Here is a 72,089-nt window from a genome sequence, read left to right on the forward strand (position 1 = left end):
CCCAAATGTGCATTTAAATCCAAGATCACATAATTGAGCCACGGATAGCAAATTGAAGTTCAAACTCTCTACTAGCAACACATTAGATATGCTTATATCATTGGATATTATAATCTTACCAAGCCCTTTGACCTTGCCTTTGCCATTATCACCAAATGTGATACTATCATAACCATCATTGCTATTGGTGTTGATTAAGTTGAACATTCTTGCATCACCGGTTATGTGTTGAGTGCACCCACTATCAAGAATCCAATGCCTTCCTCCGGCTTTGTAATTGACCTATAAAAGAAGATCAATTCTTTTTAGGTATCCAAACTTGTTTAGGATCCTTGAAGGTTAGTTACTAAGCTCTTTAGTACCCAAATGGCTTTCTTCTTTGAGCCCATCCATGGTTTACTAATGAACTTAGCCTTTACACCATTTGCACCCTTGGTAAGCATATAGAAAGAATCAAGCTTAATGAAGGATACATTAGCATTTTTGCTCTTTTTTGTATTCATGCTCCTTATGACCCACTTGCTTACAACTAGTACAAAATCGACCATTGTTTTTCATAAAACTAGTCTTGTGAGGAGCAAAGGTCGCCTTGTCTTTCTTGGGGGTATAGCACAATCCCTCTTTGTAGAGAGAAGCTCTTTGGCTACCCAAGCACATAAGCAAGCGGTCCTCACCACCATAGGCCTTAGTTAAGGTGTGAGTGAGCTTATTGACCTCCTTCTTGAGGTTCTTATTCTCAACCATTAGTGAGGCATCGCAAGTGAAACCATCACTACTAGATGAGGTGGAAGTAGAAGTACTACAAGAAGGATTAGTAGGAGCAACAATGATAGGCATAGATAATGATTCATTAATTATATCACAAGTTAAGTCTATATTGTAAGTTTCAACATGCTTCTTTTTATTTTGCTCATCAAGCAAAGAGGAATGAACCTTTTCAAGCTTTTTGTGAGCCTTGCCAAGCTTCTCATTGGCTTCCTCTAGCCTCTCATGAGATGCATTGAGCTCATCAAAGGCTTGCTCAAGGGCTTTTAGTTCCTTACGCAAGCTTTTGCATTCCCTTCTCTTGATGTCAAAGTAGTTCTTTAGCATCTTCTAGCATGTCAAATAGTTCATCCTGAGTAGGTTTATCATCATCACTATCACTTTCATTTTTGTTTTCATTATCATGTTCCTCATCACTTTCATCATCACAAATTTGTACCTTAGTGGCCTTAGCCATGAAGCATGATGGAGTGTCGAAAGAGAGAAGGCTTCTCATTGATTGCAATGCTAGCAAGTGCCTTTTTCTTGGTGGTCTTGTCATCATCACTATCATCATCATCACTTGAGGAAGCATCACTATTCCAAGTGACCACATATGAACCACCCTTATTCTTCTTGAAGGTCATCTTGTCCTTCTCTTTCTTTTCTTTCTTTTCCTTCTTCTTGTTCTTCTTGTTGTCATCGTCATTGTCGCTATTGTATGGATATTGAGCAACAATATGGTCTTTGCTTCCACATTTAAAGCACCTTCTTGACTCTTCCTTGTTCTTGGATGAATATTTCTTTCTTCTAGCATGGTACCCTTTCTTCATCATAAACTTGCCTAATTTTTTTTACAAAGAGAGCCATGTTCTCATCATCATCATCATCCCATGAACCATCATCTTCACTTGATGTATCTTGCTTTGCCTTGCCCTTGGATGATGTGGCCTTGAATGCCACGTTCTTCTTTTTCTCATCCTTCTTCTACATCTTTCTTCTCCTTCTTTTCTTCCTTCTCATCGTCATCTCTATATGTATCATCGGTCATTATATCTCCCAACACTTGGTTTGGTGGCATGGTGTCCAAACCACTCCTCACTAGAATAGTGATCAATGTGCCAAATCTTGAAGGTAAGCATCTCAAGAACTTGTGGGAGAAGTTCTTATCCTTCACCTCTTCTCCAAGTGCTTTGAGATCATTGACAAGCACCTAAAGCCCATGGAACATCTCTGGCATACTATCATCCTCCTTCATCTTGAAGCTTGCAAACTTCTCTTTGAGAATGTATGCCATTGCACCCTTCACGGCTTGAGTGCCCTCAAATGATTCCTCCAAATTCTTCCATGCCTCATGAGCTCTCTCAATGTTCTTGATTTGCTCAAAAGTTCTCTCATCCAAAGCATCATGGATGGCACTAAGAGCAATATCATTATTTTGAAGTAGCATTTCTTTCGGCGACGGTGGGAGCCTCTTCATCTTCAATCTCAATCTTTGTCTCTATCACCTTCCAAACCTTCCTATTGATTGACTTGATATAGGTTGTCATCTTAGCTTTCCAATAGGGATAATTTGAGCCATCAAATTGGGAGTAGCTTCTTGGTGTTGTTGATTAGAGCCATTTTTACACCAAAGGTTGTTAAGCCTCAAATCATGGTAACCTGGCTCTGATACTGCTTGAAAGGATCATAATGGTAGAGGGGGGGGGGTGAATAGCCTATTAAAAATTTCTACAATAACACTTAGCAAACCGGTTAGACAATTATGAGGCAAAGCAAGTGTTGCGCTAGCCTACTAAAAATGCAAGCCACCTACCACAATTCTAGTTTATATAGTATCTATCCACACAATAGCTATGTCACTACACTAAGTTAGTGCACTCTCAAAAGCTAACTAAAGAGCCACACTAACCAAACTTACAAGCTCTCATAACTAGCTACACTAAAGAGCTTGACAACCAGTTTGCGGTAATGTAAAGAGAGTGAGCATGATGGTTATACCACCATGTCTGAGGAGTGAACCAATCAATCATAAGAATGAATGCCAATGAAGACCAATCACCTCGAATCAAATAATGAACACAATGATTTTTTTATCGAGGTTCACTTGCTTGCCGGCAAGCTAGTCCTCGTTGTGGCGATTCTCTCACTTGGAGGTTCACGCGCTAATTGGCATCACTACGCCAAACCCTCAATAGGGTGCCGCACAACCAACACAAGATGAGGATCACATAATGCCACTGAGCAATTCACTAGAGTACATTTTGGCTCTCCACCAGGGGAAAGGTCAAGAACCCATCACAATCACCGCTGATCGGAGCTTAGAGACAATCACCAACCTCCGCTCGATGATCCTCGCTGCTCTAAGCCGTCTAGGTGGTGGCAACCACCAAGAGTAACAAGCGAATCCTAGCAGTGAAACACGAACACCAAGTGCCTCTAGATGCAAACACTCAAGCGATACACTTGGATTCACTCTGAATCTCACAAAGACGATGAATCAATGATGGAGATGAGTGGGAGGGCTTTGGCTAAGCTTATAAGGTTGCTATGTCAATGCAAATGGCTAAGAGAGTGAGCTTGAGCTGGCCATGGGGCTTAAATAGAAGCCCCCACGAAATAGAGCCATTGTACCCCTTCACTGGGCACAACACAGGTGACCGAACGCTCCGGTCATATTGACCGAACACTGGAACCCAGCGTCCAGTCGTGTGATGCATGCCACGTGTCCCTTCTCTTCAAATACTGAGCGCTCGATCTCAACGGTCAAGTGATGACTGGACGCAGCAGCTCAAAGTGATCGGACGCTGAACCCCAGCGTTCGGTTGTTTCCAGTAAGCATCCAGAGACGACTTTTCACGACCGGACGCGTCTGGTCATGCTCGACCGGACTCACCCAGCGTCCAATCACACGATGACTCTTCTGTGTGATGCCACATCAGCCGGACCAAACGCACCCTGTCAGTGTCCGGTCACCAAGTGACCCAGCGTCCGATCGAAGACCGACGCCAGCGTCTTTGCTGTATCATTTACCGGACGCACCGGTCCTACTGAGACCAGCGTCCGGTCACTGCGTGACCAACATGACTAACTCCTTTTCAGCTCTATCTTCTTCACCCTTGCACAAATATGCCAACCACCAAGTGTATCACCTTGTGCACATGTGTTAGCATATTTTCGTAAATATTTTAAGGGTGTTAGCACTCCACTAGATCCTAAATGCATATACAATGAGTTAGAGCATCTAGTGGCACTTTGACAACCGCATTTCGATACGAGTTTCACCCCTCTTAATAGTACGACTATCGATCCTAAATGTGATTACACTCACTAAGTGTCTCGATCACCAAAACAAAATAGCTCATATCATTTATACCTTTGCCTTGAGCCTTTTGTTTTTCTCTTTCTTCTTTTTAATTCCAAGCACTTGATCATCACCATAGCATCGCCATCTTCATGTCATGATCTTCATTTGCTTCACCACTTGAAATGTGCTACCTATCGGTACAGAAAGTGACCAACTAGTAAATATTTATAGTTTTAGTGTACGTTGTGATCGGAGGTGGCCTAGCACTCAATGACACATGATTTATACTGGTTCAGGCAACATGCCCTACGTCCAGTTTGGGTCGGTCGGTGACTTTATTCCCGAGTCTAGGTGCTCGAAGTCTGTAGTGGGGTTACACACGAGAAGGAGAAAGGAGGGCTGCTCAAGAGGCCCGGTCAGGTCTGACCGGAAGGGCCGAGGGCGACCGGAACTCCGCTATGAGCTAGAAGTCCAAGTGTGTGCTTGAGGGATTGTGAGCTATCGATCTAGTGAGTCTGAACTTGAAGAAGTCGACCTCCTTTGTTGGAGGGAGCGCATCTCCTTTTATAGATAAAGGGGATGGCTTTACAAGTGAGAGGGAGAGAGTAGGGATGTTTTTAAGCCTTGTTGCCCATGCCGACGAGGGTAGCAATGATGGTAGGCGCCTACAATACTGTTGATGTTGCTGTAGAATGTCAGATGCACATGGGAGGTTGCGTTGGCTTCTTCAGGAAGGGTGGATGTTGGTACCTACAAAAATACTATTGTTATGTGAGGAGCCCTACCCTGTGTACCAGGTATGGTGAGTCCTGGTGCCCACTATCGATGCCTAGAGGCATGTGGGGGCCTTTTTGCCGTATGGGAGCCAACGGCGCCTACAATACTGTAGACAAATGTTGGCGCCTACAATACTGTTTGTGTTAGGACGGTTGTGGAGCACTGTTCCCGTAGGCGTACAAGGTATGGTCCCGGTATGGTGTTTTGACTTTATGCACTGCCTTCTTCGTTCGCCCCTGGTCCCTTCCGAGCGGACGTCTCCGGTCGGATGGCCCCAGTCGGCCCTGGCCGCGCCTGTCGAAGAAGAGTGGTAAGCAAGCTTCCTACAGGGCCCGGTCGGAGTCGCGGGGTCAGAGTAGGAGGCAGTGTTTGGGGCCAGGCCTTCCGATCGGAGAGACCGCCCGGAGGCGGCTGGTGCCTGAAGCGAGTGCTCCGGTCGAAGAGATGGGCTGAAGAAGTTTGACGAGCGGGCGCTTTTTCTTTCGGGCAGACCTTCTAGGTCGACGACCGGACTGTCCTTCCGGCCCGTTGTGTTTTAGACTCTTGGGCCGGCCCATGAACTAGAAAAGACAGAACTGACTTAAAATTTAGAATGGAGGGGATACAAAACAAATGGCGAAACCAAGCACCACCTTATAAAATTCAGATAGTATACTGTAATTAATATAGACAACCAACTATCCAAGAAAGGGGATAGGTAACTATTAATTTAATCTACTATTAGTACTCCCTCTGTCCCACAAAAAAAATATCAGTCTCATTTCCCGAGACTGTCTGGCTTATCAGCTATGAAACAGTGTTTTTCTCTTACAACAAATCAGCTTCAGTCAGCTTATCAGCCGCAAAAACCATCAGCCGGAACAACACTTATTAATTTAATATACTATTAGGAGCAGTACTCCCTCTATCCCACAAAAAGTATCATTCTCATTTCCCGAGAAGTCAAACTTTTTTTAACATTGACCAAATATATATAAAAAAGTAATATTTGTAGTGCATAATTAGTACCATTAGATGAATCGCTGAATATAATTTCATAATAAACTAATTTGGAGATACAAATGTTGCTAATACTTTCTCCAAACTAGTCAAACTCAGCATGAACCTCATAGCGAGATTCTTTTTGGATGGAGGGACTATATAGGATCAGACAGCAGTACTGGAACACCATTTCACTGACAATCAAGGTCAGGCAATAATATCCTCACGAGGAGCTTCAGTTGCCTCTTCAGCTTTCTTTTCTTCTCTCGAACGAGCCCTTGACAAAGCCTCAGTCGTATCAGAGTTCATTGGCACCGCAACTTTCAGCAGATCAATGAAAGCTTCGACATCCTTGACCTCCCCTTCATCTCCAAGATACTTAAGTATCATCTCAATCATCGAAGGACTCAGGATCCAGCCAGAATTAGGGACGCACATAGAGAGGGCATTTTTGGTCAGCTCATAAGCTCTCGCGACATCACCTTTCTCCGTATATCCACTTGCCACAATTGCACAGCTGGTTGAAGAAGGCATCTTACCCTTTGTCAAGAAGCCGTTGAGCAGCGCCTCAGTCTTGTCCAGAAAGCCCTTTTGGCAGTATCCTTTGAGCAGCACATTTGGAACTTTGAAGTCCAATGCATTGTTGCTGGACTCCCACTCTTTCAGCAAGTCTTCAGCTTCCGCGATCTCATCAAGCTTCACAAGCACTGCAAGCATGTTGGTGTATTCCTTGTTGATATGCCTCTTACAATTCAACATTTGCAGTGCCCATAGCCTCTTGACCTCTGATTTGTCCCCAAGGTGGCCATATAGGGAAATCAAGTGGCTATAGGCACCCGAATCCTTTTTATCCATTTTTGCCTCTGCTTTCTGTAAGGCAGAGTATGCCTTCTCCCTTAGGTCACCCTTAATGTAGTGGCTTGCAACAACAGCGTAGATATTCCAGCCAACAACAACTTGAGGCGCACATTCCATCTCTTCCAGGGTGTTCTCCAACCCAAAAAAGACAGCTCTTGTGCCATAAGAATTTATGCATATGTTGTAGCTGAAATTATCGGGAACAATCCCACTGCTCTTCACTTCTGCCATCACTGAAGGGACCCTCTCATGCTGCCCTATGTTGGTATAGAGGCATGATGTTGTTGTAGGGGAGGGCGCAGAATGCGAAACCCAGCTCTTTCATCTTTTGAAAATGGGCCAACGCTTTGTCGACCAAGGGTTCTCATGTGTAGCAGTTGAGAAGTGCAGCATAGGGCTTCTCTGTCTTATCTTTGTCAGATAATTTATTGAAGTAGGTCTCTGCTGCTCCAACTCCATGAATATGACCGATTAAATCCAGGTGAATAGCATGATCCTTTGGCACAAATTTGACGTGACCCTTGAGATTCATCCACTCAGATACCTGTGCAAAGTGAAAAGATCATGGTCAATGAGGGATGCCAAGAATTCGTGCAAAACTGTGCATACAACAAGCCTGCAACGCTCATGTATGCTTCTTGAGGACATGTATTCATTAATCATGTGCTATGAGCCTCTGAAGCAATGATGGCCAAGCTTGTACTAAATCTTATATGTTGACCAGCATTGTGGATACAGATAGGGGTCAGCACATAAGTAGTACCTATGACCGAAAAGCAGGCCAAAATATCTTGAATTCCTAGCAATAATTCAAGTTGCCCTCTTTCTACGTTGCTTCACAGAAGGAAAAAGTCTTCACAAAAATATTTCACAGGATTAGCATGGTACCAATGAGTTGCTTATCACATTTTAGAAATTTTAGCATTACATCCGAGAGGAATCTATCCACTTTCTGTAGCAGCATCAGACAAGAAAAACACCACCATCCCCCCATATCATTTCATCGAACACCTTTTCCATGCGCCAGTGACAACAAGCAACCTAGACAACACCATCCCCCCATATCATTCCATCGAACACCTTCCAAGCGCCAGTGACAACAAGCAACCTAGAACGCAAGGGGGAGGGCATGGAGTAGAGCCGTATATACCTCGAGGGCCTGGCAGTGGCGGTGTCGCGTGCGCAGCTCCTTGACGATGTGTCGGAGATCAACGGCTCGGGGTAGGTTTCCGGGCTGCACCGCCCACAGTTCAATCTCCGGCACAAGGAGTGTGCCCGGTTTGCCCAGCGGCCACAGCGTGTACCGCAGGCTCGGCGGCCGCGCCGGCGGCTTTCCCTCCTCCGCGCCTGTTGCTGCAATACGAGGAGGCTACGACGCGAGAGGGCAGGACGGGGAGGAGCCCTCCGCGGCGGCCAAGGCTGAGCAGGCGGCGCGCCGCGGCGAAGAGAGAGGACGAGGCCATGGCGAATGCGCGTGGCGGGTGGCGGTGTGGCGGGCACTGACTTGCCGTAGGTAGCCCGTGGCCCGTGGGGAGTTTGGGTCTCTCTTCTGGGATTTGGGCTTTAGCCATTTTGGTTTTTGGCCCAAGTATCACCGGTCCCTTTCCCTGAAACCCTTGCAGAAAGGGGAAAAAATTATTCTCTCCTGAGTTTTCGTTGTAGTCTGACTTTTCTCTTCTGAAACTCTAAAACCAAATATCTTACCTCCGTGAACACTTAAAACATTCGAATTACCTCCGTGTTCTGGTTTCGCGGGGTTTGAAGATGGTTTTGTCCTATTTTTAGTTTAAAAAAAAGTTAAGGTTTTTAAACAACACAAAATGTCTCTAAGCTTTTAAAAAATTCTGAAAACAATTCTAGAATAGCTTGAGATATGACAAATCAAAATAAAATATTCAGAGCTCATGAAAACATCTTTAGAAACTTAAAAAAATATATAGGTTTAGCTCTAGAAAAATAAGGAAAATATCTAGAAAAATGTAGAAATTTTCTAAAACATTCTAGCTAATTGGTATGTAAAAATGTTTTGAAAACATTTCACGACAAAAAAAATATAGTACACAACAAGCATGAATGAAGTGGCATACGCGCCACATCTCGCAATGTTGTGAGCCTACGGCGGCTGTTGTGAGAGCCTAGGATGAGCTGCAAGGAAATTGGGAGAGCGAGTCGAGGACAAGGAGCCATCGAAGAGAACCACCTTGCAATGTTGTAGTAAAGTTTATAGTCTTTCATAGATAAAGTATATGCATGTAACTGTCTAATAAATTTAAATACGTATACTCCCTTACATTCTAGTATACTCCCTTACATTCTAAATTATAGGTCGTTGTACCTTTTTAGTGCATTACTTTTGTTATGCACAATATTAAAAACTATGTATCTAAAAAAAGGCAAAATAGTTTATAATTTGGAATGACGGTAGTATATGCATCGTACATATGCACTACACTAGTACAGAGAAGCAAATTAGTGATGGCTCGCGGTGTCACTTAGTGCCGGTGAAACCAAATGTCTGTAAATTTACGTCTGTAATGTCAACACAACTAGTGACGGGTGCACAGCCGTCCCAAATAAGTACATAAAAGAGACAGTTGATAACCAGAAACCGTCTCTGATATGTAACAAATAGCGACATCTATCTACACAAGTTACTCATTAAGTCATTAGGAATCCGAGAAGAAACAAAATGTACTAGTACGTAGCGATAATAAGATAATATAGCAGCAAGTACGACTTGTGCTGCATTACTCTGCATGCGTGCATGAAGTCAGTGATAAAGCCTGAAAAAAATTTAGAAGAGACTGAACAAAAGAGTAGAAGCTTTTTTATTTTTTTTTAACATTAGTTTCTCCTGCCTAATATATATATATGTATAAAATTTCAAAAGACGACTTAAAAGAGGCTCCACGTACTTAAATCGGTAAGGGGTCTAGAGCCCCTAGCCCCACCACTGGCTTCGTCTATGCATGCAGCATTTGCACGTGCAGCAGTTTGTGGCCACAGGCATGCAAGCAGCTCTCTACGTATAGACAGCGTCGCCAGATCTCGGCAGGCCGGGCGGGCGGGCGATGGATTTGCATTGTTTACGCGCCACTGCATGTGGCTCCGATCCGTCGTGCAGCATTAGTCAGACGATGCATGCAATGTGCCATGCATCTCCAGCTAGCAAGCTAAGTACAATGACATACGCTACTCTAGATCTGAATATCACTGTCGATTCAAAAATCCCCTTCACTATCGAATTTTAAACCGACAGTGGCATATCGACAGTGATAAGGGTTGATATCACTGTCGGTTCTTAAAAACCGACACTGATCTATAGGAAACAGTGTCGGTTCCTGGCTCCACTCGATAGTGTCTAGTTGAACAACATTGTCGGTTTGTAGTCCTAACCGACAGTGATGGTTGCTTTAAGAGTGTCGATTCTTGGCTCAAGCCAACAGTGTTGAGCAAGCCTACATTGTCGGTTCATGACTCAAACCGGCAGTATTGAGCAAGACAACACTGTCGGTTCATGGCTCAAGCCGACAGTGTTTTGCAAGACAACGCTGTCGGTTTGTTGATAATCGACAGTGTTTTGCAAGACAACACTGTCGTTCGTTGCTAACCGGCAGTGATGGCCCATTCGCATTTTATTGTTTTATAATTGATTTTAATTTATATTTTTTTGTGGAATCAGGTTTCACTTTATATACGCTACGTAGACGATAGATCCATCAATATTAAACATTACAAATGTTACGGTTACAGTTCAAATGTTCTTATCCAGATCAAGATTCCTCAAAATAAAAAAAGAAATGTTCTCGGACTTCTTACAATAATCTGGCGAGCCGCTCTAGGCCATACTAGTCCTTGTACCTCACGGATTGTGCAATGGAAAATACTCCATCTTTTTTCAATACCTCGGCTAAGATGAATTTTGCGAGCTCCAATTGCAGTGCGACGATCTCTATGTCTAACAGCCTTTGGTGGTTATATTTCTTGCACTGTCGTTCAAAAAAGATGATATCCAAAGAGAAACAGTAAATCATTTTGTTGAATTATTAACAGACATAAATGAAATGGGGATTATACACACCAACTTATCGGTTTCTTCCGATTTCCCGCCGATGTAGCGAAGCATTGCCCATATTACATAAAACCCGCATTCATTGTTTCCCGTCGGCTGTGACAGGTACTTCTCCTCCATTTCGACAACCTTGAATGGGACTGGCGTCCCACCGATATGTTTTCTTCGAACACTGAGCAATATTAAAGGGAGAAACATTAGAAAGCGATATGTGTGATTAGAAAATAATATGTTATTAGGATCGCTTACTAATTCAGCACTACCACCGGTGCATCTAGATGATGAAATAGTTTTTTCTTTGAGTCCCACACCTCGATCAAATTTTTGACAAGATTGACACAAATGTAGACGAAATGGTTGCTACAATCATAAAATCCTAATTATCGAATAATCTTAACGAAAAAAGAAGCATAAAATTAAAAGTCGAGAACACATACTCGCAGTTGTAGGCTAGAAGTATGTGAGTTTTCTTCTTCATCGTGAATTCGTCGAAAACCACAATCAATCTATATTTTCGGTCTTCCACGTCACATCCATAGAGGCCTAGACATGTCCTCTCATTGACTCACAAAGGGTCCAAGAAGCCTATGTAATCCCATTTGCTTTTTAGAATATAAAATTTTGCTATACACCTACATAAAATTATGGGAAGTGCTCAAAAGTTAACAATTTGTCTCGAGAGAGTAGTTAATTATAATATTATGCGTGTAGGGTACTTACATAGTCCACAGCGTCAACATTTGAACATCGAGAGAGCATTTCTGGTATAGCTGGAACAAGCACTCCCACTCGACATCGAACTTCTCTTCTTCAGGATAATGGAAAACATGTGGCGAATGGGTAATAACCTCAAAACCAAAGTCATCCGTCTCTGTTGCTTGAGCCATGTAATATTCATACAACTGGCGCATATATGTTGTCCAATTTTTATACTCATCATCGGGAACCAAAAGATTGCCCCTTTCATACTTCATTGTTGGTGTTCCCGTCCCTTGTACATCATAATAGATGTTCGCGGCCTCTTCCATGGTTAATCCTGGGTTGTCTTCGACGTACTTCTATATGTTTCTTAAATCTTTATTGTGTATTTCTTCGTCTCTTGTTGTAGCATATTTATTCTATGTTTGCCTTTCGAATTCGAACTTCAACAAATACGAAGGCAGTGAGGCACAAAGATTAAAGAAACTAACACAATCTTTCTTCGAGATGTGTGCTGTAAATTTTTCTTTCATCAAGGTGGTAACGCTGCCACTGAACAGTCTTTTTCTTTTCTGTTGGTCCACTTTGAGAGCATTAGCGACCGAATCCAATGACCTTTTCTACGACTGCGAGGATGTCCTTGATCTTGTTTTGGGCTGAGGTGGAGGAGGAGGAGGACGACGAGAATTCTGTTTTCCCAGCGCTGATGAAGATGGAGGAGGAGGAGGAGTCTCTTTTCTCAGGGCTGATGAAGATGGAGTCGGACGAGGAGGAATAAAAGGAGACCTCTGTCTTCTCGGGGGTGATGGCTCTGGATGAGGAGGGGAGTGATCTCTGTTGAAAGATGGTGAGTGATCATTATGGGTGGGCGAAGACTCGTAGTCGTCCTCATCATCAAAGGACAATTGATGGTCAAGCTTAATAAAGCGCTTGTGCTAGGCCACTTGAGAGCCCTTGTTTTGACCAAGTTTCGATCTGTCTTTCGCTACGGGGTACTCAATGGGTATCTTGTTAAACTTCTTATCAAGTATTCTATCAATGGTGACGCGAGTGTACCCCTGTGAAATTGGGCGGCCATTAATTGTCCCATCTCCCATAGGCCAGGCCTGTCCAAGCGTCACCTTGTCCTTTGTCCATTCCTGACGGATGTACAACTTGACATTAATGGGTTCAGTGATGCCGTCCACAGGATGAGGCACATTCGCCTCTTCTTCGTCGAGCGGGGTCGATCCACAGCTGCTGCGACCCCTAAACTGTGGGCTAAAGGTAGTAGGAGTAGGGTTTTGTGATACTCCTAACCCCTTGGACAACAAAATTTGCTCGACTCGTGCTTCAACAGTCGCCTCAATCCGTGCTTCCATTCTGTCTTCCATCTCTTTTAGTCGCCTCAAATACTCTGCCTCCTGTTTCGCTCTACCCCTCGAGCGGCTTTGGTAAGTGTTAGATTCTTGGGGAAATGTTAGTTTCCAAGGAACAACACCAGCTCCTCTAGTGTGACCAGGGTGCTCCTTGGTTCCAAGTGCTTAGGTGAGCACATCTTTCTCCCTATTAGAAGTGTGAGTCCCTTGCCTCACCTCCTTAGTTACCTGGGAGATCCTCTGGATGAGTTCGCTCATGGGTTCATTTGTGGAGCTAAAGCTCCCATCCTCAGCGTGCCATACATTCCTCCCCATACAGTATAATACCGATCTGGGCTCCCAATCGGCTGTCTCAACCTGAACGCCTTCCTCAGCAAGGCAATCCATCTTTTGAAGTTCTCCTTCAAATTCTGGCATCTTTTTGGTGTAGCCACGAGAGCCAAGATGATGAGGATTCGTCGCTTTCTGTGAGTTCTCCTTATTCTTCCTGCTCAGTGCTAAGTACTCCTCAGATAACCTGTATTCCTTGAAATGCTGTCAGAAGTCCTTCTGCTTGCTAAACTATCCATCATCGAAATCTGGCTCTTTATTTTGGAGGACAAAATTCTTGTACAATGTCCCCTTGAAATTCTTGAAGCATGTCCCCATGATTTCTTTTGCTTTTTGCTTGACTAACTCCCTATCATACTTGGTTGGGAAAGTGAAATACTCTAGGATCTTGACATCCCATATGTAATCCTTCTCACTTTTGGGAACCCTCCACGGGTCATCATCTTTCCCAATCCAGTTCCTGTACCTAATCAGGATGAAGTCCCTAACAAGTAACCTAAGGATAGTCTTGTATTTGGTCAAAGCTATAGGCGATGAGAGTGGATCCCTGAATTCATCAAACTCAGTAATGTGCCAATGTGCATTCCTACCAATAGGAATCTTTGACACGCCTCACTTGGATCTGGCCTCCCTGCTACCTGAACCCTCTGGCTCCTCGGCCGGCGGAGGCTCCTGCTAGAGACACCAAGTAAGCTATGACCCTCTCAATTGATTAGCGTGTGTGGCTACATAGTCACATGATACCAAAGTTACCTGGCCATCTTGGTCATTTTGACTCAGATTGAGCAGGCTGGACGGGGTCTATGGCCGCTCGTTCTCACCGACCTGATTGACACCGTCACCGTTTATCGGATCATGTGGCTCTCCCATCCGAGCGATATCAGCCGCTTCTTGTTGCCGATCTATTCTTCGGCGACGGGGTAACAGGCGACGACGAGTCATGGCTGTGACACGATCGTGGTTAGTTTTGGCCACGGACAACTACTAATAGCATATGTTCATATATATATATGTTTAATGCAAAGTCTAATAATAAGTCCACATACAACAAAGTCAAATAATAGCACATGTTCACCTAGAACAAATTCATTGTTTGATTGACCACATACAACAAAGTCCACCTACTGTTCTACGAAACTAAGCCTACATCAACTTCCAAATAAGAAAAGCGAGGACCATAGCCATAAATAAAAGCATAACATCTTTCCAAGACCAAGGAGCATTTCTCCTAATCTTCACATCTCCGGCGGGTGACTTCTCTTCAATCTCTAGTGCCAGCGGATGGCTATGGTTTGCATTCATTGGACCATAGTAGGCCGGTTGCCCATGGTTTGCAAGGTAGGCCGGATGACTATAGTAGGCCCTCAAAGCTTTAGCTTCTGTGTTGTATTTTTTGTGCAAATTACTAGGGTAGCGATTGACTTGAGCATAGCAATCTTCCCAGGTTCGATAAATCCCAGTCATGTGACCAACATGCACTACATATCATGCCATGGTTGCCTATACATTTAAGTAAATTAGGTTGTCATTCAAACATGATGTATTCTTATACAATTTAATATATTTATGAATAACACACAACCATTGTATAGATAGGAGTGTTTGGAAAACAGCTATTCACGTGCCTTAGTAATAGTTGTTAGATGTAGGAAAGATATAAATAATATTTTTTATTCGTTAAAAACCAAATAATGATTTAGAGAGCCAGTTTAAGACTTTTGGATATACTCCTAGAGATGTCTCAGAGTCTTCAGTCTCACTATAAATCCTCTAACCATCGGCGCGAGGTTCTTTCATAAGTATCAGTGCAGGTAAGCATCTTTCCAAATTAGTGATACTTTGATCTAAAACTTACATGGTTGGTAGGGGCAAATATGCATCTCATACTATCCTAGGAAAGTGACATGCAAAAACTCATAATAAGATAAGATTGTTGAAAAATATTCCCAGTTTAATACACAAGGCTACATAACTATGTATTACTTGTAATCTTGCATAAGTTAATAATTATGCATCTTTATGCTGATAGCATGGAGAATTCCATGACAAGTTTGGACATATATTAGTTCTATAGGTCTAAAGTATATATACTCCATCCTCACATCCAAAAACATTGAGCATTGGTGGCACAGTTCCAAAAACATTGAGTATCCGCCTGATGGGAGCGCAGTTGCAATTGCAAGCTACGAGGTGAGGCCAGCCATTGGTTTCACATATGTATCTATCCAAGTTCCAATGATGCACAAGATGGTTTCACAAAGAAAACGTAAGTTTGTTTCACAGAAAAAATGCAAGTACTCCGAAAACAAACTACCATTAACGTTCAGAGAGCAATTTCTATCAAGTATTACGAGTCCCTGCTATGTTTATCCTAGTAACCAAAAATAAAATTATGCTTTTGTTCTTATCAGTATACTGATGAATAGAGCGGAGCAACGTGCTACTAAGTAACAATGTACTACTTACTAGCAATGCATCCAGAAACACAAAGAAACAGACAGCACATACTGTGTGACAAACCTAGGTTCTACACACTGCATGATCAAACTGATTCAAGTAAGCAGCAGTGGGACATTTTATCAGACACGTAGCGGGCAGTGAGCCACACACTCATCGTGGGGGTGGGAAAGCAACTGTCCGTGCGCTCCTGAAGGCCTTGGCGGTGGGACGGACGGCGCGGTGCTCTGGCTTGGCATGGATGACGCGGTGCTCCAACTTGGGGCTGTGGACGGCATGGGGCGGTGGTTCGGCATGGGGCGGTGCTCCGGCGTGGGCCGGTGGACGGCGTGGGGCAGTGCTCCGGCATGGGGTGGTGCTTCGGCAGCGCGGGGGGAGGGGTTGGCGCAGGGTTGAAATGAATTGGGATAATTTCAACCCGCGCCACTTTTATAGCAGTAGCTCATCACTGCCGGTTCTGCTTGTAAACCAACAGTGTTGGGGCACATCACTGTCGGGTCACTACCCAAACCGACAGTGATGTGCTGTAGCAGTTATGTGTTAAGTTAGGTGTTAAGTAGGATAAGTTTCTGTTTTCTTTCAAACTCCTCCTACTGGCGCAACGTTAAGACCCCTCAACTTAGCCCCCGAGACCCATGTTCGAGTCCCAGACGGCTCAAATTTTTTTGTTCTATTTTATAAATTATTAATTTATTTCGGGAAATAGCTCATCACTATCGGTTTAGCTTACAAACCGACAGTGATGGGATACATCACTGCCGGGTCACTCCCCAAACTGGCAGTGATGTTGTGTAGCAGTTAGGTGTTAAGTTAGGTGTTAAGTAGGATAAGTTTCCATTTTCTTTCGAACTCCTCCTACTGGCGCAACGGTTAAGACCCCTCAACTTAGCCCCCGAGACCTGTGTTCGAGTCCTAGGCGGCCCAAATTTTTTTGTTCTATTTTATAAATTATTAATTTATTTCGGGAAATAGCTCATCACTGTCGGTTTTGCTTGCAAACCGACAGTGATGAGGTACATCACTGTCGGGTCATTCCCCAAACCGACAGTGATGTTGTGTAGCAATTAGGTGTTAACTTAGGTGTTAAGTAGGATAAGTTTTCATTTTCTTTTGAACTCCTACTAGCGCAACGGTTAAGACACCTCAACTTAGCCTCCGAGACTCGTGTTCGAGTCCCAGGTGACCCAATTTTTTTGTTCTATTCTATAAATTATTAATTTATTTTAGGAAATAGCTCATCACTGTCGATTTTAAAAAAATAAACCGACAGTGATAACCAGTATCACTGTCGGTTTATTCTCATCAATGTCGGTTTTTTTAAACCGGTAGTGATGTTTATATATATTAAAAAAATTCTTTTATATACTGAATAAATAGAAGCATATGTATTCTTATGTCGAAATGACTTAAATTTTTTTGGCAAGTTGGTATACCCAAATTAAGACCCCACACAGGATCTTAGGTTTTTCTGATCAGTTTTTTATTTATTATATTTTCTGTGTGCTGAATGAGACAAAAGAGGGTTAATTTCATCTTGGGCCCAATAGATTTTTTCATCCACCTCCACAAAATTCTTATCCCTAGGGCATATTAGAGACTGCGTAAAAGTTTGGCACCATTTCGTATCTTTTTGTGGGTATACTCAGTTCAACCTATAATTAATCGGTGTCATCGTGCGGAAATTCAATTAAACCACAGAAAGTAGCAAACCATCTCCAGAAAATCCCAAACTTGGTGTTTCCTTCACATGTGGCACGTGCAAGCCTAAGAAAAAAGTTTGAGATAAATACGACACCAGAATGCCTATGAACCACAGAAATCTTGATAACCTATGTGTATAGTCATGGTTCGATGAAATAGCACGTGTACCTCTGTGAAGCATATAAACTCCACCTATGTCGAAATGACTTGAATTTTTTTAACAAGCATGTACACCCAAATTAAGACCCCACACAGGATCTGAGGTTTTTCTAATCTTTTTTTATTTATTATATTTTTCTCTATGCCGAATGAGACAAACGAGGGTGAATTTCATCTTGGACCCAATAGATTTTTTCATCCACCTCCACAAAATTCTTATCCCTAGGGCATATTAGAGCCTGTGTAAAAGTTTGGCACCATTTCGGATCTTTTCGTGGGTAGACTCAGTTTAACCTATAATTAAACGATGTCGTCATGCGAAAATTCAATTAAACCTCAGAAAGTAGCAAACCATCTCCGAAAAATCCCAAACTTGGTGTTTCCTTCACACATGGCATGTGCAAGCCTAAGAATAATTTTGAGACCAATACGACACCAGAATGCATATTTCTAGTTGCCCAACAAATATTACACGAATTACATGCATGACAATAATTAAACATACAAAGCCGTATATATTAAAATTAGAACCCAATTAAACTACGACCTTGAAAACCTAGATAAATAAACATTAATTACTATCAAAATCACTGTTGGGATCGATTGGGCCACGCACACTAACATGCCTTTGTAGCCATATATGGTAATTGATGTCACGAATTATGTATCCATTTGTATCGATGAAGTCCAATGCCCGTATGAGTGCACTCACTCGTGCCTCACAATACCGAAAGAATGGTCGACCATATATGTAACCTACTAAACGACCACTGCTCCTGTTAGTAATCCTTATATAGTACTGGCATCCTTCTATAGTGAGCTGGTCAAGGTTTCCATTGTAGAAGTCTCAATCATACCCGAGTTGCTCCATAGCTTGGTCTAGAATGACCCACAAGCCACATGCAGCATAGGTAAGGTCCTGGAGCGTAATCTGCATACGGAGAAAAAGAAAAAAAAATAGAGAATGTTATTACAATAATAAACAACAAATAACCACGACTCATATATAAGTGACTATTTTACCACATCCGTATGGTTGTAGCTCACAAACCATTCGCTTGCTTGTGGGACGAGGATATCACCCGTATTCAAAGCAAGTGCCTTGAAGTGCGAGAAATCAGGTATATCCTAGCAAATATGTCGAAGTGCCTCTAAATAGATGCACACAGCACTTAATTGGGCGCTTATCATGTCCGGGCTCTGTATTCCCGTCCCGTGGATATGGTTTCGATGATTTGAACCCCTCATAGGGATGGAAAAACTGAGTTCACATGTCCATTGCCGACCAATTGCATTAGATGCCGTGTTCTCGATGATGTCCGAGATAAAGAACCAGCTAAGTGTTGTTCGCAGCCAATCTATTAGGGATATAGTCTATGACATATATGCATACAACAATGATATTAAACTAATTATACTTATTTGTTAGTATAAAAAACAAAAGATGTTAGAAAATATTTCATATAATAGCTGGAACAGGGAACCGTGGAATGGCCACATTAGGAGCGAATGACTCATCGCCATGGTGGAAACCTGGTTCTTGTGGTGGGGGAGGTCCGTTGTTCATACCACTTGATCAATAAAATGCAAAAAAATATGAACATAAAATATTTGCACAAAAATTTCTTCCAAGTAAAATGTGGCAACATAATTAAATATAGATCGAATGCAAGGAATAAGAATATATATAAATGTAGAATGCAAAGAAACATGAATATAAATATAGATCAAATGAATATAGATAGAATATTGGAGAAGACAACATATCAATACTATTGAAAAATGCAGGAGCCATGACTAAATCACATAGAGAGAGAGTGGATGTCTTGAGAAGTGAGAGTGAAACGTGAGAAATGAGACTGAGAGAGTTCGTGGGTGGGTGGGATAGATGTATGTGGTAGGCAGTTTGTTTTATATATGGGGGCATGGACATCACTACCAGTTTATTGTGAGAGGAAAATATTGTATCATGGCTAATAAGGCCTGGCTGAAACCAACATGCATGGAGAGGCTAGCTCCTGACCGAGGGCCATTTTATATGGGCTAGCAGTCGTGGTACATTTTTATTTTTGAACTAAAGTTGTCAGGGTAGATGGGAGCAGTGTTCCAACTATTGTGGTCATGGGAGCACTGTTGGCATGTGAGGAGCATCTACACATCACTGTCGGTTTTAGTTTAAAAACCGATAGTGAATTGGGTCTTCTGTGTCGGTTTGAGCAACCGACTGTGATAGAAGCTATCACTGTCGGTTTTAAAACCAAAACTGACAGTGAAGGACCCTGCCGCCATCTTTTAGTAAAAAAATATAAAAAAGTTTGGCCCACCTGAGATTCGAGCACGGGTTACGGGGTCGAGAGTGCGCGGCCTTGACCGCTGAGTTTGGATAGGGAGTTCGGTTAGAATGGTTTTATTTTTTTCTTTTATCCCATCGTAATGCACTGCTAAATAATAAATGCAAAATAAAAAAAATTTGGCCCGTCTGGGATTCGGGCGTGGGTCTTAGAGTACAAAGTGCACGGCCTTAACCGTTGAGCTAGGATAGGGAATTCGGTTAGTTTGCTTTTCTTTATTTATTTATTAATAGAAATAATACAGTTAGTTTATATTCTAAAATAACACAAAAATTTGTGTCTTGATTGTTTAATTCTATGATAATTAATTAATGGTCTATAATTATCAAATAATAGTGTTTGTGAACATCATCTTAATATTTGATTACATAGTCAATAATTAAATTGTAGAGATACGCACAAAATATAAATTAAATATTCAGTGCGAATTACTGTACAATGTCTGCATAATAATTACATAGTTAACAATAATCTAACTATCTTTAGGTGTATCAACAATGAGGGCCTCATTGTGATCAATTCGTACGTAAGCAGGTTCGTCACCCTCTTGAAGGATAGGTAGGGGTACGTTCGCTCCGAATGGATGCATTTCCTGATAGCCCCTGTAGTCTTCTTCGTCCATCACTCCATCGACACCGACAATCTTCCTCTTTCCTTCTAGGACTACTTTTAGCCCTCCTTTTGTTTTGTTGTCCCTTGCATAGAAGACTTGCATAACATCTCTTGCAAGGACGAAGGGGTCGTCTCTGTATGCGGTCTTAGTGAGATCAACGGTAGTGAACCCTTCGCTGTCAGTGTTGATTTCCTCGAGCTGGACCCACTGGCAGCGAAAAAAGCTGCCTTCAATGGACTGTAGGCTAGCTCCTATACCTCCTCTGTGAAATCATAGTATGTCGCCTGCACGTTGCTGTTTTCGTCGTGAGCATCAAAACGAACACCACAATTTTGGTATGTGCTCTTTCCATCTTGTTTTTTTGTGTAAAATGTGAATCCATTGATCTCATACCCTTGGTACTTAAGATATGTACTCGAAGGCCCCTTGGCTAAGGCATCCAGTTGATTACCCAACTTTATTCCAAGCAAGCGACGTCGCAACCAGCTGACAAATTCCTCCTTATGTTTTTTATCCAACCAAGCCTATGACCTGCTCGGATACAGAGTTTGCAGCGATTGCCTGTGCTCGTCAATGTATGGCATCATACCCTCGGCTTGCTAGAGAACAGTGAACTGTGTCTGTCTAAAATAAATAGGATCATCTACTGTAACAGATTTCTCCCCGATCGTTCCTTTGCCACGTAGTCTTCCCTTATGATGAGATTCTGGAACTCTGACCCTTTTGATGTCTAGATAATATGTGCAGAACTCAATGGCCTCCTCCATTGACCATCCTTCAACCATGCCCCCTTCTGGCCTGAATCTGTTTCTAACATACCTCTTAAAAACTTTCATCAATCTTTCGAAAGGGAACATCTGATGTAGGTACATTAGGCCAAGGGCTCTAATTTGATCAACAAGATGAATGAGCAGATGTAATGAGATATCAAAGTAAGTCAGCAAGAAATGCATCTCAAGCGTAACGAGAGTTTTGGCTATGTCCCACTACAGCTACTCTAGCGTGGACACATCAATGACCTTTTTTGAGATCGCGTTGAAGAACGAGCAAAGCTTTATGATTGGGGCGCAGACCTTTGGGGGGATGATACCATGCAGGACAACAGGGAGTAGCTAAGTCATAATGACATGATAGTCATGGGCCTTCATAGGGCCATAGTTGAACTTGAGTTCTCTCATATTCACTAGCCTCTTTGGGTTCGCATAGTAGCCCGTCGGGACTTTGAGTTCATTGAAGAAAGAAATAAACGCACGCTTTTTTTCCTTCTTCAATGTCCATGATGCAACTGGAAGTTCGAACTAGCCATTCTCTAGCTCCACGAGATGCAACTCCTTCCTGATTCCCTAGTGTTGCATGTCTAGGCGTGTGGCTAGTGAATCCTTCGATGTCCCCCGATGTCCATCAAGGTGTTAAGAGTGTTAGCGCACACATTTTTAGTGATGTGCATGGGATCAAGACAGTGGCGTACACTCAGAATTGGTCAGTAAGGTAGTTTCCATAAAACTGATTTTTTCTTCCAAACGCTCCTATCAGGCGCTGCTACTGCATTGTCCCCCTTCCCAAGGACAACCTCTAGTTTATTGTGTTCTTGTGGGGGTACCACCCCGGATACCCACGGTAGACCACATGGGCTACGCCCTTAGGGGTGGCCCAGCCCATAAGACGAAGCCTTACGGGGCATGATCCTGGTCGGCGCCTTCCGTAAGACATCTAGAAGATATCCTAAAGATACTACGAGATCTATTAGGATATGTATGATCCCAAGATTCCTATAATCAGTTATTATTTTGCGGTTATCTCTCAGATCTAACTGACTTGTAACCCTGCTCCCTGGACTATATAAGGCAGGCAGGGACCCCCTCCAAACACATGCAACATTATATGATAGCAAATACAAACCAACAGACCATATGAGTAAGTATTACGTCATACTAATGGCCTAAACCTATCTAACTCATGTGTCTCTGTTGCCTTCTTATTCTAGATCTCACACTCCTCTATCGATCAATCTACCTTCATGGGATACCCCTCGGAGGACTATCGATGATATTCTATCGACAGTTGGTGCGCTAGGTAGGGGTGTGCGTACTGTTTCCTTATCGAACAAGATGGCTTTGTCTGCAGGCTCTTCGTCCCTCTCACAGCCCGGCTAGATCTTCACGGTCGGATTGATCTTGTGGATCATCAACGCTGACAGAGTCGAAGAGCTCCTTGAGCCAGTGTAGATCTATTCTACTCCGATCTTCCCCGCACTTGTGATTGCAGATCTGATCTCAGAGCCGATTCTGAGGTCTCCTTCATCAATAACTCACCGTCCGCTTCCTCGCTACCAGAGGAGGTAGATCAACAACGACGATCTGATCGAATCCATCGATCGGGTCGGATTGAAGCTCGCCGATTGTCTCTCCATCGCTGAATCAGCTCTAGACACGTTGGTTCAGCGTCGACCACCCTCCGATCCAAATCTATCAGAGGCTGCCCAGAAAACTCTAGGAGTTGTGGCTTTGCCCTTTGGGCTCACCAACATCGCTGCCACTTGCCAAGATGCCCTAAGGGGCAAATTCACCGACCAGGTGGAATGCGGCCATCTACTCGCTGACCAGATCGCCGTCCAGCCTCCGCCAGTCGTAAACATGCTACACTTAGGCCGGTGCCCCGGAGTACCCCTCTAGACCATCCTGGAGGAAAATCTAGGCTCCGAGTCTTAGGGCTCTATGGAGACCCTCGCTGAAACCTTCTCCGAGCAACTCCTTCCACCCTTCTGGGGTGGTGCGATCTTCAATGTCAGCGTCGACAGCCCTCCTCAGAATGGCGAAACCGAGAAAGAGCACGTTGCTCGAGAAAACTAGAACGTCAACCGTGCGTAGCGCCGAGAAAACGAGGCAGCCATTGTGAGGGCAGAGGCTGCTCGGAATAATATGCTTGATTCACAAGGAAGACCGCTCCCGCTCCACCGCGACCTCAATGAAGAATTCCTCCACGTTGATGGCCACGACGTCTTCAAGACTCCAAGCGCCAATCTAGCAGTGGACGCCAATGAGCTCGCTCACCTCCCATAGATGCCCGAGCTCGCCAAGGTCGCCGCCATGCTTAAAGCGGCACACTGTCAAGTTAATGAGATTCGTGAGGATCAGAGACCTTCGTGCTCTACGAGCATGATTCGCCGATCAGCTATGCTAAGATCTAATCGCCGCCACAGTCAAAGCCGTTTCACCGACCAGTCACTACCTCTCTAGGGGGAAGTCGGGGGCCACCACGCCGAACACCATCGCCAACACAACTAGGAGGTCAAATAGGATGCTCAAGTGCACCTCAGCAACCTCCAGGACACGCGACGACGTATCGAGCAACGTCGCTTCAGTCACCATGAAGATAAAGTACGTCACCGCCAGAAGTATGAGCAGGAGTACGGCAACCCAGACTCAGCTCTCAAGCCTATCACTAACCACAATGCTATAGACGATGGTGTCGACAACCCTAAGGGGCCTCCAGCTTTCACAAGGGTGCTCTGAACACTTCGGTGGCCCCATGGTTTTAAGATCATAGGGGTCGAGCCCTATGAAGGAAGGATGAACCCGACACAGTGGCTGTAGGCTTACGCCACTGATGTCCGTGATGCTAGAGGAGACACCAGTGTCATGGTAAATTATCTCCCCGTCATGCTCACGCCTCCCACCATGAGCTGGTTTACCAGCCTTGCGTCGGACTCCATCGGATCCTGAGAAGAGCTGAAGAAAGTCTTCACCGACAACTATATGGCCACGTGTACCCAACCCGGCACCAAGCATGATCTCAACCGCATCAACCAGAAGTCGTCCGAGCTCCTCTGCAGCTACATCCGATGTTTCTTTGAGATGAGAAATTCTATTCCAACATCATAGAAGCTGATGTTATCACCGCCTTCATCCGAGGACTCCACCATCGCGAGCTTTGCTCCAAATTCAACCGCAAGCCGCCTACCGGCATCGGCAAAATGATCACTATGGCCAACCAGTACGCCAACGCCGAGGAAGACGAGGTGCGCTTCAATGAGGATGTAGGCACTCATCGCCTATCTCACCGCTACGATGACCACCCCGACGACCGATGCCACATCGACCGCCACCCCGATGACTGCAGCTACCATCACGACATCGGTCATGATCAGACGGAAGGACCCAGGACTGGCCAAAATCACCATCGTCGGCCAGACCACATCATCGCCACTATCAGTCAACCTTGCACTAAGCGCAACTATGATGAATAGTACCAAAAGATCCTCGACGGCCCATGCCCTCTTCACAAGAACGCCAAACACAAGATGAATAACTGCCTCGGTTTGGCTAAGGAGTTCCAGGACAAGAAGCTGGATGACGACGCTAATGATGGAGCTGGATGTCGCTGACCACCTGAGGGCAACAACAATGCCTTCTAGGACCATGACAAGGTGGTCACCACCATCTTTGGGGGCCTCGCCTCCACTGAGAGCAGAAGAGAACGGAAGCTCATCGCACGGCGGGTGCTCTTCGTCACTACAGAAGACGCCATCGCCAACCCTAGCTATCACCCATGGTCTGAGGTCCCCATCACCTTCAGCAGGGCTAACCAGTGGGCGGATATTCCCTACACAGGGTGTTTTCCCCTTGTCCTCAACGCAACCATACAGAAGGTGCTCTTTAAAAAAGTGCTCATCGACAGTGGGAGCGCTCTAAATCTCCTCTTTACCGGAGCCCTAAAAGAGCTAGGCCTCGGTTTGTCAGATCTCACACCTTCTGACTCCTTTTGGGGTGTGGTACCTGGCAAGGCCTCCAAACCACTTGGAGAGAATACCCTACCAGTATAGTTTGGCACAGCAACCAACTACCGTGTCGAACACATCAACTTCTACGTCGCTGACTTCGACACTGCCTACCACGCCATACTTGGTCGGCCAGCTCTAGCCAAGTTCATGGCCGTGCTACACTATGCCTATCTGGTGCTAAAGATGCCTTCGCTTGCTGGAGTCTTGACTAGGCAGGCCAACCTCACCATCGCCTACGCCTACGAGATAGAGAGTCTCGCCTTCACAGAAGCTACCGACCTCTCCATCCAGATGGCTAGTGTGGTCACCAAAGCCAAGATGGTGCCTACCAAAGACATGGAGATCCTAGAGCTAGAGCCTCCCCGCGCCTCTGCCAAGTCAAAGGAAGTCAAGGAGGTCAGACTTGGCCTCGACGACCACTCCAAGACCGTGAAGATTGGGGCTCACCTCGACCCCAAATAGGAAAGCGTGCTCATCTCCTTCCTACATGCCAACGCCGATGTGTTTGCTTGAAAACCTATAGACATGCCGAGGGTACCATGGGAGAAGATCAAGCACTCCTTGAATGTCTCACCGACCGCCAAACCGATCAAGCAGAAACTCCACCGATTCACGTCAGACAAGAAGGAGGCCATTAGGGTAGAAATAAAATGGCTCTTAGCTACCGGATTCATAAAAGAAGTGTATCATCCAGATTGGATAGCAAACCCTATTCTCGTTCAAAAAAAGAAAAAAGAATGGAGAATGTGTGTTGATTATACTGATCTTAACAAACACTGCCATAAAGACCCCTTCGGCCTACCTCGGATAGACGAGGTTGTAGACTCCACCGCCAGCTATGAACTGCTCTCCTTCCTTAACTGTTACTCCGGATATCACCAGATTTCCCTAAAGGAAGAAGATTAGATCAAGACATCATTCATCACGCCCTTCGGTGCTTACTGCTACAAAACCATGTCCTTTGGACTCAAGAACGCCGGAGCAACCTATCAAAGGGCCATCCAGATGTGCCTCGACCAACAAATCGGTCGTAACATCGAAGCCTACATCGATGATGTGGTCGTCAAGACCAAGGCCACCGATAATCTTATCGTCGACCTTGAGGAAACTTTCGCAAACTTGAACAAGTACCGATGGAAGTTGAACCCTTCAAAGTGCATCTTTGGAGTTCCATCCGGTATACTGCTGGGCTACATTGTCAGTGCTCGAGGCATCGAACCTAACCCTAACAAGGTCTTTGCCATCACAAACATGAAATGGCTGACATGTGTCAAGGATATACAAAAGCTTACAGGCTGCATGGCTACCTTAAGCAGCTTCATATCACGCCTTAGCGAAAAAGGGCTACCTTTCTTCAAGCTCCTCAAGGCCTTCGAGCGCTTCTCCTAGTCAGAGGAGGCAGACATAGCTTTTGAGCAGCTCAAGTTGTTCCTAACAAAGCCTCCGATCATGACGGTGCCATGACTAGATGAAACTCTGCTGATCTACATCGCCGCCACTTCTCACATCGTCAGCACTGCTATTGTCGTCAAACGTGAGGAAGTCGGGCACATCTACAAGGTGCAACATCTAGTATGCTTCATAAGCGAGGTACTTAATGAGCCCAAAACTCGTTATCCTCAGGTACAAAAGTTGTTATATGCAATTCTGATTACGTCGCGCAAGCTCCGATACTACTTCGACTACTACAAGATCGCTGTGGTCACTGAGTTCCTTCTGGAGGACATTCTTCACAACAAGGAGGCCAATGGACGCATCATCAAGTGGGCTATTGAGCTCGGCACTTACTCCATCGAATTTAGAAGTAGCCCTACCATCAAGTTATAGGCGCTCGCTGATTTCATCGCTGAGTGGACCAAGATCCAAGAGCCTATCACTGCCACTTGCCCCGAGCACTGGGTGATGTACTTCGATGGTGCCCTTAACATCAACGGTGCTGGTGCGGGCATTCTGTTCATTACGCCAACCAAGGATAAGCTCCAATACGATCTCCGGATACACTTTCCAGCCTCCAACAACGCCACCGAATATGAAGCATGTCTCCATGGACTCCGTATAGCCATCGAGCTTGGCGTCAAATGCCTCATGGTGTATGGGGATTCCGCACTGGTCATCAACCAGCTCAACAAAGACTGGTCTTGCTCCAGCGAGAAGATGGATGCATATTGTGCCGAAATCAGGAAGCTTGAAGGAAAATTCTACAGCATCGAGTACCACCACGTGGTACGCGACCAAAATTAGCTCACTGACCACTTATCCAAGTTGGGCTCTTCTCGTGCCGCGATTTCACCAAGGGTCTTCGTTCAGGATCTCCTGGCGCCATCCATCAAAGAAGATAACGAAGTTTAGGAAGTTCCCCCCATCGAGCAACTGGTACTTACAGTACCTTCACCGGCCACTGATTGTAGGGAGCAATTCATCAAGTACCTCACCAGTGTTGAGGTACCCACCGACAAGACTAAAATCGAACGCCTAATTCATCGAAGCAAGCATTATGTGCTGGTGGATGGCAACTTGATGAGGAAAAGTACTAAGGAAGGGATACTACAGAAATGCATCACCCAAAAGGAGGGAGTAAAGCTACTTCTCAAAATCCACTCTGGTTCCTGCGACAACCACATGGCCTCGAGAACACTGGTCGGCAAGGCTTTCTGAGCTGGTTTCTGGTACGTATATGTCACCATCGACAAGTTCTCCAAGTGGATTGAATATAAACCGCTTGTCTCGGATACTGCAAAGAAAGCAGTTAAGCTCTTCGAAGATATCATCCAAAGATTTGGTCTCCTAAACAGCATCATCACTGACCTTGGAACTACATTTACTAGCCATCAATTCTGGGACTTCTATGAAGACCGTTGCATCTCTATCAAATATGTCTCCGTTGCCCATCCTAGAGCCAATGGCCAGGTCGAACAGGCGAACGGCATGATCCTTGATGCCCTCAAAAAGTGACTATATCAGAAAGAAGAAAAGCACCCGGGTGGATGGCTCAATGAGCTACCAGCTATAGTCTAGGGACTACGTACTCAAGCTAGTCGCAGCAGCGGCGTGACTCCATACTTCTTGGTCTACGGCTTAGAAGCCATACTACCAGCGGACATTGCCTTCCGAGAACCTAGGGTGGAAAACTATGATGAAGAGCAGGCCACAGCTGTTCGGTCAAAGGACGTTGACAGGGCCAAGGAAGAATGCCTAATCACCTGCGTCTGCATAGCTAAATATCTGGAAGGCTTGCGGAGGTACTACAACCAAAACATCAAAGGTCGTTCATTTGCTGTCGGCAATCTCGTTCTCCACAGAAAACAAAAAACTGAAGGGATGCATAAGCTCTCTTCCCCTTGGGAAGGGCCTTACGTCGTCAAAGAGGTTACCTGACCAGGGTCTTATTGCCTATGTGACTTAGAAGGAATCGATGTTCCCAACTCGTGGCACATCGAACACCTTATACGTTTCTATCCTTGAAACGCTCCAGATATGTACTCTCCACTTTTATGTTGAATAAAGTTTTGGTCTCCATAACTTGTCTCTATTGTGGTTTAACATTCACTCGCGGTCGCTGAGCTCTATGCTACTTCATAACAAACTCCAATATGAAATCGCCATAACTGCGCCGACCACGTTCCTCCAAATCTTCAACGTTATCGCCAAACCGTTTTCTCTAAAATCACCGAATAATTTCTCCAAGTCGCCGACACATTCTTCGCCAAAAATCACCAAACATGTTTTCTCCAAATCACCAAACACGTCTCCTCTGAATCACCAATGTATTTAGCCATGCTTTTTCTCCAAATCGCCGAACACTTTTCTCCAAATCTCTAAGATATTTCACCGATCGGCGAGCAACATACTTTCTTTTCTGTTCTCTTCGGAGAAGACCCAGTCTCCGATCTCTCCCTACACATGCTACGGGCTCCACGCTCTGCGTTATGGGTGGCCGGTTGTGGTTCCTTGGTCATGCCTATTCATCCTACATGTCTACGGGCTCCGCGCTCAACGTTATGGACTATGGGCTAGCTTATTTTGATTCCTCGGACGCCGCTTATATTGCCTATATCTCCAAGTTATTTTGATAACCGCCATATAGCACACGTTCCGTTCTTTTCTCTATGGAGAAGACCCAGTCTCTGATCTCTCCCTACACGTGCTACGGGCTCTGTGCTCTACGTTATGGGTCGTCGGCTGTGGTTCCTTGGTCATGCATGTTCCTCCTACACGTGCACGGGCTCCGCGCTCAATGCTATGGACTATGGGCTAGCTAAGGCCATATGGGTCAATAGCGAACCAACTGTTCGGACTCTACTTACACTACATGGTTAAAACTGTGAAGATTTTTTCATCGAAATACAATCTAACCACATACACATGCACCTTATAATATTTATCGTATACATAAGTGTTTTTTATGTCTTCGCGTGTTCTAATCACACTATCTAGAAATTACATATGATATCCGCCAGGTAGATCATTGTGCTCCGCCATTGCTGTCCATTTCGTCAAATAGTTCTATATCGCTTGCCAACTTCTTCGCTGCATCCTCCACCTCATCCTCCAGCTGCTGGGTCTCTGCCTCGCTCAGTCCTTCGGCGAACCCGCCCCCTATCGCCTGAAGGTCAGTGGCTGGATAGTGGGACCAAACCACAGCAAGGGCGTGGGTAGCGGTGGTAACAACGGTGTCGCGGTTGAAGCCCTTGAAGCTGTCCCATGCCGTCTTGCATCTTTCGATGACGATGTCTGGGCACAGCGGCCTGCCGGTAGGCTAAGGAGCCACTTCTGGTTTGATGTAGTCAAGCACTAGTTTGATTCCAGTAACTACAGCGTCAAACTTATCCCTTTGGGTCCAAGCGTCCTACTCTAGCACATCGAATTGTGCCTTGACCCTCCAACGATAGTCTGCAAGCATTACAAAGTTCCATCAAGCGAGAAAGTTACTTCAGCGGTAACCCCGACCAGGGAATACTCACCGTTTAGCTCCTCGGATAGCTTGCTCGCTTGCCCTGTCTCCTTTGCCTTCTCCTCTCAGAGTTGCTCGAGGGCCTAGCGCAGCTGGCCAAGCTCTACATCTTGTTCTACAAGTACAACAGTCAGCACCAAAAGTAAGCGTATCCAACTATGCAAAGCACTTTCATCGATCACATGTACCTTTCTTCTGCTCGAAGACTTTTTGCAGCTGTTCCAAATGCTCGGAAGCATCCTTTAGTTGTGTGGAGGCAGTGGCCAGCTACTCAGACTTGCTCCACAGTTATTCTTTTGTAGTCACCAGCTATTCAGATAGGACTCCCTTCTGGTGTTCCATCCTCTTTAGATAGGACTCCGCAGTTATTCGGTGAGGGGTTCCATCCTCTTTATCAACATGTGCCGCTACTCGATAGTCCAATTTATTCCCTGAAATTCACAACGATAATAATGGTATTCGATCTCCAACGTCAAAAATGAATACTCTGGATTCAGTACTAAACTTGATTTGTTTTATTACTCCAGCGAGGGCAGATTTCAGCCTCCTTATCTCCTTGGGGTGGCCTCTTCCTCAACAACTACCACCTCGTCACTGCGCCTACGGAGGATTCGGATGGATTGGGTTTGAGGTTCAACACAAACGATCTCCTCCACCTTGTCCTCCTCTTCTGCAGCAGCAGGAGAAACCGCCGAGGGGCTTTGTGGCCGGACAGTGGGTCCAACCATGCCCTATGACGCCTCCAGGGGCGCCGTTAGCTCCTTGGGCGCCATTGGTTTCGCCGACCCAGACTCTGGTGCTTCGCTAGCAACTCCAGCTTTAGCTCCCGAAGGCCCAGTAGCAACTACCGTCGCTTCAGGTATTGTCGCCGACCCATTCCCCGCTGATGCCAACCTCTCGCCGTCTCCAAGTCCACCCACAGCAGTGGTTGAGTTTTTCGCCGGCTGCCGAGCACCCGGGGACCCCGACATGGGAGCTAACGGCATCATCTCTGCTCTGGGATCAGCCCAAGGCTACTCGTCAGTCCGGGTGGATGGGTTCGGACCCTCCATATGCCTTGCACTGCATCAGATCATTTGGTCAAGCGGTAAAAAAGCTAAGACTAGACAGCAAAGTAACTCCAACACGAGAATACTTACCGTTTGGTCTGTCGGTGCAATTTTTTGAATCGACGATGCCTGTCCGAGCCCATAGGCATGGCTGTGGGGTCAACTCCCTTATCCTAGGGTGAAGGTCTTGCCTCCTCCACAGTCGGCCTCTGCTCCGCCTACTGCTCTAGGGGTTTCTTCGCCCGTCGCTCTAGATTTACCTCTGCCTGTTGCTTGGGGACTGCTTGGAGGTGCTTGGGTGCTCGGAGGAGGAGCAACTTGATATTCGTCATCATCAGACCACTCGAGCACCGTGGTCCATTGCGGTCGAGTGGTCTGGTCACCACCAAGCAAGATGCCACCCCATTTGAGGGGAGCGGCAGCCGTCATTTTTCTCTTCTTCTAGGCCAGTTCGTCTGCCGCTGCCCTCTTTCCATGGACTTTCTCCATCACCGGGGGTGAAGTCTCCGTCCGACCAGCATCGGTGCCTCCAGATTCTAATGAGGCGTTGGCCGCATCTTCTTCAGACCGAGCTAGTCACCGGGCATCTACTCCCCTCAGCCAATCACCCCTCGGGACACCGGAGAAATACACCGCTCTTTCCTGCGAATGGATCTTTGCACAAGTGAATCAGTTCACTGCTCATCAATGCTTCAAGATTAAAAGTATTAGCAATACAAATCGAGATGATCACCTCTGGGGGCAGATATGTGCAATTGTAGGCCCTCGTTTGCTTTGGCCATTTGAATGAAATGTTGGGAGCGAACAGCTCTGCGGCCTGCTCCAGGACATTCTTCTTCCTCAGTCATTCCATCCTCTCCCGGGTCCCGTCATCATCACCTCTATAGTCAAAGCACGGGTGGGCCCTCTCCTTGCAAGGCTGGACGCGGCGCACTATGAAGCTTGTTGCCACCAGTTCGCCTCTAATTTCCACACCTCTAATCAGGCCTAGGAGCTCCATCACTTGTTCCATGTCAGCACTGTTCGGTTTCTCTGACCAGCTCCTCTGGTTCTCCGATATATGGTGGACGTCGCAGCGGATTGCAGGGTGGCTCTGTTTCATATAGAACCACTTGGAATTCCACCCTTTTAGAGAAGTGTTCAGCGGTACGTTGATATACTCGCTGGCCATTCCATCCTGGAGCTGCAAATAGATGCCGTCGACCACCTTGGAGCCACCGCCGCCTTTCTTCTTCAACTAGAAGAGGTGTCTGAAGAGGTTGAAGTGCGGCAGAACCCCCAAAAACGTCTCATAGAAATGAATAAAGATCGAGATGTGCAATATAGTATTAGGGTGGAGATTGGACAGACTAATGGACTAGAATTCCAGCAGATCTCGAAGGAAAGGATGAACAGGGAACCCCAACCCACGCCAGAAATAATCCTCAAAGACTACAACTTCATCGGTGTTAGGCATTGGGAAGGGCTCACCACTGGCTGGCCACCATCTGGCGGTGACGCGGTTAGGAAGCACGCCCGCCGCCACCAATCTCTCGAGCTCCATTTCTCCCATGTGCGATGGCGCACACTCTTCATCACGTTTGGCTTCGGCACTTGCTTTCTTTGGGCTCGCTCTCTTTGGGTTCACAGCTCTCCTCTTTGGCTCCATCTTTTAGATCTAGATGGGGGCTGGCGTCGGCAGCGTGCATGGGTGTGACTCTAGAAGTGTGATGGCTGAGGATGAAGATGAAGTGGTGATGTGGTAAGGGTGGGTTCACGGGGGGGGGGCGTCACAGTTATAATGCATTTTCCCCACCTCTTCGCAGTCGAGGGTTTTTGGGAAACTGTTCTCGCGATTTGCGCCTCTCCAAATCCTCTGCAACAGCAAGGTGGACCGTAACGTGGGCTTTTGCACAACCGCAGCCCACGTCGCCCATTTATCGCTGTCGTCAGTTGCTACTTGCTGAATAATCGCCGACTTGTCCGCCATTTATTGAGGCTCAGTAACCGACACTGTACAACCATTACTCTAGTTTTTTCTCCACAATTTGATTTCTCTGATATCTCCACTTGTAGCTCGGGGACTGGCTGCCTGCTCGGCTGGTTTTAATTGTTTTTCTGTTTCTGACCCTAGCACCATGTGACTGCGTCACCTATTGTCAGGCTCGGGGACTAAGTGAGCACACTTCACCTTGCGGTGAATGTGCTTTGTCACTTTTTGGGGCCACGCCCAGGGACTGGCTGCCTGCTCGGCTAGTCTTCTACTATTCTTCTACTTTCTGACCCTGGCACCACATGACTACGTCATCTACTGTCAGGCTCGGGGACTAAGTGGGCACACTTCACCTCATGGTGAATGTGCGGAATTTTCTCTCTCGAAGACTACATGCCTCTTGAAGAGGATTGACTCCTTCCCCCATGGTCAGACTCTAAGTGGCCACACTTGGTCCACTGTGAGGAAATTTTTTATTCTGAACTTGAGCTCCTTACACCCTTATGGCAAGCTGTGCTTGGATCTTACTGTTCGGCTATGGTCCTCGCTGCTTGCAACTGCTCGCTACTACTCGACAACTCGTCAGGTGGTCGGACCGTGAGTTTGACTGCTCGGCTTTGTTCGCACCTGCTCGGACAAGCACAAGACGGCGTTGCACAATAGGTACAAGGTGCTCAGGGACTAGCTGTGAGGGGTACAACCCTAGATACCCATGGCAGACCACATGGGCTGTGCCCTTAGGGGCGGCCCAGTCCACAAGACGAAGCCTTGCGGGGCACGATCCTGGACAGCGCCTTCCGCAAGACATCTAGAAGATATCCTAAAGATACTACGAGATCTGTTAGGATATGTATGATCTCAATATTCTTGTAATCAATTATTACTTTCTGGTTATCTCTCAGATCTAACCGACTTATGACCCTGCTCCCCGGACTATAATAGGCGGGCAGGGACCCCTCCAAACACACGCAATATCATACGATAGCTAAACAAACCAACAGACCACAGGAGTAGGGTATTACGTCATACTGACGGCCTGAACCTGTCTAACTCGTGTGTCTCTATTGTCTTCTTGTTATTGATCTCACGCTCCTCTACCGATCAATCTACCTTCGTGGGATACCCTTCGGAGGGCTGCCGACGATATTCTGTCGACAGTTCTCGAAGTATCACAGGCCTGTCTCGATATTTTGGAGCTAAGCGTTTCTCAATAGTATCATTGAAATCTTTTCTATTCCTGTGGTAAGGGTGATCCTTGGGTAGGAACCTACAGTATCCCATATAAACTATCTTTGAGTTATTTGGCAGATTTATCGCATCGATGTTGTCCAAGCACTCGACACATCCAGTATAGCCTTTTGTCTTCTCTCCGGACAACGAACCTCGACCTGGTATGTCAGTGATTGTAGCGATAAGTACTCCCTTGATCGTGACATGTTCCTTTTTGTACTCGTCCCAAACATCCGGCACGCCCTTTTCAAACATCTCCACTAGTTCATCGATCACTGGTTCTAGAAACATATTGATGTCATTCTTAGGTTGTCTTGGCCCTTGGATCAGTAGTGGCATCTGGATGTACGACCGCTTCATACAGACCTAAGGTGGAACGTTGTATATATAGAGCGTCATTGGCCAGGTGCTATGATTGCTTCTAACCTGGTCGAAAGGATTCATCCCATCTATGCTCAAAGCAAACCAAAGGTGTCTTACCTCTCCACCGATGTCCTTATAGAACATAGTATTGATAGTCCTCCAGTCATGCCCATCAGTAGGGTGCCTCATCATTGTATCTTTCTTACACTCTTCACCATGCTAGCGCAATAGCTTGGCTGACTTTGCACATGCAAACAACCTATGCACCCAGGGAGCTATAGAGAAATACCAAATGACCTTTACGGGACCTCCTCTGGTCTTGATACCCTCATCTGACGGCCCTTCCTTATACCGTGGAGCTCCACACTTGGGGCACTTGTCCAAGTCTTTGTATTTTTCTCCACGGTACAATATGCAATCATTGGAACACGCGTGGATTTTATCAACCTCGAGGTCGATGGGGCAGATCATTTGCTTGGCCAAGTATGTCTTTTTTGGCAACTCGTTTTTTTTGGAGCATTTTTCTTATTATACCTAACAACTGATCGAATCCTTTATCGCTCAATCCGTTTGTCGATTTGAACTCTAACAGCATGATGTCGGCTTCCAGTTTGCTCATTGGATAATCCCTATACAATGATGTTTTGTCATCTTGTCTCATTTTCTCTAGCTTTCTCAGCTGTCTTTCACTAAGACATCCGGTCTCTACATTACGTAGCAGTTGAGAAATGTCATTGTTATCCTCGGTGTCGTCAGCTAGCGTGTTCCTAAACATATTATTAATTGTGGGCATAGGTTCCGTGTTGACACCGGGTTCCGCGTCACCATCGTGGATGGCTATGTCAGGCATGTCCACATCATCATCATTTTCCTGCAGAACATTCACACCAACATCGCCATGCATAGTCCATATCGTATAGTTTGGCATGAATCCCCTGGTAATCAAGTGCGATCGTATAGACTCAATTTGACGAAAGTTCCTTTGATTCTTGCAATCTTTGCATGTACCGCTTGTCCGTTCGGGATAAATGCATCCACTCTCGATCCATCTCTGCATAAAAAAATACTAAGACAGTAATTACAAAGAATTAATAAGAAATCGAGCTTCATGAACAACAATTATAGCTCGAAAGTACCATTTTTGGAAAACATTATTGTACACTAATTATTGAAAAATTAAAATTTGTAGCCCCGGCCCTGTAAATTGAAAATCGTAGTAAAAAACAATTATTGCACAATATTGAAGAACAACTATTCTACTCTACTTCTAAGAACTAATTGTAGCATCACATACTAACAATGATGAGTGGCCGCCAAAATACTGCCGGTTCAAGCCACAAATCGGCAGTGATGTGGTGCTTCACTGCCGGTTTTAACCCAGCCCCAATCATTTTCTCATTTTTGAGCTCATAACCGGCAGTGAAGGTACATCACTGCCGGTTCTCACAAATCCGACAGTGATAAGGCTGATAGTGATGTCTAAATCTGACGTAGTGATAGGTCGTAGTATTCTTTTATCCAACAGCTCGATATGATCGAGCTATAGCTAGAGGAGAGGCTAGCTCAATGTGATGAGATGGTACAAATGATTTAGATATGTGTGTCAGTGTGTGTTAGCTTTATATTTGGCTCTCAACTCTCTTTAGTGGCCATGTGCAACGGCATACATTGCATCAATACACATAAGCTAGCTAGGCGCAGCATGCGTACGTGCATGGCAGCATCCATGAAGAACAACGAACTTAACGAGCGGTTATGACAGTTATGCAATGAACACTTCATTCCACTCCTATTTGGAGTTGGACACAAGCAAAAACACCCCCCCCCCCCCCCCCCCTATTGGCTAACAACATAAGCCGCTGTCGATAACAAAACTCTAGCTAGCTTGAGACAGCTAGGTGAGCAAACAACAGCGCATGCATGCAAAGATATACTACTCCATATCCCTAGCTATCTCTGCATGCAATGGATTCGTTCTCTGTGTCATTGATGATGTTGCTGGTGAACACTGTCAACCTGCTTTCTCTCTAAGAGCATCCACACTGTGCGGTTCTATGCCAGTCCTATCTTTTATCGACCTGGGTCGATACATTGCGTCGCTGGTTCGTTGAAGAACCAGGTGCGATGGATAGAACCCACTCCCATCCACCATTCTCTCTCCTACCGCAGAATCATCTCGTAAAGAAAGGAGGGGTGGGGGCCACTGGGCACTGGCACCAGGCGCTGTTGGCCTGTTGGTCACCGAGCATCGCAAGTTGGGCTGCCTTTTTTTAATGTTGTGGGCTCTATTTATAGGTTCGACGTCGGTTCTATATATTGCTACGTTTTTAACAGGTGCCATCAAATCATGTGATAGAACCAGGATCGATCCTATATATTGTCTTGTCACTTGTCGGTGCAAAGTGCAATATTAACTGTGTCCAGCGTAGTATATACTCAGGAAAAAATGTGGAACGACCACACTGTACGGGCCTACATACTCATGCACAGCACAGCAGTGGCGAAAAGGTTAAATAACCTCGAATAAGAACTGCAGGTTGCTCATGCACGCTGTACGAGGCTACTTTGTGCACAGTAGTATATAGTAGTGGCACACCGCGACGTGTCTAAGGTTCATTGGAGCTTCATAGAGTACTTACTACTACGTGTCATAATATTACATGCCGATGGTCCCTGCTGCTGAAATTGCAGATCAAGACATGCATCGATCGTCACTCCTCGTTTTCTGACTGCGCTGCTGTGTTTAGTTCGGGAATTTTAGGAATTTAGTATCGTAGCACTTTCGTTTTTATTTGTCAATTAGTGTTCAATCATAGATTAATTAGGCTCAAAACGTTCATCTCGCAATTTCCAACCAAACTGTGCCATTAGTTTTTTTTTCTATCTACATTTAATGCTCCATGTACGTATCGCAAGATTCGATGTGATGGCTACTGTAGTACTTTTTGAGAATTTGGTTGTGAACTAGACAAGCACAAAATCTTCAGTTTGCACGCTCCCTGCTGGTCGGCTGCGTGCGTGTGGTCCCTGTATGTGCTCAGTGCTCTCGTAGTCTCGATCGATCGGTCTGCGAATTCAGCTGGTGCAGCGCGTGTTAGGCACATCGGATTCAGCACACGCTGATGCAACTGCTGCATGCAGCATAGGAGTAGGTATATCCTAATCCTTGCAGTTGCATGCAGCGCCGTGCTTGGCAGGTAAAGCATGCATATGTAGGATTGTAGGAATCGATCGATATATGGTTTTATGATATGATACTGGATGTCTGTTGGATCGGTCGTAGTAGTAGCTACTAGCCTCCTAGTAGCAGTATGTCGTAGCAGCTTTATCTGCAATCCCGTGAAGGCACGCAGGGCAAGACGGTGGCGGGCTGGCGGCGGCGAAGATGCTAGACTCATGGATGGCTCACTGCTCACATCGTCTCAACATGAGCGCAGCCAGAAGATGAACGAAGATACTATCGTAGGGGGAAATGTTCGGTGTAAGCCTCTCATTTCAGTATAATGCATGAGACATATACTTATAGGTTTCCGAAAATTTTGAAATGATGGGTATCCATATATAATGCATCTATAGACTTAGGGTGTGTTTGGTTGAGCTGTGGCTGTGGGAAAAAGCTGCTGTGGGCTGTGAACTGTGGGAAAGCTGTTATGGGCTGTGAGCTGTAGAAAAGCTAAAAGCTGTTTGGTTAAACAAGTATAAAATATACCTTCTATCTTTATCTCTCTTGAAACAACTATGGAAGAGATTTTTATTCCACCAATTTTGAAAAGCAGAAAGCCAAAAGCCAAAAGCAGGGTCAAACCAGCTTTCAAAAATGTACTACGGAAAAGCAGTTGCTTCTGAAAAAGCAGCCTCCAAAAACAGCCCCTTTGGTTGGGTTTTTGGCTTTTGGGGCCAAAAGCCCAACGAAACGGAGTTGGGATGTGGACATGTGCTAAAAGACAAATTCACATGTTTTGTTTGTCCTTGTCTGGTACATATGCCCATAAATTTTGTTATTTTTGTGAAATTTTCTAGAATAAATTTGCACCTCAACTTTTGATGCAATGTACATTTGTAGATGCACTATGGATGTGAATTATTTCAAATTTTAAAAAGCTTATAAGTATGCGCATTTCAATATAATAAGGTTTTCACAAGCCGAGGTTTGCGCCGAATATTTACACCTTGTTATAGTGGCTCCGAGGCCATCTCATGCATGGATGGCTCACATCATCTCAAAATGAGCAAAGATGAATGAAGATACTGTTAAAAAAGGGAACATATTCGGTGCAAACCTCTCATCTAGTACAATTATGAAAATCTTACTAAAAGTTTGAAACACATACTTATATGTTTTCGAAATTTTTTAAATGACGCACATCCATATATAGTGTATCTGCGTACAATGTATCAAAAGTTGATATGCAAAAAAAAAAATTTCCTAGAAATTCATGTAAAAAATAACAAATTTCATATGCATATGCCCATAAATGTTGTTATTTTTAATGAATTTTCTAGAATAAATTTGCATCTCAACTTTTGATGCTATGTACATACATCTATAGATGCACTATGGATGCGAATTATTTAAAATTTTAAAAGCTTATAAGTATGCATTTCAATAGGGTTTTCACAATTGCCGAGGTCTGCATGAATATTTATACACTATTATAGTGGCTCTAAGGTCATCTCCAATGATCTAGTAGCTTTTAGCTAACCGAATCAATTTTTTAATCACTGAATGGTGCAAGAAGCAATAAACTTAGCATGAGCTCAAAAGATAGTCTTGCACATTTCGCGATGCATCCTTCTGTCTAGTACGATGTTCCAAAACTGCTTGTTGCAGTCTCTTTTTTTTTCTTCATATTTTTCAGCTTAGAGCGAGCTCATGTACCGTTGGAGAAGCCATGAGGCAACGATCACACGGCTATATATGTAGCTTTAGCATGTAGGATTAGCAGCAGTATACATGTACACATCACGATGCATGCATCGATCAGTGTAGTGGTCCCTGCTCACTGCAAAGTGAGCTTCAGTGTTGTTTAAGATTATTATCAGGCCCAAGACTCCAAGCAAGATCGGACAAATTAAAGGCGATGATGTCCTGTGCCGTACTACCTCATACCGAAACAAACACAAAGACAAAGCCATCACGGAGCAAAAGCTATACGCACGACGACGTATGATGAGAGAGCATGCGTATGGAGATCGATGAGCTCCATCGATCGCTAAACTCCATGATCTCTCTCTCTCTCGCTCGCTGAATAACTCGATCCATGCATAATGATCACTTCACAGTTCACATGCATGCACGTACCACGGGAAAAAAGATTCGGTGAGGACCATCCCTACTAAAATATGGTGCGGATGTATGACTGAGGTGTGGCACATCTAATTACCGTGGGTACGTTTAAAATGATATTGTGGCCCACGTATCAACTGCACAGTCTGCACCACGTCCTAATAATAGGAATGGTCCTCACCCAATTTTTTACGTGCCCAACTTGAAAATCTAGGCTAAACAAATAAATTTGGCCCCGTTCGCTTGGAGGAATTCTGGAGAAATTTAGAGAAATCTGAAGGAATTTGTGAGAAGAAAACACTGTTCCAGATAAAAAAAGAAGCGGATCAAGCTAGGTTTAAGGGCACACGAACGGGGCCGACGAGATCCCAAACAAAAACCACGTAAGTACAGCTCGTGATCTGCCTCGGTATCCGTGCAGCGAAGAAAAATGATTTATATATTCTTTCCTATTGATCGTATGACAACAATCCCCGGCCCCGTACGCCGATCTAGTGTAAAACCGTGATGCATTTGACTTGGCGAGCAGATCGAGCTTGCTTGGAGAATCTCTCAGGGCCAGCTTTCTTATTCTTTCTTCTCTGAAATTTGACTCTAGACTAGGCCTCTATGTTGACCAGTTCAGATTTGGGGGGTGTCTGGTTCCTTAGACCGGATTTTAGTCCTTGTCCCATTGAATGTTTGGACACATGCATGGAGTATTAAATATAGAAAAAAAATAACTAATTACACAGATTGCGACTAATTTGCGAGACGAATTTTTTAAGCCTAATTAGTCCATGATTTGACAATGTGGTGCTACAGTAAATATATGCTAATGACGGGTTAATTAGACTTAATAGATTCGTCTCGTAAATTAGTCTCCATCTGTGTAATTAGTTTTTTAATTAACTCATGTTTAGTCCTCCTAATTAGCATCCGAACATCCGATGTGACACGGACTAAACTTTAGTCCCTGGATCCGAACACCCCCTTAGATACAACTGTTTCTGCGCATATGCATTAAGATATTCTTCTGCCAACATGCAGGAGCTAGATCTGTGTGCCATTGCTGCATTAAGAGAAAATCTGTGCATTATTAATATATAAATACTTGCAAATTATTTGAATTGGGTACCATGATCGTCATATGTATCATAAAGCAAGTCAGTTAGTACTCTCATCCAACCTCTCCTAGCTAGTGCCAAACTGAACTTCATTAGAAATATAATGTCAACACTCAACAATGACAAACTGTACTCTCATCCAGCAACCTCTCCTAGCTAGTAGCAGCTAGCTGCTCTAAAATGTGAACAGTGCATAAGAAAGGGAATTGCACAAAACATGAAAATTAGTTAGAATGTCAACACGGCTAATTGAGCTACTAATAATAAAGCCATTCCTGGATGCAACCTGCATCATATTTATCTTATGTTCATGAGCTAGCAGTTGATACAATCCATGCATGATCCTCCCCCATCTGCATTCCACCAATGATTCGATAGATGAAAATCATTCTCATGTGGTGGTTCAGGATAAACTAATTGCCTAATTGGGCTTTGGGTGCTGCCAATTGCCTATTTGGGTCCATTTGCTCATGATTAGCATGCATGCACATGATGGAGGGAAGGAATCTTTCATCGCCTAGCTACTAATCTACTTGGACTCTGCTTGCAATCTTCAGGTGAGCGTTCACATGAAATGAACTGGAATAATATCGAGGGAATAGTAGTACATCTGCGATATGATTAAGGAATAATCGTGCATTTTCCTCCATTATTCAACGAATTTTGATTTTGATTTTTTGATATTAAAAAAAGAATGAACTCTAGCATACCATACCAGGATCAGAATTAATGTAATCATGTGCACTAGAGAGAAGCATCTTAGTAATACTGGTTCTTTTTTGCATCATTGCTTAGGAGTAAAGCTTGATGCCCAATTGCCGATCGATATCATTACCATGCATGTGAAGCCTCCCCACATGCAGATGCAGGCAAGCACTCCCGGCTCCCCTAGTTCTTCAGTCCTGCCATGTTCCCGCATGCACACAGTTTGAAACACAAGAGAGAGAGAGAGAGAGAGAGAGAGAGAGAGAGAGAGAGAGAGATTCTTGAACTAGACGAGGAAGATTAAAAAATGCTGTCAGAGAGCAAAAGTACATGAATTTTTACACGCATATATATATCCATCTGCACGCGGATGCATCCTGATGCCAAGCTGGGGGCGCTCAAAATTTTGTTTGCGTTTGTGCAGTTTCAGTGCAATGCAGTGTGCAGATACCACCTGATGTGCACGCAGCCTGTTTGTTTTGCATTGGCTCCCGTTGTTTTCATCCTGTCCTGTGCCTCGGCAGTTTGTTTTGGCGTTGCTTCACTGAACTTAGTTGGATACACGTAAGGCAAAATGATTCTCTGAACCCTAGTCATAATTTTCTTCCTTCCGTACATATATATCGACCTCAGAGAGCGATCGAGGTGTTTCAGAAGTGAGAACTGTGCACAATTTGAAAAGGCAGAGAATCAGCTCTGAAAATATTTGACTCGTCGAAGGGCAAGATACGCAGCCATTTTGGAATACCTAGCTAGCTCGCTTGGAGAAATTCTAGAGTAATTTGGATGGTTTGGAGGAATGTTGGAGGAATTTATGAGAGAAAAATACTGTTTCAGATAAAAAAGAAGCGGATCAAACCGGGTTTAAGGGCATGCGAACGGGGCCAATGGATTGTGGGTTGTGATATGACATCCTGCATTGGAAAAACACTATTGCAGAAACTGCCTGCTCGCCCACTGAATCAAGCACGCAGAAAACAGGTTCAAGAAGACCCTTTCACCAAAACAGGGGCAGGAATGCATGCAGCATGAGCTGGAAGAACGGAAGAAGCCGGTGCAGAATTCAGTGTGACAAGGACTCGAGTGGAGTAGGAGCAGTAGTACATTCTAGTACAACAAACTTCAGTGGTGACCCATAGCATTACTGAAATCAAGGGAGGAAAACTGAACATCTACTCACATTTTTTCCACATCAGTGACATCACAACCAGCAGAGCTACAGAGGTGAGGAGACCACAGTTGGTAGCTAGTTCATGCATGCATGGGATCATCAATTAATCTCCATACTCATAACTTGGACATGATATATATTGAGTTATTGACCATGCAAGTTCAGCTCCATTACAGTGAGGTCACTCAGTCCTGTCTCTGGCTTGCGTTGTTCAGAAATTCAGATGTAAAAATGTTTCAGTTGCCATTGCCAATAGATGCAGTAAAGGGTAAAGAAAAATCAGGAACATGGTTTTTACATTGCATCAGGCTAATTTTGATGTCAAAATACACATCCCTACTCTAAGACCCCATTTAGCACGGTTTCTGCTCCTTGCTTATTTTGAGATGAGCGGTAAAACCAGCCTTTTACTATAGTGAACAGAGGAGCCATCAGAGGCGATCACAGTTCTACCAAACGGGGCATAAATAACATTCGGTAACTTTACATTGCTTCAGTTCTGCTAGTTACTGGTAATAAAAGTTTTGAAAATGCTACTGCGCGATTTTCATAAACGAATGGCGAAGAATGAGCGAGTGTGAAAAGATAAAAGAAACATTACGCGCGGATCGAATTATTCGTGAATAAAAAAGCAGAACTCCGTTCCCGAAAACTAATCATTAAAAGAAATTAAAAAACCAGAACTTCCATCGATTTGAACACAAACAATGGTGAAGAGGCTCAGAAGTCACGAGCAGGCTGCTCTGCTCTGCTGCGGCGCACCGGCGATCCCTTCCCTCCTCCAACTTCTCCGCCCTCCTATATATTCTCGCCCCTCCGCCCTTCCGGGTCCTCCACTACCACTACCCCGCCTACCAGAGCAAGAACGCATCCGTCGAGGCATTAGCATTACTAGCTCGTCGGCGGCAATGGAAGAGTACCAGCAGGTGCAGCACCAGCAGCAGCATCAGGGTGGGCGCGGGAGCAACAAGATCCGGGACGTCGTGCGGCTGCAGCAGCTGCTCAAGAAGTGGAAGAAGCTGGCCACTGTGACGCCCTCGGCGGCGTCCGGCGGCAAGGGCGGCAGCGGCGGCGGGAGAAGCAGCGTGCCGAGGGGCTCCTTCGTGGTGTACGTGGGCGAGGAGATGCGGCGGTTCGTGATCCCCACCGAGTACCTGGGCCACTGGGCGTTCGCGGAGCTGCTCCGGGAGGCCGAGGAGGAGTTCGGGTTCCGGAACGAGGGCGCGCTCCGGATCCCCTGCGACGTCGAGTCCTTCGAGGGCATCCTCCGTCTCGTGCAGCAGGGCGGCAGGAAGAAGGAGCCCGCCGCCATGTGCGACTGCTCCTGCTCCTGCTCCTCCGACACCGAGATCCTCTGCAGATGACGGCTCACGAGACCACGAGACGGCGACAAGGCCATGAATCCAAGGCCTCGCTCTCGTCTCAGTGCTCTGCTCTGAGTCTCTTTTTTCTTTGTTTTTTTCCTCTCTCCTTTCTTGGGTTGCTTCTTTCTTTCTTCTTGGTTTTTTTTTCTGAAGAAAGGAGGAGAGGTTGCATTGTACTGCACCGATAAGATCTATAATCTGTACAACGATGGGAGGAGATGTAGGATTTTTTTTTAGTTTGCTGATGAGAACAAGGATCTAATGTAAGATAAACCAAACAAAGCTTTGATCTTGCAACTTCTGATGGTTTATGTCACATTGCCACTGTCACAGCTCATGAAATTCTTTTCCACACCGAGCTCATGCAATTCTTGTATCTGCATTTTTTTTCCTTACAAGCTGAAACCAAGAAGATGAGCATTGCAGAAGCTGAATCTAGTCAACTTCAGCATGTGCCATCGTTTAGCTTCCCTTAGCACTGCAAGTCTGAATCCACACTACAGAGTGCAAGTGGAAGATTAGCTGCTTAAAGATTAGGTTAACAGTAATAATTCGCAAAAGTTTGGTACAAATATATATAGGAGTAAACTGCCGTTGTTTGTAACTTTTTATGAATGCAGGGCATCTACTGTTTCGATCCAGACGTAGGGAGAGTTGGAAAAGATCTTTTGTTTACTTCGGTTCATGAGATACGCATTGTACTCTGCATACTGCACTGCATTCTTAATATGTGATTCTGTCGGCATATTCTAACCACCATGCCTCACATAATGTTAGGCTTTGCAACAAAACAAAGGATTTTTCGTACATATTCACATGGCAAATTGGCAAGCGCACCTGGCTTCTCACATCGACGACACATGATGGGATCCTCTGCATCTGCACCTGAATCTTGGGTTCCTGAAAAAACCAGGTTATCTACGTGTGAATCAGCCCAACTTTTTGTTAAATCTCTGAAGCAAAAAACGATAGATTGGTAAACAATGAATCAGTGTGCACTTTCAATGTGCTACTACCACTGAACTTTTTATCATTGGATTCAGTAGTGTGTTCTGCCAGGGCAAGAAAGTAGGGCCGGCAAGGCAACTGAAACATGTTTCTGCAGAAGACACTGAGGAACAGGAAATCAGGCTGAAGCTCTCTCCAAGTCTGAGGAAGTACTATGATTGGTCTACTTCTGCTCTGAGGTAGATCATTGGTCTGTTCTGAAATGGACGTGCCTACCTTGCAGCAGACTACCTGAAATCCTGCATCCAGCATTTCCCAGTGTTGAGTGTTGACAAGTGCAATCAATCTCCAGAGAGCCAGATAAAGAGACAGCATTGCTGTTCTTGTAAGTGAGTGGCTATATTTTCAAATGTGCAGCCCAGTCTTGCATGCTCATCTTCCGGACATTGCTCAATGCTACTAGTATATTTCAGAATGAAGTAACGGACATTCAGATCCAGATCTGTTTGATTTATATCGATCGATCATTATTCATTTCTGTAAGCAACAATTTGCATTAACTAGTGATGTCCCATTTGCAGGGTCCATGTTCAGTTTTAGCGCAAGTATGGAACAGAGGTAAGAGTCCATCACTAAGAATTGATGAATGTGAATATGGAGAGACACACTACCCCCATCATCACAGGTCTCCAACCAACCAAATAAATCAAGCTTGTAATAAGATGAAAAAATAGTACAAATCCAGAAAAAAAAATCTTTTTTTCGGTTTCTGTAAGAATAAGAACAGCATGACAAGACAAGGATTCATCCTCTGAAGATGACTGCTCCTCTAATCAGAAAAACACAACATGATCTGAAGAAATAAAGCCCTATCGTCTTTCTACATATTTCTCTTCTCCTAATCTCCTCGATCTCATCATTCTAAAAGCAGACAAAACGCATATCTCGTACGGACTGTTTGGAACGTCGAAATTTGAATCGAATCTCACAAAGTTTCAGACGTACTCCGTAAAATAAATAAATAAATAGCTCAATTCCCCCGAGGAGTTCTATGTAAGGGTGTGTTTGATGCGGTGACTAAAATTTAGAGGTGTCACATGGGGGTGTCGCATGGAGTGTTTGGATACTAATAAAAAAATAAATTACAGAATCCGTTAGTAATCTGCGAGACGAATTTATTAAGCCTAATGAATTCATCATTAGCATATGTTTAATGTAGCACCACATTGTCAAACCATGGACTAATTAGGTTTAAAAAATTTGTCTCGCAAAACAGTCTCAATCTATGCATTTAGTTTTATAAATAGTCTATATTTAATACTCCATACATGTGTCTAAACATCCGATGGGACAGCGACTAAAGTTTAGCAGGTGGAACCAAACACCCCTGAGTCTGTGTACTCTTTCTCCACGGTTCACGGAAGCAACAGTGAGTGAATCAACACGCCATGCATTCAGAGCTACGCTACCATGCATGCATGTGGCTGCTTGTTTGCTTGCATTCTGTACAAGAACCGCATCCTACGTCAACAAGCAAATTGTTACAAACAAGAAGGAACCTAGGTGTTGTCATAAAGCTACCGGCCGGCCGACGGCTTTATTTCTTCCCCTTCCCGGAGGCGGCGCCGCCGTTCTTGCGGTGGAGGCGGCGCAGGAGGTCCTCGAAGTCCTCCTCGGCGCACGGCACGCGCAGGCCGCCGGCCTGCGCGAAGCCGAACTCGTCGGCGGCGCGCTCCATGAGGTCCCGGAACGCAGGCTCCCGGAGGTACCCCGTGGGCACGACGAACCGGCGGGACTCCTCCCCGGCGTACACCGCGAAGTAGCCCTTGGGCACGCCGCCCTCCGCGGCGGCCGCCGCCGGCTGGTCCAGCAGCGCCTCCCGGAGCCCGGCCGCCTCCTCTCGCGCCGGCGCACAGCTGTTCTTCGCCTTCTTCTTGTTCTTCCCGCCCGCTGCTGACGTCGCGGACTTGGTCGTCAACCGGAAGTAGCCCATCACCATCATCGCCGATCGTACGTCACCGGGCGCGCGCGAGTGCAGGTGCACGTATATATAAGTGCTGTGGTGCACCTATATATAAGTGCTGTTGTTCTCGATCGCCGGCCGGTTCAACGGCGGGCAGAGGGCGCGCGGAGGGCTTAGCTAGCAGAGTAGGTAAACCGTGGCGCCCGGGCATGGGATGGTGGCCGCCATGGCTGCTGCTGCTGCTGCTGCTGCTTCAGGCAAGCTCGATCGCTGCTGTCTTCTTTGGAGTTGGTGGCGCGCAACCCCTGCGCGGAGAAGCGGAGGACGACGTGGTCTCCTCTCCTCTTGTTCGTATGATACGATTAGGGGAGGCTCGGCAGACAAGGGAGAGCGACGGTCTTTTATACTAGGGGTGAATGGCCATGGTGATATAATAATTAAACTAAGTTATATTATATATAATCGAGGAATTAATTAATTAATTTCTTAAAGAGTAGTCCATGTCATCCTGTAGAGAACTTTCCTGGCTCTGTTTCCATTGTGAACAAAATTTGCTTTGGAAAATTACCAGGTGTGTTGCTGTGGTTGTGATCAATATGGATGGATGTCCTTGTACGCCGTAGAATTTCGTTTGTTTAGTGGAAATCTTTTCGGCAACGTGTGTCCATGGCAATTATATTCATTTATTTTATTTAAATTTGTAGCGTTGTTCACACTAATGAAGGAGCATACTTGTTTCCTAACTATGGAGCTGCATAATACAAGCGCGTAGCTCATCTAGTACTATACACACTATATTTCGAATTCTCATGCCTGCTTGGTACCTTTGCTCAGTACTATATATATAGCCTTGCCTAGCAATGATTTGCAACAGATAGTTTGCTTGGTTAGTTGGCAAGGACACCTTGATTTCTATGCTGGCAAGAATTTTCTTGCTGGTGTGAGAGAGCCAATTTAGCTCTCCTGGATGGGCAAGTTTCTTGTTGTTAGTGCCAACTAAGCAAGGAGAGCTTAGCAAAAGTAGCTTAGCTTCCTCCGGTTTGCATGTACTCAATATTTTGGACACAAGAATTAACTCAAGTTTTAAACATTGATTATAATTAGTAGCTTTTAAAGTATTTAAGAAGATTAAAGATCATATGCATAATTTTATATTGGAAACCGAGTGGTTTCATAAAACCACAAATCCATTACGATCTTTTCACCTTATACAACAGAAAACAGCGATTAAAGTTATGTTTCCGAGGCCACGCCGTTGTAAAAAAAAAACGTCAAATACACTTTCGTCACTTGATATATTGACCACTGGTGCCGATGAAGTTGGTTGTCGAGATCGAGCAATTTAACCTGAAAGTGTACTGGGGTTACATGTTTAGTGAATGGGTAGAGAGATTATTATATTTAACCCATCAGCAAGAAGATTATTACATATTTGATGACCTCATCATATGAGTTGACCGTTTGATAAGCTTCCCGTTCAACTGCAGCTAGCCAATGGTGTTTTCTATAAGTACGGTCGTCCGGTGGCACTCGTCATCTTTGCTATGTTGTTATTATTTATTGTCATCATATAGGAGTACATAAAAAAGTATGGGTGGATTAGTGGTGATTGCCACTTGATTTACTCCGTTCCTGCACGCAACTGACGATGACGATTGGATCGTGACAAGCACACGGAAATTGCATGCGTACGGCACCGTGTGCGGAGATTAGTGTTTAGATAGGGTTCTTTTTTTTTAACTTGTCATGATCGTCAGAAGCTAACATTGTTGGCACATAGAAGCATCATGTAAGAATTTCAGGGAATATTCGTGCTGACCACGCTCAAACACAGGCAAAATCCTATAAAAAAACACAGGCAAAATAGTCGTTTTGGTCCCTGAACTATTACTTGAGGCTCAGTTTTATCCTTGGACTTTCAAAACAGCTGTTTTAGTCCTCAAACTCCATTTTTAGACTCAATTTTATCCTCGAACCACGAGAAGATGATTGTTTTAGTCCTTAAACTTTGCATTTTGGACTTAATTTGATCCATAAACTATCAAAGTGCATTTAGATCTTTAAACTTTTATCTTCAACTCAACTTTGAGATAAAGATAGAGGTTGCCCGCTGCTGACCAAAATCCAACGGAGGCGATCATAGTAGAGCAGCCGTGGATACTTATCGTGGATTAGGCACGTATGGTCCTACCGGGGATGGAACGGGCACGCTCCACGGGAGCCCTAGTGAAGTCACCGCGCTTGAGACGACGTGCAGCACCAAGCCAAAACGGTTTGGCAAATGGAGAGGCCGGGCCGTGTGTGTATATATATATCAAGTACACGAGTACTTGGTAGTACTACACATAAGTTGTTTGCTGAAAAAATAAACTAAAACACTGCTTTAACTAATTTATTATAAGAAAAAAATAATATTCTAACTAGAAAAACAAACCAAAAACTATGGCAACAGGGCCATTTTGGAGTCATCTGTTGGTGCCATGTATGCCAACGACGAGACGAGCCGCCTAGACGACCGTGCCGGCAGGCCAATAAATTTGATGCGTGCGGTCCTTCGCTCGCTCGCTGAAGCGTCGTTGTACGGTACGCGCGACGCGAGTGGCCAAACATCAATTTCCTGCAGGCTGCGGCCGGGTACTGAGTACAGCGTGCAAGTGGATACTCCGCCCTCCCCACGAAAGAATGTAATTCTCATTTTTTAATAAGTCAATAAATTTAATTTTTAATTAAATTTATATAAAAAAGTACTAACACTTATGATATAAAATAAATATCATTAGATTAGTTATAGAATATATTTTTATAATAAATTTGTTTGGAGACATAAATATTAATATTGTTCACTGTAAATTTGGTTAAATTTGAACTAGTTTGACCGTCACAATTTCTATAATTACATTTTTTTATGGACGAAGCGAGTCCGTAGGTGCGAAAATAGGCTGCTGCCGGGTATGATGTTGTCTCTCCTCTCTGATGACACGCGATTGAAGTTAGTAATTCTCTCCTAATTAAATCCAGGGATGCTCGTTCAAGCTGAGGTCGTACGTCGTGACTTAATTCCTTAAATTTTGATGGTGGAATAACTGTATTAGTATTAATTATTAGTTCCTGCTTGTCTTTCTGAAGAATGAGATGTCGATGTATCTACTGCCATTGATCTGCAAACTAAACAGAACAGAAAGAGTGAGGAGCGAAGAGTTGATGGGCTGCTTTCACTACCATAGCACTGATTTGTAGCAAGGGGGATTTTTGGACAGAGGCGGCTCAATCAAGAGTCACATATATAGGTCCCGTTCGCTTCGCTGAAAAAACAAGCCGAAACAATGTTCCAACTGATTTGTTGTGAGAGAAAAACACTGTTCCAGTTAAAAAAACCAGCTAAAAAGTACGGATTATAAGACAAACGAATAGGGCCATAGTGGCAGTCCTCGAGTCCCACAAAGCTAGCCACCTCTACAATGCTTCTTCAGAGCTGCCTCTGTCCAAAAATACCAGCCGTCTCTGAAGATGCATATGCTATGCAATGAATCAAAAGGGTTAAATTGTACCATTGTTTTGTTTACTTTAACAATAACATCTTGAGTCGACCCAACAAAATTAGAGTTTGCATCCCTAGTACGATTTTTGAGTTAAATCATGCTAGTTCAGTAATTCGAAAATGATGTGATAAGGAACGTCCTTGAGGATGGCCCGATCTTCACGACAGTAGTCATGAATCAAAGATAATTTGCTGCGAACAGCGCGATAACTAGTTTTATACCTGACAAAGGTTGGATGCGACCAAGCGACGGGGAGAGAGATACCTGTGGTAGAATCGCCCGAAATAACACACCTTCGGAGGCGCTCGTCTTCCACCAGACACTAAGCACCCCGAAAGCAAGTTACCTCGGACGGGTTCCGTCGGGCACACCCCAAGGCAGAGCTCGAATAATCAACATTTTTCCCCAATGATCTAATAATGAGAACGAGTTACAATGCTTAGTCCATTTCATACATCCAGAGTTTCTTAGAAATGCATTATTACATTACCAAATTCAGGGTGCGGAATATTTAACAGCGGAATGAAAATAAACATCTATCGATAATAAACAAGGATACGTCTGTGCCCACCAGAAGAATCCTTCACACAACGACTACTCCTCAAGTTGCACCTGCAACAGAGGTAAATAAACCCTGAGTACACAATATACTCATAAGACTTATCCGACTAGTGGGAATAATTTCTCGATTCCAAGGGGTATGATAAGCTTTATGTTTTACTGGTTTCCTTTCCACCATTTTATCACGAGTGATAATAATCACCTATTATGAGTAACGGCAGGTTACTCACGCTACCGAAATCCTGAGCATAACAACTACTAGACCTATACTAGTAGGACTTATATGTAGATATATCTATGCATGTTGAAAGGATCAAGATGCCCAAGAGGGGGGGGGTGAATTGGGCTAATTCTAAATTTTCTTGCAATAATCAAATCCTACGGATAGCCCAATTAACCCCTTGCGCCTAGAAAAGAGTTTCTATCAAATCAACGCACAAATGACTTGCACCCTATGTTCCAAACTTACTCTAGCATAGCAATTCTATGAATGTAAAACAAATATTGAATTGCTCAAAGTAAATACTCAAAGTAAGTGCTCAAAGTAAATAGGGAGAGAAAGGAACGCGGCGATGTTTTGCCGAGGTATCGGAGAGTCGCCACTCCCCACTAGTCCTCGTTGGAGCACCAGCGCAAGGGTGTAGCTCCCCCTTGATCTGTGCAAGGATCAAGTGCTCTCTACGGGTTGATTCTTTGACACTCCATCGCGGCGAATCACCCAAAGCTGCTCACAACTTGAGTTGGGTCACCCACAAGCTCCGCTGGGTGATCACCAAGCTCCCAATCACCACCAAGCCGTCTAGGTGATGGTGATCACCAAGAGTAACAAGCACGAACTCTCACTTGACCACGCGAAGCCTAATGAGAAGATGGATGCACACTTGTCTACTCTTGATTCACTAATGAGGTTTCACTCTTGGATTCTCAAATCACAAACACCTCACTAGGACCTTGCTCTTCTTGGCACTCACAAACGTGTTTCTCAGCTATTGGAATGAGCAAAAGTAGCTCCACTCACGAGTGGAGCTTCTATTTATAAGGCAGCCTAAAAAACGAACCGTTATGAGCTTCTACGGGGTGACCGAACGCTCCGATCGTTTTGACCGGACGCTCTGGTTAGTTCAACCCGCGAACAGTTTTCAAGTGATGACCGGACGCTGTCAGGGTCCGGTCAGTACCGACCGGACGCGTTTGGTCGCTCTTGGATGCTTACTATAAATGACCGGATGCTGGATACTCAGGGTCTGATCACCACTGACCGGACACGTCCGGTCGCACTTTCTCAAGTCTGGACCCTTACTGGAGTTGACCGAACGCTGGCCCTCAGCGTCCGGTCACACGACCTTCTAGCGTCCGGTCACACCAGACTTGTTCTCCTCAGTCAAATGAACTGACCGGACCCTGCGGCCAGCGTCCGGTCGCACCGGAGCCAGCGTCCGGTCAGTATTTGACCCTCCATTCACTTCCAACTTTCGATCATATGTGAATGAAGTTCGCTCCAAAGGATCTTAGGCATTCATAGGAGCTACCTAGAGCTAGTTTTAACAAGTGTACACCACACCTAACTCACTAGACTCAACTAGGTCAAGCTACCCGTTCATACCCCCCTTCATAGTACGGCCAAAGGAAAAAACAAAGTCCTAAACTACTCTAAGTGTCTCTCCAACTTCAATTGACACTTAGAACTAGTTATCCTTAACCTTGTCGTCCATCCTTTGAAAACCGAAACGATTTCCATCGTAGGGGCATGACAACCTCGATTGCCCAATCGATCTCCATTACCATGACCTAACTTAATTGTCTCTGCAAAATACACGTTAGTCATAGTAATCTTGTATTGACATTAATCACTGAAATCCACTTAGGGGCCTAGATGCTTTCAATCTCCCCCTTTTTGGTGATTGATGACAATACCACCTCGAGTATGTTATGGAGTGAGGTTTTTGACGGGTTTGGTTCATATAAGCTTTTGTCGATAAGAACAAAAGAGTTAGGCAAGATTATATGACCCAAGCCAACATAATGTACTCAAAGAATATGAATTAAGCATGAGTACAAGTAACAAAGCTCATTTGCTTCGAAGTATAAGCGCGGAAGCAACAACAAATGAGCATAACAGAAGTGATATGACATAGAGATAATGCATAGTGGGAATCACACATGTCAAATATCACAATCACGTAGATAGCACTACCACATATATATAATAGTATGCATGAAAGTAAACACACGAATGCATAAGTAATAGTGTATCACACAAATTAAACTCCAAATGTATATAATAAGCTAATACTATATAACTAGCTCCCCCTAAATGTAGCTCCCCTTGAGACTACATACGCGAACACCCTCTCCCCCTTTGGCGTCAAACACCAAAACCTAGGGCGGGGCTGCAGCGGACGAGTCGGGCGTTGAAGTACGTGGAGCAAGCTGGAACTGGGCACCATCATCATCTGACCCAGAGCTCTGAACTGACTGACCCTCTGTGGTAGGAAGTGTCGCTGAAGCGGTCTGGGTCTGAGCTAGGGCTGGCGCTGCCTATGAAGCTGCTAGTATGTCTATCGTAGGATCTGACGAGGCGACAGATGAGGGGAGCCTCTGAGTAGTCACTACGACTGGAGCTGCTATAGATGGACCGGTGGTATGCATATGAGGCGGAGTAGGCATGCCGGTCAACTCGCTGAAGGATGCTCCAAGACTCCTAGAGACTGACATCTCTGGCACGAATAGCGAGGAAGATTGCTCTGGTGTGAAGCCTGTCTGAAATGGAGTGAACTACGGGGCTACTATGGGTGAGGCTAACCACTGGGACACCTGTATAGGTGGTGAAGCAAACTGAGCTGGAGGCTATCCCTAACTCTGGAGCCCACTGGGCTGTACTGCTGGAGTCGTCGAAGTGGTAGGAGGCTGTGCAAGCTGGGGCGAAAGCTATGGCAGTGGGACCCCAATGGCTGTCACTACATGCTGCATGAATCCCATGAGCTGCTGCTGCATAAGTAACTGCTGGTGCTGAAGGAGCTGCTCTGTCGCTGGAACTCGTCCTAACGAGCCTGAAACTGTGCGAAGTTGGCAGCTGTCTCCTGTGCCTGGCGTGTCTGATCCTGCTGCATCCGCTCAAGAATAGCAATGAGAGCGGGGTCTGTCTGTGGAGCAGGTGGAGCAGAACTGGAGCTACCGGCCTCTGCATCATGTTTGCATGGAGGCATCTGAGGTATAGGCTGGTAGTCGTCGTCAGAGCTATCACTGTACTCGCTCACCTCCTGCTGTGCCTCTAGCTCCTCCTCCTCAGTGGCTGCAATCCCTCTGATGATCTCATCCTACTGAGCTGCGGACTCTGGCACGTCGGGACGATGGCTAGGCTGTCTGGGTGCCTGAGGAGTGGTGTGTCTAATCCTCTGTGATAGGTTGTAAGCTAGGAACTTCGTGGTGGCACCTGTATACTCATCCATCATGCCAGGGGGCTTATCAAGCACTACTTTGTAAATGAGGAACGTGATCTAGTGAGCATAGGGAAGCTGCCTGCGACCCTTGAATCCCTCAGCTATCGTGTCCTCCATCTCTGAAAGCAGGAGATCCTAGATATCAAATACTGTCTGCTGCATGATGGCATTGAGAAGCCATAGCTGTAAGCGAGTCAGGCCCTCCCTGTATCCCAACCTGGGAAGTAGTGTCCTCCTAATGATGGCCTCTAGTACCCTCGCTGTAGGAGTCAAGTCACTGGGGTTCCTGCTCGACCCCTCTCCAAACGGCTCCTTGAAGCAATGTCGCACTAAATCTGTAGGGGGCACCAACCCTCCATGAGGACGCCTGGGAGGCTCCTGCTGTCCATAACAGACCTCATGCATCTTGACAGGCTGCTCCTGTAGCCTCAGTATCTCTCTGGCTCTGCCACTCGTCACTCTGTAGTCTTTGCCTTTGAAGGCAAAGTGAATGAATCTGTGACGTGGATCGATGTAGAGCGAGGCATAAAACTGACAGACCCAAGATGGTACATATATCCCCGTCTGTCCAATCAGATCTAACAGTCCTGGCAAATATGACAAGTATGGCCGAATGCTCTCTCCGGCTGTTGCCACAATAGACTCTATCTAACAGACTCTCTGAGATCTGAACACTGCCCCACTGTTGAGATAAGCATTGTAGAAATCCTCCTGTAGTGGCGTGTAGAAACCCTCAGCTGCTCTCTCATCCCTCCTCGAAAGAAACCAAACCTCAAACTCAACAAATCATAGCTGCTGAACCTGTCTGGCGGTGACGGCCCTCAAGTCGAGGTGAACCACTAGAGGCGGACCCTGAGGTCTAGGCGGAGGACGTGAACCTCTATGCTGTGTAACTGGCTCGGTGGAACTGTAGCACTGGTACGACTCGAGCGGCATAGCTGAGGTGCCGGCTCGGTCTCCTGACCCTCCTGAGTCTCCTGGGCTGGCTGAGGCTCTACTGGTGGGGGCTGCTGCTGAGCTGACGGACCCTCCTCAATGGCAACCCGTTGTCCTGCAAACATGGCAGTCCTAGCTGGACTCCTGTGACAACGCTCAACATCCTCAATCACAGCTCTCAGTGCTGGTGAAACCGGTTGATCTGCAATGACAACTCCGCTACGGGCACCACCTCTCTTGACACGCTCTACGACCTCTACAATAGCTGCTGCTCTCGCTGTCTCTGCATCGGGGTACTTCCGCTTCTTGGATGTCACCTGCTTGGTTGACTTGCCCTTAGATCCGGCTGGCTGGCGAGGCAGCGGCCTCCGATCATCATCACCTGGGCCACTACCAACATTCTTGGTGCGAGCCATCTGAGCTGACAAGATGGTGAACTGCCGCTGATGAAGATCAACTATCAAACTACCGCTTTTGAGGCTTGGCCTCAATCCTTACTCACGAGCTTGGCTCTGAGTTGACTGCCAACTACCACAAGAACCACAATGGAACCGACTCGCTGCACGATAGAATAGATGGATATACAAATAAATACCATATGTCTAATAGATGCGAAACCCTAATAGAGAAAGCAATGTAGATGTGAATTTGAATCGAATGGCTTTCTACCTGATGATCTATGAACCGAGAAAAGATAAGGCGACACGCGGGGGATCCTCGGAACCGGGCTAGGGTTAGGGTAAAAGTCCTGAATGTAATGGGGAATCAGAGACTGCAATTCGATCTAGGTCATTGAGAGGATCAAGATTGAAAAGTTAGGTCTTACCAACGATGAAGGAGACACTAGCGCGGGTGAGCAGTGGCGGCAAGGGAGGCTCGGTGGCTGTGATGGGCAGGCGCGGGGTTGCGCTGGAAAGCTCGAGCGAAGCTGGCTGGACAGCGGCGCGGCGAGCTTGGGCGCAAGGTGGCCGGCGCGGTGCTGTAGAGGCACGACGAGGCAGTAGCTCGGTGGCGCGGCGAGCTTGGACGCAAGGAGGCGGCGGCGTGACTTGGCGACTGCTCGGGCTAGGGCACGGCGGGATGCAGACAGAGGACGCGGTGGTATGGTTAAGTAATCCCCCAAAATGTGACAGAAAAGGAAACGAGTCCTGAAGCCGCGCGAGATCCACTGACCGGACGCTCCGGTGGTAGCGACCGGATGCTACCACCCAGCGTCCGGTCGATTCTAGAGAGGTCCAAATCCTCTAGAATCAGGACCGGACACGTCCGATGGTCCATGACCGGACGCAGGCAGGGTTCGGTCAGTACAACTTGGTCTTCCTTCGATCGACCGGACGCTGAACCCTTCCTGACCGGACGCATAGACGCAGCGTCCGGTCACTCCTTCACCAGCAGTTCACCTCCTGTGAACTGACCGGACGTTGGACAACAGCGTCCGGTGCAGCGTCCGGTGCACCTTTTCCAGCAAATCTTCAAACTTCCTTCGCGTTGCCTGTTCCCAATCAAGTCCCAACTTGAATAAGATCCAAATAAACACCCATTGGGACTGATGTGAGTGACCTCTCTCAAACCCTCATATTTTTCAAAATATTTTGCCTTAGGCTATAATTCTTTTTAAGAAAATAGACAACAAGAGGGCAAATGGAACAAAACGACAAAACAACATTCATGCATATGCAATACTTGTAAGTAAATCTAGTTGCTTGTCAAGTTTGATCCAAGGTTAAGCTCCTTCACACGCTTTTCGACGGTTATCTTAACCATGTTAGACAAGCCCTATGTGCATTGCCACAAATTAAACATGTGGTATATTACAATGAATGCAAGGGACAACACAAGCTCAATTTTTAGTGAAGTTACTAAAATCAAGTACATTGAGCTCATTCCGCAATCTATAAAATGTAGCCTTATCTAGCGGTTTAGTGAAGATATCCGCTAATTGATCTTCGGATCTTACACCTTCTAGTGATATATCATTTTTAGCTACATGATCTCTTAGAAAGTGATGGCGGATATCTATATGCTTGGTGCGAGAGTGTTGAACCGGATTATTTGCAAGTTTTACCACACTTTCATTGTCGCACAAAAGAGGTACTTTCTCTAGAACTGCTCCATAGTCTAGTAAAGTTTGTTTCATGTATAATATTTGTGCACAACAAGCACCCGTGGCAATGTATTCCGCTTCGGCGGTGGACAAAGCCACACTATTTTGTTTCTTGGAGGACCAAGACATAAGTGATCTTCCAAGCAAATGGCACCCTCCGGATGTGCTCTTTCTATCAACTTTGCATCCGGCGTAATCCGAATCGGAATAGCCAATCAATTCAAATAAAGCTCCTTTGGGATACTAAAGGCCAATGCTTGGAGTGTGCTTAAGATACCTAAGGATTCTTTTTACGGTAATTAAATATGTTTCCTTAGGACTAGCTTGAAATCTAGCACATATACACACACTAAACATGATGTCGGGCCTAGATGCGGTTAAATATAACAAGCTACCAATCATAGAACAGTAGAGAGTTTGATCAACCGGGTTACCTCCCTCATCTAGGTCGAGATGTCCATTTGTAGGCATTGGTGTCTTGATTGGCTTATATTCATCCATCTTGAATCTCTTGAGAAGATCTTTTGTGTATTTCTCTTGAGAGATGAAGATGCCTTGTTTCATTTGCTTGACTTGAAAACCAAGAAAGAATGTAAGCTCACCAATCATTGACATCTCGAACTCCTTCGACATCAATTCACCAAATTCTTTGCATGAGTCTTCATTTGATGATCCAAAGATGATATCATCAACATATACTTGACAAATGAAGATATGCCCATCAAGCTTCTTGGTGAATAGTGTGGTGTCGACCTTCCTAATGGTGAAGCCCTTCTCAATGAGGAAGTCCCGAAGACGCTCATACCAAGCTCTTGGGGCTTGCTTAAGCCCATATAGTGCCTTGGACAACCTATAAACATGATTAGGATATCTAGGGTCTTCAAACCTAGGAGGTTGATCAACATAGACTAGTTTATTAATAAAGCCATTTAAGAATGCACTTTTCACATCCATTTGATATAGTTTCATTTCATGATGTGATGCATATGCAAGAAGGATACGGATGGCTTCTAATCTTGCAACCGGTGCAAAGGTCTCTCCAAAATCCAAACCTTCAACTTGAGAGAACCCCTTTGCAACTAGTCTTGCCTTGTTCCTCACAACAACACCTTGATCATCTTGCTTGTTGCGGAACACCCACTTCATTCCAATGACTCTTGCACCTTTTGGTCGCTCTTCAAGAGTCCAAACTTCATTACGAGTAAAGTTGTTCAACTCTTCATGCATGGCATTGATCCAATCTAGATCTTTAAGAGCTTCTTCTACCTTGGTAGGCTCATAGCAAGAGACAAAAGAGTGATGAGCAATAAATGAAGTAAGTTTTTGAGATCGAGTCATCACACCCTTTGTTGGACTCCCTATGATGAGATCTTGTGGATGATCTTATAGGAGAGGTGTATTTCTTCTATTGACCACTTGAGGAGGAGGTTGTGGAGCATCAACATCTTGTGATTGTACCACCATTTGCTCATGGGAGATATGAGTATCTTTATTTTCTACTCTCCCATCTTTTTCATCATCTTGTGGTACATTTGATGAAGAAGGTTGGTCAATGATTTGTACATCATCTTCATCATCTTTTGGCTTGATGTCTCCCATCGGAATATTCTTCATAGCCTCCCTCAATGGTTTATCACCTACATCATCAAGATTCTCATGTGCTCCTTGGGAGCTGTTAGATTCATCAAATTCCACATCATATGTTTCTTCAACCAAGCCGGTGGCATGATTAAATACTCTATATGCTTTGGACTTCAATGAGTAACCAACAAGAAAACCTATATCACAATGTCTTTGAAACTTCCCTAGGTGTTTCTGCTTCTTGTAGATATAGCACTTGCAACCAAACATCCTAAAGAAGGAGATGTCCGGCTTCTTCCCATTGAGCAACTCATACGGTGTCTTAACAAGGAACTTTTGAAGAAATAGGCGGTTGGATGCATAACATGCAGTGTTGATTGCTTCCGCCCATAGAGCTTCGGGGGTGTTGTACTCATCTAGCATTGTCCTTGCAAGAGTGATCAAAGTCCGGTTCTTCCTCTCAACTACACTATTTTGTTGAGGAGTATAGGTTGCGGAGACTTCATGTTTGATTCCAACTTCATCACAATAAGCTTCTATGTTTGTGTTGTCAAACTCTTTGCCATTGTCACTTCTTATCTTCTTAAGCTTCACTTCAAATTCATTTTGAGCTCTCTTGGCAAACTTCTTGAAACAAGATGCAACTTCGGATTTGTCATGAAGGAAGAACACCCATGTATACCTTGAATAGTCATCCACAATCACAAGATAATAGAGATTTCCTCCCAAACTCTTGTATGTTGTTGGTCCAAATAAATCTATGTGTAGGAGTTCTAGCACTCTTGTGATTGACATGAAAGCTTTGGTTGGATGAGTGTTTGCAACTTGCTTGCCGGCTTGACATGCACTACAAAGCTTGTCCTTCTCAAACTTCACATCCTTCAACCCTCTTACCAAATCATTCTTCATAAGCTTCTTGAGTGAGCTCATCCTAACATGAGCAAGTCTTCTATGCCATAGCCACCCAAGTGTTGTTTTGGTGAATAGGTAAGTCTTCAAGTTTGCATCTTCGGAGGTGAAGTCAACTAGATATAAGTTGTTGTATCTAAATCCATTGAATATCACTTGTTTGTCATCTACTTTGGATACAACAACCTCCTTCTTAGTGAATAAGCATTGGAAGCCAAGATCACACAATTGTCCAACGGATAGCAAGTTGAAACTCAATGAGACAACATAGAGCACATTGGAGATGGAATGATCATTTGATATTGCCACTTTGCCCAATCCTTTAACCTTGCCCTTAGAATTATCTCCAAATGTTATTTTCTCTTGTCCATCTACCTCTTCATCTAGTGAGGTGAACATACGAGGATCACCAGTCATATGTTGAGTGCAACCACTATCAATAACCCAATGACTTCCACCGGTCTTGTAGTTCACCTACACACAAGAGATTCAAGCTTTAGGGATCCAAACTTGTTGAGGGCCCTTTACCTTCTCAACAAGTAACTTATCCACCCAAATCTTCTTAGGCCTACTCTTGTTGGGGGGTCCTAAGAACATGACTTTCATCTTTCCACTAGAATCTTTTCTAAGTATGTAGTGAGCATTGAAAGCAAAGGGTCTAGCATGCTTGGGCAAGGGTTGTGGTGGTGGAGTTTGACACTCATGAGCAAAGTGGCCTTGTTGTCCACACTCAAAACATCTCTTTGGCTTTAGCTTTGGCTTTGATTGTTGGTGTTGAGCTTGAGCCTTCTTCTTCTCTACACTTGCCATATATCCAATGCCACTTCTATCCATCTTCATGACGGTATTCATGAGTAGCTCACTTTGGAGATGCTTGCCTCTAGTAAACTTGCTCAATCCCACCTTGAGATGCTCTTTCTCCATCTTGATCTTCTTGTTCTCTTCCTTGAGAATATCATTGTTCTTCTCTTCCTTGAGTTTCTTGTTTTCTTCTTTGAGCTTCTCATTATCAAGGATCAACTCTTTGTCATGATCAAGAGTTTCTAGCACAATGGTGTTGTGACTTTTCATCTCTTCAAGATCTTTCATGAGCTTCTCATGGTCACTCTTGAGCTTAACATACTCATCATAGTCATTGCACTCAACCACTTGCTTGCCTTTGCTACTAGATCCATGCTTAATGCTCTCATCAATTAAATCATCACATGAGGTAGCTATATCAATCTTAACAATATGGTTAGTAGCATCATGTGGCTCATTTGGTAAGAATTCTTGTGCAATAACAAGGGTATCATAATTGATCTTTAGAGTTGTATATTCATCCTTTAGTTTGTTGTGACTAGTGATAAGCTCATTGTGCACCCACTCAAGTTTATCATGTTTATCTTTAAGCTCTTTCTTAGAAGATTTGAGCCCCTTGAGTTTGGATGATATAGAGTCATTTGTTTCTTTGAGCTCATCATTAGCCTTCTCTAATGTATCACACTTAGCTAAGAGTAAATTATTTTTAGCATCAAGTTTTTTATTTGTAGCTCTACTCTTTCTAATGATCTTAGTGTATTTTCTTAATATTTTGACAAGATTATCATATGTAGGTGAGTCATCATCGCTATCGCTATCATCATCACTAGCTTGCTCATCATAGCTACTATCATCACTCTTAGTTACCTTGCGTTCACCCTTGGCCATAAGGCATAGGTGTGTAGAGGATGATGGTGATGGTGGCGGTGAGGATGCACGATCAATAGCAATGGCGGCCACCTTCTCATTGTCACTCTCATCATCGGATGATCCACTTGATGAATCAATGTCCGTGAGCCAATCACCGACAATATAGGCCTTGCCACTCTTCTTCTTCTTATAGAAGTCTCTCTTTTTGCCATCTCTCTTCTTGCATGGCTTGTTCTTTTTCTTTTCATCTTCATCACTTGAATCATCTTTCTTGCCCTTGTTCTTGAACTTGTCTTTCTTGGGCTTTGTGCATTGATGAGCTAGGTGACCAAGTTCGCCATAATTGTAGCAATCCATCTCGGAGATTGGCTTTCTTTTTGAGCTAGTGAAGAACTTCTTCTTCTTGCCGTCAAACTTGATGCCACTCTTGTTTAGCTTCTTTAGCATCTTGGCGGTCTTCTTCACCATGAGAGCAAGACTTTCTTCATCATCTTCATCACTTAAGCTCTCATACTCAAGTCTTGCCTTGCCCTTATCTTGGCTAGCTTTGAATGCTAAGTCCTTCTCTTTCTTCTTTGTAGAGGATGAGCCATCTTGTGGCGTGATGTGCATGTACATCTCATGAGCATTGATCTTTCCCAAGATTTGTGTCAGTGTAGCGGCGGAAAGATCACCTTGATGCAGCACGGTCATAATGTGCCCATATTTGTCAATGGGGAGGACACTCAAGATCTTTCTCACAACGTCGGATGGTGACATTTGAGTAAGTCCAAGCCCATTGACTTCCTCTACAAGAACATTTAAACAAGAATATATTTCATTAGCACTTTCTTTGGGAAGCATCTCAAAAGAATTTAGCTTTTTAATCACAAGATGATAGCGTTCCTCACGCTCACTCTTGGTTCCCTCATGGAGCGCACAAACATCCGACCATAGTGCATGGGCGTCTTTGTGGTTCCTTACATGATTAAACACATCTTTGCAAAGGCCTCTAAAGATGGTGTTGCGAGCCTTTGCATTCCATTTTTCATAGTTTACTTCATCGCCTTAAAGTTGTGCGGCATTCTTAGGTGTTGGGAACCCTTGAGAGGCGGCTCTAAGAATTCCAACATCTAGAGCTTCTAGGTAAGCCTCCATGCGAATTTTCCAATATGGAAAATCATCCCCCTCGAAGATAGGAGGAGGTCCATCCCCGTGAGACATCTTGCTCTAAGCAGTTAGGCTTAAAAACATGAGCACGAGGCTCTGATACCAATTGAAAGGATCAAGATGCTCAAGAGGGGGGGGGGGGTGAATTGGGCTAATTCTAAATTTTCTTGCAATAATCAAATCCTACGGATAGCCCAATTAACCCCTTGCGCCTAGAAAAGAGTTTCTATCAAATCAATGCACAAATGACTTGCACCCTATGTTCCAAACTTACTCTAGCATAGCAATTCTATGAATGTAAAACAAGTATTGAATTGCTCAAAGTAAATACTCAAAGTAAGTGCTCAAAGTAAATAGGGAGAGAAAGGAATGCGGCGATGTTTTGCCGAGGTATCGGAGAGTCGCCACTCCCCACTAGTCCTCGTTGGAGCACCCGCGCAAGGGTGTAGCTCCCCCTTGATCCGTGCAAGGATCAAGTGCTCTCTATGGGTTGATTCTTCGACACTCCGTCGTGGCGAATCACCCAAAGCCGCTCACAACTTGAGTTAGGTCACCCACAAGCTCCGCTGGGTGATCACCAAGCTCCCAATCACCACCAAGCCATCTAGGTGATGGCGATCACCAAGAGTAACAAGCACGAACTCTCACTTGACCACGCGAAGCCTAATGAAAAGATGGATGCACACTTGTCTACTCTTGATTCACTAATGAGGTTTCACTCTTGGATTCTCAAATCACAAACACCTCACTAGGACCTTGCTCTTCTTGGCACTCACAAACGTGTTTCTCAGCTGTTGGAATGAGCAAAAGTAGCTCCACTCACGAGTGGAGCTTCTATTTATAAGGCAGCCTGAAAAACGAACCGTTATGAGCTTCTACGGGGTGACCGGACGCTCCGATCGTTTTGACCGGACGCTCCGGTCAGTTCAACCCGTGAACAATTTTCAAGTGATGACCGGACACTATCAGGGTCCGATCAGTACCGACCGGACGCATCCGGTCGCTCTTGGATGCTTACTATAAACGACCGGACGCTGGATACTTAGGGTCCGATCACCACTGACCGGACGCATCTGGTCACACTTTCTCAAGTCTGGGCCCTTACTGGAGTCGACCGGACGCTGGCCCTCAGCGTCCGGTCACACAACCTTCCAGCGTCCGGTCACACCAGACTTGTTCTCCTCAGTCAAATGAACTGACCGGACCCTATGGCCAGCATCCGGTCGCACCGGAGCTAGCGTCCGATCAGTATTTGACCCTCCATTCACTTCCAACTTTCGATCATATGTGAATGAAGTTCACTCCAAAGGATCTTAGGCATTCATAGGAGCTACCTAGAGCTAGTTTTAATAAGTGTGCACCACACCTAACTCACTAGACTCAACTAGGTCAAGCTACCCATTCATACCCCCTTTATAGTATGGCCAAAGGAAAAAACAAAGTCCTAAACTACTCTAAGTGTCTCTCCAACTTCAATTGACACTTAGAACTAGTTATCCTTAACCTTGTCATCCATCCTTTGAAAACTGAAATGATTTTCATCGTAGGGGCATGACAACCTCGATTGCCCAATCGATCTCCATTACCATGACCTAACTTAATTGCCTCTACAAAACACATGTTAGTCATTGTAATCTTGTATTGACATTAATCACTGAAATCCACTTAGGGGCCTAAATGCTTTCACATGTAGTTTCCATAAAATGCCTGTAACGTAAATGCACATCATATATATATATATATTCAGTGATTATTCAAAATAAGGGTTATACACCGGGGCTTGCCTTGGGCAGGCGGGGTGTCAACAAAGTCAGCAACATATGGCTCCGGGGGCCCCTCCTGTACGAGAATCTCCTTCTCGTACTCCTCGATGATCTCCTCGTATTCCTATTCGTCCGTAGACACGAACTCTACCAACTCGTTATCTACATGCATGAAATGATGATGCAACACTTAGTAATACAACAACAACAATTCTTAAAATATGAATACACCTATCAAGCTACTAAGCTACCATATATACGATAAAACAAGGAGTATTAGCTACCCTATTTATCAACCTACTTTTGAGGCTACAAAAATTACAGTGAGCATATAATAATCTAATGAACCTACTATAAAAATTTCATGGCTAAAGCTATCACCAATTTACCACAAAAATTCCTATAAATATTAAGCTAAATAATATTAAGCTTTTCTAAATGAATTAATGAATCTATCGTTATCACAAATAACTGTAAATGAACTACGCCAACAAATAGATAACATTTTTGTGAATCTAACAAATTTTGTTTTACTATTTTTGGACACCCATAGAATTTACTATAATTTTATAAAGATCAGCTCAAAACTAAATTGAATAAACATTTATTAATTCACTAGAAAAAGGAAAACCGAATCCACCCACACGGCCCATTGCGCGAGCGGCTCGGCCCACTCCGACGCCTTGCGCGCGTGATCCACCGGCACGACCCACGCGGACGCGGCCCAACCGAGCGACAGCGGCCCGCGACGGGAAGGACCGCGCACTATGGCTATTTTGCGAAAATGTCCTTTACCTACCGGTGAATCACCCTGAGACCCACGATACTATTCCTACAGTCAGCTATTTTGCAGATAAGCCCTTGGAACAAACTGTCTTTACCACAACCGTACTCTTGGCACCCGCGCGCGCACCGGCTCAGCGGCGCTGGCATAGGGCGATCACACCGGCCAGACCAGCCCCTTCCTACCCCCAATAGCGAGCTGATGCTCACCTAGACATAAACGCGAGGCGATGGGCGGTGAAGCGGTGAGCAGAGACATGGTCCCGAGCTCCCTCCACGACGGCGGGCCTCCTGCAGCGGCGGCGACCATGTTCCCATGAGCTCAGGCACAACCGAGACTAAAGGACTAGAGGATGGGCATCAGCAACTCACCTATAACCTACTAGATGTGATGACTTGATCGGGGACGGACCGAGTGAGTCTGGCCACGCGCACATGGCACGCACCGCGGCAGACTGCGATGATGCGACTGTGACAGCTGCGCCAGGAAGGTAGTAGCAGTGCAAGTGGGGCGTGCACATCAAGGAGGACTGTGAGGCGAAGCTATGGGTACGACCAATTAGGCTCGGGAGAACTGGGCGAGTGATGCCCATGGCAACGGTGGCTTGGCCTTTAATGGCGCGATGGCGGACGTCGGGCGCCAAATTGAAGCTTTCAAGGCACGATGTGACACGGTGCGGGGTCGATTGGCTAGTAGGCTCAAAGGCGGAGTTGGGGACGCATTGAATTGAACGGATGTGGCCTATCTATGCCAGATTTATGGTGAGGCTTGGCGGACACGTGCAGTAGAGGAGGGAGGGAGAAAAGTAGGGCATAGGGTCCGGCTGCTGGCCCGAGCCTTGGCGGGACGTGACGACCGCACTCGAGCAATCATTGCGAGCCAGCGCAACCAGGAGAGGGGGCACACCCGCGTGCGGGCGATGGCAGCGCAACAGCACGGCTGTGGCGCCATTAATGGCGAACGACAAGCGCGACCTTGGCAAGGCCACGTGCACAAATTCGACGACAACGGCATAGAGACGCAGGTGGACATGACGCAACACTGAGGCATGGCGATGACCGCACGGCGCAGCATGGTGATGGGACGGCAGTGATAGAGCGGCTTAGGCGGACGCGACACAAGCGGTGCAGGCACACGCGGGTGACCCAACAATCATGACCGCGACTAGCAGCAGCGCAATGACACAGCGAGGTAGGCGACAGTGGATCGACCAGGGCATCGGGCCTGCGACGACAACTGCGGTGGTGGCAGAGCGGACAGGCTGGTCGGCCCCCCTGCGTCCCACTGAGCATGTGCATGCGTGCATGCTTGCGTGCGTGAGTCATGTGCATGGGCACGACAGTGGTGATGCGGAGCCCGCGAGGCGGTGCTCATGTGTGCACACGTGGGCGGGCGGCGACACTAGGTCGAGGCACGGTGACCGCGCCCAGACGTTGAAACCGGCCAAAAACATGCCATGCACGCTTTTAAAGCGTCCCCAAAATCTAACTCGATGCTTCAATTGCTAAACCACCTATTCTATACTCGATAGGGCAGGTTAGGTTACTAAAACTAGCCCTAAGACCATACCACTACTTAACTCGATTCTTCTACAAAAATTGTCAAACTTAGCTTCGTCAAACCGCTTTTCAGACTTACAAAATTTGACTAAGTCTTGATCGGTTTCGCGTTAAATTCGATTTCCAAGCTATTAATCATGCTAGCTAATGAATCCAGTTCTCGACCACAGGTATTTCATCGTCACCTGTGAAGTTTGTACTACAAACTTTATTAAAGTTCCGTATATACGTTCTATAGCATTTTTGCTTAATAAAAATTGATTTAAAACCCTAAGTAATATAACTTGACTATGAAATGTAATTTTCGTTTCGCGTTTCCGTCAATCGTTTCGAGTTACGGAACTTGATCTACATACTATATCACATGTATTAACACATAACCATGATCTCATGACATGTTTTAGCAAAAGATTTATAATGTAACACCGAGGGTGTTACAGTATCGAAACCGCGAAGACATTGACTCGATCTCTGAACGATCACAGAACCACAATCCGGAACTAATCCACACAAACAGTGCAGCCATACTAGAAAACCGTAGAGCACGAATTAGGGAAAAATGTAACGACCCACCATTTTTAGCTTATAGTTAATCACAGCTAAGTGCATAGTAAACAAAATCAATTACTACAAGCTGGACAATTTAATACACTCTGATATTAAAATGCATAAATCAAATATTAATCCATGGTGGGTGTTTATATACACTGGTAGACCAAATTCACTCCACGTAAAGGACTCGGACCACCATTCTTTTGTATATTAAAGTACTCTAGTACCAGTACACTCAACACTATGCCTATAGGCTACAGTTCACAGTTGGTACACATGGGATGTAGCCATACCCTTATAGAAAGGATCCAACCAATCAACTAGCAGTAGCTCACAACATAGTGAATTCCCTTGACCAAGCCATGACCGGGATTAAATATCTGGGAAAGCTGGGAGAGGGTAGTAGTAGTACTGAGCGGTGGATGGCTTCAATCAATTGAGCGCAGGTGCAGCTCACGTGAGAGTAGAGAGAGCTTAACAATAATAAACTAATTCACAGCTATACAATATTCCTTTATAAATCACAACATATAATTGACACTAAACACCAGGAGGCTAGTTCTTGACTGTAGGACGACCATATGGCGACTATGTATTGTGTATATTCTATATATTGTGTGTTTCTATCCCTGCTAAATGTCGGTATATATATATACTAAATACAGAATACAGGAACGCGAGCAAGTCAGGCACAGGAACCTCCAGTGAACCAAACTAGGCCTGAGTTGAATCTTAACAACTCAGGCAAGATCCTTGATCATTTTCTCCTTGAGTTTTTATACAAAGTTTGAAAAATAAAAGTAACCTGCATTAAATATTATTTTTGAATTGATTATAGATGGGTGATATGTGAATTTGATGATTGGGGTTAGCTGATGGAGCAGCTAATTCCCTATTGTATATTTGGGTGGAAAAGTTTGGTAGGACTAATAACCAACTCTCATTTGTGTTATTGGGCCATATAAATTCGTGTCCAACCATGAACTCGTTGGGACGGGCGATTCTAGTACCCATGGAGTTGTTGTATAATCCCTATGGTAAGTGAGGAGAGGGTGGGTGATGAAATCCCCAATCTGGTGTCGATGAAGCACACCTAGGCGCATATATTAGCGCAATGTGGATAGATGTGGATGTATATTATACGAAATGGGGAAAGTACGGTATCTTAACCATGAATCGCACCAACAGAAGTGCGATGGAAAATTGGTCAAGGTAATTATGGTTAAAGTGATACAATCCTGCGCTGGATTTAAATCATGAATTCATGTCATGTCTCTTGGATCAAAGGCTACATGAATCTATGGGTGGCTCTTTCTCAAGATACAAGTGATAGTAGTGTTTTTAAACTAAACTGATTTTTCTACAAATGTTATTTTGAACAGCAAGATAATATATTATTGATTATTTGAGATGACTAGATTGCATTGCATTGATATTTATATGCTTGCTGAGTACGTTGTACTCACTCTTGTTAACTCTCCCTCTTCAGAAGATCCTCAAGAATGTGCACAAGGGTCTCTAGATGATGGTTATGCCTATGTAGATTGGGATGACTATGAAGAAGCTAGTCGATCCCCCTTAGTTCAGTTATGTATGTCAGAGGCGATATGTCTTTGTCGCTCACCTAGTAATCTAGTTTAGACTTCTATATGTCAGGCTTGTAATAATGCGTAAACATGTGATGCTTCTTTAAAGACTTAAGTGCATAGGATGGTATTGTAATAATTATTGGTACCTCTAGCTATTCTCTGTTGCCAACTTTGTTATGATTTATTCTTCGACAAATCTTGTATATATGGAGTAATAAATCATAGGCTAGGGTTATTATGTAAAGTGATAATGACTCGGGTCATCACAGAAACCCAGAGGGATCACTTCACAAGTCCAATAAGAACAAGGAAGAACAAAAGTTTGAGTAGACACTCAGCAGCTCGGCTGCAATATGAGGGGTTTATCAATTCATCAAAAGGTCCCTAATAGCTTAGAGGCAGGGGACATTTATACTAGGAACAACCCTCCTAGTTGGGTGTGAAGACGAAATGGAGTTTCTGAAGATAGGCTATGTGAAAGGTCACCACGAGATGGATTCCCGAAGTGGTCTTGCCTGGATGTTGGCCTCCAGAGCAGTGTCCACTAATCTAGCCATAACTCCTTATTGGGAAGTCCAAATGATGAACTGTTTATTGGGTGTGAAAGTAGACTCGAAGAGCTTTCCAGCCATGTGTAGCATGGCACCACGAAACTTTGTAGATTAGTATAGTTTTGCATGAGAAGTTGTACCAAATTCTGTCCCTAGCAGACTATTGACCTTATGCATCATTTTTCCTAGGCCAGGTTGTCCGTCCATGTTACTTGTCATCCATGTTACTTTTTCCTAGGTCCAGTCGTCCGCCCGTGTTACTTTTCTCATAGAACTATTTTGTAGTGCTGTGTCTTGATCCTTCGGCCATGTGCCTTCCATGTCTTCATGTGTAAACCTGCTCTTGTATCTTTTTGGCACGACTTCGTGTAGGTGGCCCATGAATATAATCACTTGTGCTAGATAGTGAGCTTTCTTCATGTTTCAACACATGGTGAGCTAGGATGTCCTCATCATCCTCCCCCTCTTGAAAAGGAGTCGTCCTCGACTCTGACTCTTGTGTTCCAAAGAACTATGCCAGGCCTTCAACTTGTAGTGTTGTGATAACATCACTATCTTCTTTCCATCATAGCAAGGTGTTTGAATCTATAATCATATAGACCAAGTAGTAGCCTTGTAGGTAGAAACCTAAATGATCTGAAATTAAGTATAGCTTTCACCTTGCATCGATGCTTAGAACTATTGTTGAGTGTTGATGTCCTTGGCACGGTCTCATCATCCTCCCTCCCTTTAAGAAAAGTCATCCACGACTTTTGTTTACCTAAAAACATTCTAGGCAAAACAGAGGGTGGATGTACATGATAATTCCAATAATCTTTTATTTTATTTCGTCCATTTCCTTCTTTATAATTCATATTCACATTAATCCATTTTGTAAGTAAGAAAATTTCTTTCAACATTGGAGAACCTTCAAATAGCTTCACATATGCGAGCATAAAAATTTCCTCCAACCCAATCATTTGATTCATGTTATCATGTTTTATCTTTGCAAGATCACATATATCAAAAGATAAGAATGAAACATTCTTGAGATTCTTATTGCACGGGTCAGAGAAGTACCTATCAAACTCAATGGTTCTAGATGACGATGAAAAAAATTCGGGTGAATGAATGGAACATGTTTGTACAAGATTTCTTTCTTTGATAGAACATATTTGACATTGGGAAAATAAGTCATTCATTTCTTGGCCCTAAAATTTTCTTCGTTCCCTATTTGACACTCACTTCAACTTTCATCCCTAATTTGACACTACCGTCAAATCCGTTAGCTAACGGTGTTAACTGGCTGTTAAAAAGACATTTTTGCCTCTAGAAAAAAAGCGGCGAAGCAAATTTGAGAGAAAAAAAACCTACGCCTTTTTTTTGCAGCTGAGCGCATGCATCAGAGGCAGGCGCAGGTTTTTTTTCTCTCAAATTTGCTTCGCCGCTTTTTTTCTAGGGCAAAAATATCTTTTTAACAGCCAGTTAACACCGTTAGCTAACGGATTTGACGGTAGTGTTAAATTAGGGATGAAAGTTAAAGTGAGTGCCAAATAGGGAACGAAGAAAATTTTAGGGTCAAGAAAGGAACGACTCATTTTCCCAGTGTCAAATAAGGAATTCTCTCATCGAAAAAAGGAAACAACATTCTTTGTTCTATATAGAAATCAGTAAACAATCTTTCCATCTCAAATTCAGAAAAATATGGCTCACAAGATCTGCTGACAAAGTCTATTTATCTCAAAACCAGCAAGCTTGTCACAGGTTATGCAAATAGCACATAGAATTTACTTGCAGCATGATGTCCAATCAAATTGAATGTAAACTTGCAACTATAGAGTATTCAAAGATTTCAAGGATGATATTCGAAAAAACATTCTCAATTATCTTATTGATCTCAACACATTTATCAAACATGACATAGCCCACACATGAAGGATGAGATATTTTTGCAAACAATTCATCATTAGTATTTATTTTCACACTATCAAATTTATTTGCGTGCAAAGTATCAGATATATGAGTGCAAAGTATCATGTATATGAACCATACCAAACCATAGAAAAGATCATGTATGACTGCAACAATTGGTTATCAACTTGCAAAATTTCAGCACATGTATGAAC

General features: G+C 44.6%; 1 protein-coding gene and 2 pseudogenes across 1 annotated transcript; 1 reads left to right on the top strand and 2 right to left on the bottom strand.

Annotated features, from left to right (window-relative positions):
* Window positions 1-5,884: 5,884 nt before the first annotated feature.
* LOC136523161 (pentatricopeptide repeat-containing protein At4g21705, mitochondrial-like) lies at window positions 5,885-8,130 on the bottom strand (annotated as a pseudogene).
* A 35,598-nt stretch (window positions 8,131-43,728) lies between these two features.
* On the top strand, window positions 43,729-44,683 carry LOC136522970 (auxin-responsive protein SAUR67-like; annotated as a pseudogene).
* Window positions 44,684-46,812: 2,129 nt separating this feature from the next.
* LOC136522679 (auxin-induced protein 6B-like) lies at window positions 46,813-47,646 on the bottom strand. Its single transcript, XM_066516491.1, has 2 exons — window positions 46,915-47,646; window positions 46,813-46,836 (listed from the first exon to the last, which is right to left on the bottom strand). Exon 1 carries the CDS (start codon window positions 47,333-47,335, stop codon window positions 46,931-46,933), a length of 405 nt encoding a protein of 134 aa, XP_066372588.1. The 5' UTR covers window positions 47,336-47,646; the 3' UTR covers window positions 46,813-46,836; window positions 46,915-46,930.
* Between the last annotated feature and the right edge of the window lie 24,443 nt (window positions 47,647-72,089).

This window comes from Miscanthus floridulus, chromosome 18, assembly GCF_019320115.1.
Source record: "Miscanthus floridulus cultivar M001 chromosome 18, ASM1932011v1, whole genome shotgun sequence".
In the NCBI taxonomy this organism is placed as follows: domain Eukaryota; kingdom Viridiplantae; phylum Streptophyta; class Magnoliopsida; order Poales; family Poaceae; genus Miscanthus; species Miscanthus floridulus.

Bases quoted from the DNA above. Each gene is read 5' to 3' on its own strand.
- LOC136522679 (XM_066516491.1), bottom strand. From the start codon at position 47,335: ATGATGGTGATGGGCTACTTCCGGTTGACGACCAAGTCCGCGACGTCA.